The sequence below is a fragment of the Helianthus annuus genome, chromosome 9, assembly GCF_002127325.2.
Source record: "Helianthus annuus cultivar XRQ/B chromosome 9, HanXRQr2.0-SUNRISE, whole genome shotgun sequence".
Classification (NCBI taxonomy): domain Eukaryota; kingdom Viridiplantae; phylum Streptophyta; class Magnoliopsida; order Asterales; family Asteraceae; genus Helianthus; species Helianthus annuus.
In genome coordinates, this window is record NC_035441.2 from 54,532,669 (window position 1) to 54,583,177 (window position 50,509).

General features: G+C 37.9%; 1 protein-coding gene and 1 long non-coding RNA gene across 13 annotated transcripts; one reads left to right on the plus strand and one right to left on the minus strand.

Annotated features, from left to right (window-relative positions):
• Positions 1 to 4,330: 4,330 nt before the first annotated feature.
• Positions 4,331 to 20,159, minus strand: LOC110877784 (ankyrin repeat-containing protein ITN1-like). Of its 3 annotated transcripts, XM_035977221.1 has the most exons (7): positions 14,757 to 14,941; positions 6,364 to 7,145; positions 6,138 to 6,289; positions 5,903 to 6,049; positions 5,717 to 5,830; positions 5,200 to 5,642; positions 4,331 to 5,107 (listed from the first exon to the last, which is right to left on the minus strand). In XM_035977221.1, exons 4-7 carry the CDS (start codon positions 6,009 to 6,011, stop codon positions 4,457 to 4,459), a joined length of 1,317 nt encoding a protein of 438 aa, XP_035833114.1. In that variant the 5' UTR covers positions 6,012 to 6,049; positions 6,138 to 6,289; positions 6,364 to 7,145; positions 14,757 to 14,941; the 3' UTR covers positions 4,331 to 4,456. The 3 variants fall into 3 exon arrangements, with proteins under 3 accessions (XP_035833114.1, XP_035833113.1, XP_035833115.1); XM_035977220.1 differs by having other exon boundaries at positions 5,903 to 6,289; positions 14,757 to 14,886; XM_035977222.1 differs by lacking the exons at positions 6,364 to 7,145; positions 14,757 to 14,941 and adding an exon at positions 20,069 to 20,159 and having other exon boundaries at positions 5,903 to 6,289.
• LOC110877785 lies at positions 14,868 to 19,223 on the plus strand. Of its 10 annotated transcripts, none has more exons than XR_004866253.1 (9): positions 14,868 to 15,003; positions 15,095 to 15,186; positions 15,270 to 15,833; positions 15,918 to 16,256; positions 16,354 to 16,621; positions 17,278 to 17,394; positions 17,988 to 18,063; positions 18,227 to 19,080; positions 19,157 to 19,223. It is a non-coding gene; the product is annotated as an uncharacterized LOC110877785 (long non-coding RNA). The 10 variants fall into 10 exon arrangements; XR_004866252.1 differs by having other exon boundaries at positions 15,446 to 15,833; XR_004866251.1 differs by having other exon boundaries at positions 15,095 to 15,833.
• Positions 20,160 to 50,509: the final 30,350 nt, after the last annotated feature.

Below are 50,509 nucleotides of genomic sequence, written 5' to 3' on the forward strand. Positions count from 1 at the left end.
TCATATTACTAAACTAAAAATCACTACATTTTATCTCTCCTTTTCATTAAATAATATATTTTCAAACCTTTATTATGTCACACCCCTTTCTGCGGCGGAAGCACGAGGTGTGATCATGAAAGGTTCTCATTGCATACGAAAGGTAAACATACTACATGCTCATAAAATAACTTCAAATACCAAACATTTCATAACGAAAACATAAGTTTAGCGTTTACATCGCGAGATAGCAAGAAACATTGTCTTAAAAGTTTACAACTTTATTTAAACATAAACATAGACGACATCCACAAGCATGAGTAAGACCGCGCGCACATCCACTTCTAGTTACCTGAAATACATGTGAGTTTTGGAAAAACGTCAACATAATGTTGGTGTGAATTCATGCAGTTCTTGTATTGAACGTTAGTATACTTTGTATGAAAAACATGGTATGTATTTTGTGTAAATCAAGTATTCATGTATAAATCAAATATTCATGTATGTATTAAGTTGTTAATGGGTTGCAAGGCCATTAACATGTGACACGACATAGGAAGTCACCAAACCATAGGCATTTTTCTAGTTGTCGATTCACGACGGAGACACAAAAACACTACTCGGTACTAGTTGTCACCAAGAGTGGGGCTGCCCTGAAACCCATTAGATCTAACCTTTTGTTCTGCGGTCTAAGTACGTACACGATTAATGGTGCTTATGGTACCCTATTCGTGACACGATTTCTCGTATCATTTCTTGTATCACTTCTCAAAACGCATCGTACTTGGTACTAGTTATCACCAAGAGTGCTTCTTGTTTTTGTATCATACCATTTGTAAACATTGTAACATTTATAACATTTATTTCACCCCCGAAGTTATAAAACCAAAAACAGTTAAGGAAAAGGGGGAGCATGAACTCACAACTTTGCGTTCCTTACGTCGTAAACTTCACCGGATTTGCTTATAATGCGTTGTGACCTAAACGTGTTTTATTATCGTTAGTCACTAGACTTGTATCGTACAAGCACAAGTCACTGTCTTTTGTATATGTATTGTTGTGTTAAAAATATTTTATATTTTTAACTATGTATTCTACTTATATTATTTTCTCAAAAATTAATATAAGTATCTTGTATTTTGCACTTTGCACCCGAGTTATGTATCTTTGTTCAAAACTTTATTTCATGTTCATAACTTGTCCAAGTTATTTATTCTATGAAGAAATATATTTTCCTAAATATATTTTCTTGTATGTGTCTAAGCATGTTGTATGTGTATTTTTGTGTTTTACTTCTCAAGAGTATTTAGTGTATTTTTAAGTCCTAATACACTAGCACGTATAATACATACTACATACACTTAGCACAAAGTTTGGTGATCAAATAATATATATATTTTTTCTCAAAAATATACATCCTTAATGTCAAATTTTTAACCTTGACGAAATCATCATTTCTTAACTCAAAAATTAGGGAAACCTTGGTAAACATTTTTAGGGAATAAGTTTCTCAAAACTTATATATTTTTCTATGTGTCAAAATTTATAAAAATTTTGACAGAGTTTCCCCTAAAAATGGAGGTTTCCCATGTTTTCAAAACACGTGTTTATTTTCTTTTAAAAATCATCATCAATCAATCTCAACAACAATCATCACTAACATACACTAATTTCTCTATTTCATGAACTTGAAATTTATAAAAATGTGTAGTAACTTACTAGGGTATTTAGTAAGTCTTGTTACCCCTTTAAAGTGTGATTGCTTCTTTAAAAACTTCATTTTTAAAGAATATGATTCTTTACAACTTATGTTCATGTTTTCTAAAAATACTTCTTCTTGTATTTTTCTTGTTACACATGTGTATCTTTACTTTATTAACCACCAAAAATAAGGTTTATTTGTTTAAGAACCAAGATTAAGTAAAACTTGTATTTTTAACTTGGTCTCTTGGATCATCATACTTGAAATATTTAGATCTATATGATTCACAACATATTTTGATCATTATTTTTCAAGAAACATTATATTCATTCAAGTTCATGACTTTAGGGGAGGATGATCCATAACCTTTAACATGTTCATCCTCTCATCTTGCTAGATTATGTTTTTAATCATGATCTAGCAAGATTTCATGATCATCAACATCATTCCTACCAACAAACAATAACCAACAAGCATAACAACTCATGTACATCATGTTTTCTTCATGTTTAAAGCTTATGTTCAAGTTTACTTCTTATGATTCATTAGTGTTCTTCAGGATTAACATTATGATTCTTCTTTTAACCACTTAGAATGGAAGTAAAATAGCAAGATCAAGGTCTTACCACTAGCACAAGGCTAGGGATGATCAAGAGGACAAATGGGTTGGTTAAAAGCACAAGGAGAAGGTCCTTCAAGTTCCAATGCTACCAAGCTTCTTAATCAAGTTCCTAGCACCCCTGAATCACCTTAGAATAGTTGTTAGTGGGTTGGAAATGGTGGTGGTGTGGTGGTGTCTTGAGGCCGAGAGCAAGGGGAGGAGTAGGGAGGTAGATGGAGTGTTAGAATGTGAGTGGTGATCATGTAAATGGCCTTATGGTTCTTATAGAGTTGTTTCCATATAATAAGCTTAACCGATGGTTATTATGTCTCACAAAACCTAAGCATATTATAATTGAAAGAAATCCCCCATGTGGGTCCCTTGTCCAACCGTCTAAGATTGGGGGGGGGGGGTATTAGTTTCATTTCAATGTTTAGTTTCTTCAGTTAGTTGGAAAGTAATGGTAATTAGTTAGGTCTTTTATGTATTTAGTAATATTAGGATGTAATAAGGTGTGTGGTGATCACAACTAGCTCAGAAATATTAAAACAATGCTTTTAATAATATTTTGATGTTCCGGGTAATGTCCGGTTGTTCGGTTAGATACCGGTTCGTTAAAGTGCTAAATTGCACCTTTTAGTGTCTTTTAAGTATCCTTTTGTAACCCTTTCAATTCCCAACACTTGGGAAAGTATTCTGGATAATAAAACGTAAATTTTGCATGATATTTATGTGTTTAGAAGCTGATTTGAGCTGAATTTAATAAAATTCTGCACTTAAAATGTGTTTCGGGTGCTTTTTAGTGCTTATTTTAGCTTCCGGAATGCCTATATGTTAACCCTTGTATGTACTCTTGGGTTTTAATGTATACTTGTCGTTGGACCTACGCCTAGGCCCTAATTCTAATGCCTGACTGCTTCCTGCAGTTCTGTTGACACATAGTGTCTTACCGGTGAGTTTACTAGTATTTCTGACGCAACGCTTGTTTCATTAATGCATAAAGTAATTCTTGTAGTATACAACGTGCATGAATTCGCTTGTTTAGTATGCAATCAGACAGTGCTGACATTTAAGCACATATTTGCAGTCATTAAATAATAATTAAGTGTACGGAAATTACCGGCTTGGTGCCAGTTGTCACATATTATTACCTTTTCTCTCCTCCACTCATTTAGTATCGCTATTTTCGGTACCAGCTGGTAGGAGCTCATAACTAATTCACATTGAATTTCTTATACCTATTCCTGTTATTAGACTAAAAATCACTACATTTTATCTCTCCTTTTCATTAAATAATTTTTTTTCAAACCTTTATCATTACCTTTTCTCTCCTCCACTCACAACTCACAACTGATGTGTGCAAAATGTAACATATAAATTACATCAAATGAGGCGTTAAGCTAACCCTTTTTAGTACTAATGTTCGAAAACATGTGTTTTTGTCTTCCTTTTAAATTTACAAGACCAAATGAGCTTAAACGAGCAAAAGGAACAAATATACAGCCAAAACCAACATAAATACAAAGAAAAAGAATAAACGTGACATCCCCGACCCCTCGGCAGCATCCCCAGAAGCAAAAACAAGAAACAGAAGACTGACCACGGGCCGTGCCCACCGGACACATCTTCACCATTATTAGGACGTTTTATCACTAAACTAAAGAGATAATTCCTTTTCTTTAGAATTTTATTTGGTAGCACTGTTATTAGACATACATCTTCACCATTATTAGGAAGTTTAGTTGAACACTCCATATGCTTCCAAACAAAACAAAACAAAGTTTCATAAATATAACTGTAGGGGTTCTAAATGAACCGAACGAACACGATCAAGGCCATGTTAGTGTTTATTCATTAAGGATCATGAAAATATATGAATCTATCTACTACTTAGGGATTTTTTTTTCAAAATATACTACTTAGGGATATTTTTTCAAAATAACTTGAAATAGGGGGTAATCATAATTAAACTACATACTACTAAATAAAAAGTCATTAAATGAATTTTGTACTTTACTTAATATGCAAAACTAAAGAGGTTGAAGGTATAACATATAAGGATTGCAAATATATTTATTAGATAAGAATATTATGGTGTCTACACAATCTTTATTTAATCATCCTTCTACACTGTAATAAAAAGTTATAACATCACTTGAACATGTGTACTATTTTCACTTACCAAAATGCAATGATATGTCATCTTGATTAAACTGTCTGAGAACGCTTTTCCTTTGTTTTCCAAAGATTGGTGAATATGTTGACTTGAGAAGATCCACCATGAGGGGTAATTGTAGAGCAGCAAAAAAAGCAATCGGAATCAAAGCCATTCCACATATCAGAGCAAACCTCCATAGTTTTCCATCACAAAAGACAAGGAACAAGGCCGCGCTAAAGGCTACCATCATGCTTGTTGTAGAGAGCAATAAGGAGAAAAGTCCAATAAGTAATTGTCTGGGCAAACTGACTAGAAAGTCTTTCTCGGCAAAACGTGCTGTTAGTATAGACAAGAACACTAGTAATGCGTTACTAGATGCGAATAGTGAGATTGCATCTGATATAGCGAAGATAATGAATGCCTCTCTGTTTCTAAGCACGGGGTACCCTCGGTCTTGAATTGTTCCTCCTGGTACGGTAATTGCAGCTGCAAATACGATTGTGGCAATAAGTGCAGCTGCAATGCTAAATGACTCTGCCGTGGTTTTCATCCATTGTTCTGCTTCCTTAACCAACTTCTCATGTTCCCTTGTGAAAACAATATCTGGTGTCTCCTTAAAATCATTTTCTTTAGTAGTATATGTAGGAATCACAAGTTTCTTCACTTCCTACAATTAGTATAACTTGATTAGTTATGCTACAAGTGTATAACTTCGCTATTCACTTATGAATTATGATTAATAGTTTAATTATTATGTACCTGAAGCCATTGAAGCTCTCGTTGTAGTTGTAATGCTGCACCTCTTCTTTGATTAAGTACACTTGAAGGCGCCAATTTTCCAGTCAGATGTAAGATATTGTTCATAGAAGAATCTTCATAGGTTCTATAAAGATTTTTACGCTCCCCATTTTCATAGATAAGGTTGTAGATTTTTTCGGAACGGTGTATTATTGCTAATTGAATAATGTCATACCCTTTTTTTTCTTTGCTCTGAATTGCTTCAGGTGATCTTTTCAAAATCTCAGAAACAACTTTATAAGCATTTTGAGATGCAGCTTCAAGAATTGGACGAGTATAACAGGGGTGACGACTACGAGTACCTGGATAGACCGACTTGTCAATTTCATCACATACCTGTCGTAGAAGCTTTTTTGCTTTATCCCATTCATTCTTTTTCTTTTCTATACGCCTGATGGGTAGAACTGCAAGTCAGAAAATTATCAATTTAGTAACTTTTACCAAATTGACAAGGAGTGAATTTACTCCATACTCTTACTAGCTAGTAAATTTGCGCCCTTCCACCAGAGGGAATAAAGCAGAAGGAATGAGAAACAAACGATATATACAAGGAGGATTATAAATGCTAGGGCCCATCCAAAGATGTACGATACTGCACAAACACAAATTACGTTATTAGAAAAATAAAGTTCATATATACAATGAATAATAGGGTTGTATTTACCTGCATGTAACGTCTCGGACATCAACAAACCACATTCTTCTCTCCCGCTGGATATGACACTTGGAAGAAAGGTAAGAAGAAACTTAAAAAATGAAGCTGCGTTTCGCATTAGTAACCAAATATTGTCTGACCAAATATTGTCCAGAGCTAAAAAAGAAAATCCACAATAAATTAATCACCCTTTACTTTAATAAGTAGTTGTAATAGTCTTCTTTTAGAGAAATAGTAAACCGACCATTTATATATCATACATAAGATACTTATGAGGATATAAAAGTTTTTCCCAATAGTCTAGTCCACTTGGAAAGTTTTTAGCTATAGCCATGAGTACATCGTCACTTTCTGAAGCAGAATTAGGAAGCTTTTCAACTAATTGTGATGCTAAACCTGAAAGTATGAACAATAAATGTGAATATTCAAAGCAAGATGTTTGCGCCATAATATTTGAGCTATAAGCTTACTGTATTTTTTTGCAGAAATAACATTAACAAGAAGGTCCACCACAATTTCGTCATTTTCGTCAACAGAGCCGACTAAAGAGGTTTGGGACCTTAGTTTTCCACCAGTCTTTCTAGCTTTCAACAAATATCCAATGGTAGTAAGATGCTTATTTTCATAAGCTTTTTCCAATGGTGTTTTAGCATCACTGTCTTCAATTTCTAATAAATTGCTGTTCTTTTTAACAAGGAGATCTGCTGCGTGTTTGTTCCCAATAATTGCAACAATGTGAAGAGCTGTGCTTCCATCAGAGGCTCTCTGTTTCAGCACTTGCTCATCACTCATATACGATAAAAGCTTTGTCACGAAATCACTACGGGACCTATTCCAACCGCAATATGAAGCATCGTGCTACCATCACTGCTGATTGCTTCTGTCGCAAGGTGCGGGTGGAGTTTTAGTATGGATTCTGCTTTTGACCAATTCCCCTTTACTGTAAATTTACGTAACGACTTTTTTATTTCGGCTTCTGTTGGATGACTTGGATCTATGTCGATACCAACTTCATTTTTCTTTGTTTCTTCTGAAACATCATCTATGTCTTCTTTTTCTGTTTCAGTATCCGAACATTTTGAAGTTAAAACATCATCTGTATCTTCTTTCTCTTTTCTTGCATCTGAAGCTTTTGATGTTGAAACATCATCTCTGTCTTTCGTTTGTGTTTTAGCATCTGTACTTTTCGAACTTGAAACATCATTTACAGTTTTCTTTTTCTTCAGAGTTAAACTTCCCTCTTGTCTACGCACTGACGTTGGATAAACTTGTAATAAGTTATGAAATATAACCCCAAATTGAACACGCTTGATACATCAATAATTAAGGAAGGAATGGAATAAGCAAAGTAAATAAATGGATGTTTGAAGCGAATAGAACAAATAAGGTAATGGAATATTTGATTCCATTACATTAACCAACCAGAACATTCTTATTTTTATTAACCCTTGAATGAGTTAATTACATTTCCACGTTTCATTTTGTGGATTGTAATTGAATTGGAATAGGAATTTGCGCAGAAGTTTAAATTTGATTTGTAATTTAGATGTGTTTGTTTTGCTTAATGAAATAAAATTTGGATGAAATTGAAATGTAGATTCGCTTCCTTATGTTATTGTTCAATTCCAATTCATTTTCTTATTGAAACCAACACAAATAAGAAGTAAACTCAACATTCCAACACCATCAAAATTACATTCTATTATGTGAAACGGACACTAGAATTTTCCTAAGTTACACTTTTCCACTTTAGAAATACAGAAAATTGCATCTTCCATTTTTTATATTTATTTAGTTACATGACTTAATCTAAAGATAACGGTGAAAAGTGTGAGAACGGTAAGAACGGTTATGGGTCGTCAGATCAAAACAATCTATGGACTAGATTGGTGTGGTGGTGTTATCGTAAATAACATCATTTTTATTACTAGAACGCGCTTCATTAAGGGTAAAAAGGGTAAAACATCCTTTCATACATAAAACGCCATTAAAATATAAAACGCCAAGTAAATACAAAACACCAATTTTATTAATGCGTAGTTTTTTCTTTGTTTTAGTTAACGTTCTGGCCAACAAAAACGCCATAAAATATAAAACGCAATAAAATATAAATGCCAAGCTTGAAAGATGCGACATGTTACAGACTTAACAGATAAAGCTGAGCAAAACTGGATACTTTATTAATTGCATTTATTGTTATAATAATACCCCACCTAAACTACGCGCCAAAACATTCTATAAAGAGAAACATCTCAGCACCTTCCATTGATCACACCAAAAAAAAAAAAAAAACGAAACACCATGGTTCGTAAATACCACTCACTGTAAAACGCCAAAAAGTTAAAAAAAAATCAACCATGGCAAACATCGTTTCTTGGATATTCAGTATTGTTCTGCATGAAGTTCCACTGAATGGTTTATTTGGAGAGGGGAGTAAGATTTTACAGCATGAGATGGACAATTTTCAAGAAAAGAGACTGATGACACCCATATGTCATTTTGTCTTCTTTGTTCTTGAAGAAGGTTTGGATGAGGAGAAGAGACCGATCCCAATGTAAATGTTATTTTGGACTCCATGATGATAATGAAGATGACGGACAAATAGCATCCACCCACACAACGTCGATCTATGTCTCCAACATCCACAAAGTCACTTCAACACACGAACAACAAAAAACCACACCAAACCCAAAACGCCATTCGTTTGTGACAGTTCTTGTAATTTCAAAAGAAGAAAGAGACTGATGACAGTGAAGATTTGGAAGATAAATTGTTTCTATTTTTTTAATTTTCTTTTTCTGTTGTTTGTTATGTAATTTTCAGCTAAGAACAAATACATTAATACTCTAAAAAAATATAATAAAACGCCACACAGACATCATGCCATAAACCGCCCAAAACTCCCAAATTATAATAAAATTACTTTGGACAAGTATTATTAAAAACTCAAAAAAAAAGTATAAAAAAATGTGCAAGAGAATAGAACAAAGTGCCATCTTTATACGAACCCCATTAAAAACACAAAACGCCAAAAATCTCGAAAAGGTAACTACAAACAGTAAACTGAAGCGATAAACAGATGAAGCTGAACAAATAGTAACTACAAAAAAGTAAACTGAAGCGACAGAAACTTTATTACTAACATTTATTATATTAAAAGCCACTCCATGGGAAATTGAATTTATTTATCTTTTCAAAACGCCAAAATTACCTGTTGAATTTATTTATCTTTTCAAAACGTCATAATTACCTGTCACTTTATAGAATGCATCCTACATGGCGGGAATAAAAGTCATTATAAAATTAGAATATGTAAACACAACTTAAACACTCCACATATTATTTAAAACACCACATATTGTCCAAAACGCCATAAAACTTAAAAAATGGCTAAGGTTATTGCATGGAGGTTTGAAAAGTCGGAGAGACGTTTCATCCAAAAGTTCTCTGATAGAAGAAGGGTGAAGGTCAAGACAATCAAAGCCATACTTAGTATGGATGAAGGGGTTTAGAGGGATACTCTGGCCCTTGGGGTTCCAATGGCCAATGATTGTGAAAGAACCCGAAAGGTAATAAGAAGATTGGAGAGAAAAAGCAGAAAATGATGATGATGATGATGATATTGATAATACTCTTCTACCAACAGTTAGCAGTTGGGTGGTGCATGAAGAAGCAGAAATGGTTAAAGTGACTTATCGACATGGGGTGGAATATTCATTGTCGATGGACGAAATATTGAAGACAGAGAGGCTACATCGTCTTGAACAACTCTGTGATTTAGCACCTTCAAACGATGCAAGATCCAGGATTGTAATGATATTTAAGTATAGGCTGCAGCAAAGAAGAGACGAGATGATGGCGTTATACGCCAATGCAAAATATGATGATGATGATGATGATGAATCTCAAGAAAGTGATTAACAAAACGATGGGTACATCTCTGATGTAATCTCATACGCAGAAGACTATTAATTTATGTTATAATTATGTGAATGTAATTATGTGAAGTTGATTATTTGGACGTAATGAACGGGAGTTATATGATAACTATTATTTAAATATAAATGTATATGAGTGGTTATGAATAACGTTAAGATAAAGTGATTAATAAAATAAGCCCAACTGCACAGTTTAAACCAACATGTGCGACCAGGCGTGTAGCCGCACACCTTCTTGTCTCGTACACCCTTCCTGGAACGCACACTCCTTGTTCTGCCTTGGGCCACCGCACAGTGAGTTGGGTCAGGCCCAATACCCGTCCATAACAGTGAGTTGTGACATCTCTTTGTGTGAGTATATAAGGACAGTGTCAGCCAACATTTGAGAGTGATAGCAACAATCATTTGGCAACAATCCCCAAAAACATTCTCTCTCTCTCTTACCTACTTTCTCCCTCTAAAAAACCCTAAAGAAAAACACATCAAATCTTCTCCTTTTGCTTGGATCTTGACGGCAGCCTTCACATCGTGAAGATTATCAACATTTGTCATTGTTGGAAACCTTCTTCTTGATCTTTCTACACCCTCTTACATCCCACACAAATCAGGTTAGTAGATCACTATTATGTGATAAATATGCATGATAAAGGTTCAAACTTGATTTATAATTCGTATGATTTAAGGATTGTACATGTTTGATGATTTCTTTTTGTGCAATGCTTTGACAAGAATCATTTTATGTTAGTGGATAAATGTTGCTTATAAAGATTAGGGCTTTGTTATGATACCAAGGTTTAGATTTTTCGAATATTAATGGTGGTTCTTGTTTGAAATCTAATTTAGATGAACGGGGGTGTTGCGTTGACGCTTGATTAGATGCTTGAAATAATAATGTGCTCAATCAAAATGTATATAAGGATATCCTAGTGTTTTCTTGATAGAATCTATAGGGATGAGTCCAGATCTATGTTTGATTGTTTACGATGATAATAATGTCTAAGGTATTACAAATGATAATTTGTATTAGAGTGCCTAATGACGTTGTACAAAGTTGTGCCTTAATATGTTTGAAGGTTAATTAATACATCAACTGAGGATTTGTATACATAATGATAAAAGTCGGAATGATAATTCTAGAACCACGAATATTGATGATGCTTGAACGATAGGAACATGGAATAATATTTTGTCTTATCTATTTTGATCCTAAAACCTGTGAAATAATATGTTTTAAATAAGATACCGCACACTCATAAGAGAGTACAGCTTGAAGGGCGTATCATATAAACTTGCACAACACACCGCACACTCGTGTGTGCCAGGTGTGTCGCACAGTCTTGTACAGCACGTAAAACACATGGTGTAACTAATAACTGCATGACCACACACCTAGAGCTTGTCGTACACTAGAGTGTGGACCGCACACTCTATGTGGGCTGTTTCCTGGTGGGCCGCACACTGTCTTTGGGCCAATAATTCATTGGGCTGCACATTTGAATAATGGACTTTATGCAAAACTGGACCGCACACTGAATCCTCTTGGGCTGCATGTACGTTGGGCCGCACACTAATGTAATATTTGTATCATTGAGCATCTGTTGGACTTGTTTTATGTGTATGATACCTTGTGTGCTATTTGTTAGTTATGTGTACAAATACGTGAACTACTTGCATAATAAAAACCTGACTAGTATTGGTAACCGTAATAGGACATGGTTGAGCAACTGTTAAAACAACTAAATAACATGCCGAGTAAACCAATGTGAGTTCTCATTCACTAAAAGCATGCGTCTTGGGGGGACACGGATAAACTACTATCCTTGAAAAGGATACTTTTAAATGCTATTCCCGGGGGGGGGGGGGATACGGTTGAATACTATTTATAAATCATGACTTAGCAAACTAAACGAAACTCTATCATTAAGTCCCCACTTACAATACCGATTTGTCGCCGGGGGCGAACGAGATATTAGTTGATAATGCTATTAGGTTTGACAAACCTCACACCGTGACCAGGGGGATCGGGCATGAACTATTATGCCTTGCTACTTGGCCAATGATGATAGACATTGACTTGAGGCACAACAACTTGACAGTCACCAATATTCGGTATCATACAGTTTAGTAAGCTTGCAGATGGGGTAGCTCCCCATAACATGATTATAAATACACAATCGATCAATTGACGTTTTTGGAACTAAAACTAGAAAACTTGTGAACTTGCCAACTTTATGTTGATACCCTACTGCATGCTTTGTAGGTATTCAGTGATAGCAGGAGCTTGCAGCGGAGAGTGTAGTGGTCGCCCTAACCCGTGTTGGGTTTCTTTAATAATTATGAACTTTGAAACTGATGTTTTTAAACTGTTACACTTTTGTTTCCGCTGTTATTTTTAAACGTTGTTTTGAACTTAAACTTTGGACTTAGACATTAATAGTCACTAATCGTATTGGGTGTGATGAAAATTGTCTTATTGTTATATTGTTCAATATGATTGGTGGCTTGATCCTGGTCAGTCGCACGCCTTGCGGTATTACTCCACATGTGGAAATTGAGGGTGTGAGAACATAAGCCTACTCGAAATCACTAGAGATCTCGAAAACCCACTTAGAACTCGAAATCTTATAAGATCTCGAAATCATCAAGGGACTCGAAATCTCATTAAAATTCGAGAACAACAAGACAACTCGAAATTTCATAACATGTCGAAATCTCATAAATCGAAATCATAACTTTTCAAGATCAACATAGATTTCGAGATTCACCAGGAACTCGAAAACTCATATCGAAATCTCATGTAAACTTGAAATCATAAACTTTTCGAGACCATTAGAGATTTCGAGATTACAGAAGATTCTCGAAATTAAATTGTTTCTCGAAAACTATTTTTTCTCGACAAAACTCAAGTTTTCTGGAAAACTTACATGTTCTCGATAGCTCACTATTCTCGAAATCTCATTACTTTATTAGTTGTTATTGTGAACTAAATGGTTTTGTAAACACTTACTTAATTAGAATCAGATAACTAATTTTAGAAAACCCAAAATAGCTTAACTTGGATGAGGTTCTGATGTATCACTTCTGCCCAAAGGTTATTTGATACATCTATCTTATTGTTCAAGTATAATGAGAAGCTATGTTAATTATGCCTTACAAACATGAATTTCTTATTTCTGACCAAACCTGATTTAATTCATTCATTTCTAGCATACTTAACAAGTGCATAACTAAGGTAATTGTCCCATTTCTCGCCAAAGCTGATTTGTCACAATTACTTTGCATAAATGCTTAAATGATTACAATTCTGCCCAAAGGTGACCTGTCTTTGTTTAAGTAGATTTTTTCAAACTAGTCTATTATTTTGATGTTAGTAATAGACATATCACAACTTCTTCAAATAATGATCCTCACATTAATGATCCTTCGCTAATCCTATGATCAAATTTTTTGTGTACTAATATGAGTGGTGTTGAGTGGATAATTACTTGTATGAGTAGCTTTTTCACTTTGTTTGGTTCAGAATGCAGTAGAAATAATGGTGGGAGCGGAAAGGAACCAACCTGATAAAGATAACATATAACAAAATGAGTCCAAGCTTGAGTTTCTTTTGATGGAGAAAAAGATGCAGAAAAAGATGCCTCTAGAAGTGTTGGGGTGCAAATTAAAGGTAAGATTTGACGATATTTTTGCTAAATTGGTATGCTTAAGTTGCTATAGATATTAATGATGTGCTACACATGTTAGATGCAGGTAGAGTTGTTCATGAGCTCAGCCGAACTGGCACATTTCATGGCATGGTATTTTTCTTATGAGTAACATTGTTGTGGCCGAAGAGAAGATGATCATAGTGCACATTGCACGAACAATAACGTCAAGAGCAGGAGACAATTGACTTAGGGTAAGGTCATGAAACATTGAGGCGATGAGCAGACTGTCGGTTATCGGTTTTGGGTTTAACTTTTAGATTTGAGATTAATTTATTTATTGGCGTGATTGGGCTAGTATCTATAGATTTAGTTGTAAATTTGTATATAGTGGACAAAATCTAATAGAGTCGTATATATAAACTATAAATTTAATTTATATTTAAGCATATATGTATGTGTGTGTATATATGTATACTGTTATATTTGTGTATGTATATGTGTATATACATGTTTATATATGTATGTTATATATACTAATTAAAAATAATAATTCAAGCTGAACCGAGCCGAACGGACCTTTGCTCATGCTTGGCTCGTTTACAAACCGAACCGAGTAGAGCGGCTCGTTTACAACCGAGCATCAAATCAAACAAACATTTTCCGAGCAATTTCCGAATGAGCGGCGAGCGGTTTGAACGGCCCTAGGTGCTGGAAGTGATGACATGCAAATTAATCAACAGGAAACCAAATTAGAGGTGGTTTGCATTTTAAAATAATCATATAATGTGTGTTTTTTATGATCACGTAATTTACTTTGTCTTCTCTAATAATGATGTATGTTCATTATGATATCGCATTATATTATGTTCCTCGACCCGACTAGACCTGGCTGGGAAATCTAAAACGTTTGGTTGCGAGAACTCTAACTATCCATAGGAAAAAAATCATGGATCTGGATGTGCCACTGCTTTAGTTACTATTTATAATACTATCCAGTTACTAAAACGGCCTACCAGTCTGACCAGTGAACCATTAGGGCAGCCGGTTCGCTTACCGGTCAAGATTTAAAACATTGGTAAAATCCGAAGATAGATATATATATCTATATATATATTAATAAATGAGATGATTTGGGCTATGTGTCCTTGAATGGTGTAGCCATTTTGATGATGTGGCATTCTATGGTGGAGTAGAGTGTGATTTTAGGAGGGAATCCATTTTACATAGACATAACCTTTATTGGACGCGGGATCCGAAATAAAATGGGTCATACCATACCTGTGATTTCAGATCATATAAAAAGAACATAACTCCATTATTGGGGCCACTCTCTCTTTATTCTCTAAACCCTAACCAAATCCCTTCATCGCCGTCTTCATTCTTCTGATCATCATAGAACCCTAAATGCTCATCATATTCAAATTCTTCAAATTCATTCACACAAGTATCTCAAAAATCAGAACCTGAAGGGCATGATTCAGCCAACTGTTAAACATTTTAACTGCCAGAAATCACAACTGATTCTGTAAGTTTGTTAATATTTGTTGAATTAAGAACTTGATTTGTTTATATTGTGCGTGAAGAGTTAGGGTTTTACGAAGATAAAATACACACAGAAATGCCATCGGAATCGTCGATTACAGATCATGAACCTGACGATTCCGATACTGAGTTCGTTGAGATCGATCCGTCCGGTCGTTACGGTTGGGTTAGTGCGTTTAACTTTATTAATTTGGATACAGATTTGAGCATTATCTGTTAGATTTTGATATTAAGTTGTATAATTTGCAGTATAAAGAAGTCTTGGGGAAATGTGCTTTTAAAAAAGTGCATCCTTATATTGCATTATTGTTTTATATTAGATATTTTATGTTGTCAATAGGTTTATAAATTAATTTCGTATACAATTTTTATGTAATTAAAGCTTAGAATGTAAGTTTTATGTTCCTTGATTATTGGGAATTTAGATACAAAGCATTTGATGAATTGGAAGGGATTGAAGTAGCTTGGAATCAAATAAAGGTTTCGGATTTCTTGAGGCATCCGGAGGAGCTAGAGCGTCTATACTCGGAAGTTCATTTGCTTAAAACGCCTATGCATAAGAACATTATAAAATTTTATAGTTCTTGGGTTGATACAACGAAGGAGCACATCAACTTTATTACTGAGACTCAGAAGCTTCTATCATCATTTTTGCCTTCGATTTTAGTGGCCGGACTGATTCTACTCCACCCGAAGCCCGAGCCCGATGGGACCGTGCAAAAAATGTTAATGTTTTGGGTGTTGAGTTTGCAAAGAGTTCAGTTGAGGTACCATTTGTGTGGCATATCCAAGTCAGCACATGGATTCGTCACTGTGAGTCACTATCCCAATGCTTTTTTTTAGTTATATATGATTTATTTAACATTAGATGTGTCTAACTCTGTATTTTTTTTGTAGTTGTAGCTTGCTTTCACCAGATTTCATCAGAGGCTACTCGACAGGTATTAGGCACTTACACTATTCGGAATAAATTTTTCGTTAATCATGATTACGACTTATTATAATAACAAATAATCTTTTAATAAAATAATTTAAGGGGTTGTATGCATTAAATATAAACTTTGAGCGACTTTCAATCCCTTTGCACTGTTCCTTTTTTAACTATTTTTTATTATAAATAATAACACGACCGAAATCGACTCATTTATTAGTACATTGCACAAATTGCTAACCTCTTTAAATTCTTTTTTCTTTCATGAATCCCTGAATGCTTTTATCAAGATTCTACGGGTAACAGTAAGTTGGTAATTTAACGAACGATCTAATTTCTTGAAACCCGTGCTATATATATAATAATCTGACATGGGTGTGTGCAATTGCAATGTATTTTCAGGTACCTATAATTCTTTGTAAGGGAAATAGCAAATCATGGTTGCTTCAATTCAGGAACTTATTGAATTACTTACAACTGAAATGCAAAGCGACACCGCCAGATCCAGCTGCGGATGCTTTCTTTTCCAGTACGATCCGCTAATATTCGGTCGCAAAAGGCCAAGGGTGGAGCCATTGCAGAGAACTCGAGCAGATCAAGGTCTGGTTTGTTTTCACTGGCTATTGAATGTCATTCCAATTTTGTAAGGGAAGCTCACACTGAGAAAGAGGTAATGGCATATCGATTTTATTCATATTTTTTTAACTTTCTATATTACAGTTGGGAATTTTGGTTTGATTCCAGCCATTGGTTTCAAGTGAGTTATTGATTAAGGTTACATGTGGCAAGACGGGTCAAAATATTTTTTAGAATAAAATTACTTGCAACGTTTATGTAGGGATACTTGAAAATTAAGATTACACAAGCAAAGTTCCTGATCGAAACTGCTATCCTGATTATAAAAAAGTTTTCAAATAGGGATGTTCATTGCTTGTAGCCTTTCTGTATTATTATCCATTTGGCTCATATTCATGTAAAACAAACTTCAGTCGTCCCATGGTACAACTTGAAGATGATGCCCCTTCTTTAGTAAAATTCCAAATCATCTACAAAACAATACTCCAATTGTTCAAACTTAAGTTTTGAAAGCTTTGATGCAAATAATATAAATACTGTCATATTGGGTTATCGAGACCATCTGTTGACCATTCTGAAACTAGGTACAATTTGTTCCAACTGAAGTCTTGAAGGTTTTAAGATGTATCACATTAAACTGTATGTAATCACACCTAAGTATCTAAATACTCTAAGTAATATAACAAGATTATGTCGATTTGATTATATGGATGGTGGGTGCTGACTTAATCAGATACTTTATTTTTACAGTCATCACTACCCTTGGTCGGACATGTGGGCCATTCAAGCTTTGATAGCTATTCAGAACCCTCTACCACTTGAACAATTTATAGAAGCTACATGTCGTCTCAAGATCTACATGTTATGGTACTTTTGTCAAATTTTTGTGGATGTCAAGCATTTCCAAGCTAATATGGAATCATACAACATAAGAGAACCATTAAGTCAAGAAAGGAACGATGGGAAGTTTGGGGTATTTTTGTTTTTATAATTCTTTTAAGTATATAAGCGTATTTTTTGCAACTTTATGTTAGTTCTATTTGCATTAATTCTATGGAATAAGTAACACCAAGGTAGTTCTATTGTATATACATTCAAGACCTTTGGAGGCGTTATCCAAACCGAAGTTATTTGGAATTGATTGGATTTAAAAGGACATATTTTTTTTGTGTTCGGTTGCAGCTGGAACAAAAAAAGAACTGGTTATAGTTTGGTAAATTTGTTATTTTTAAGTTTTAATAAAAAGAGGTAAATAGACATATTATTATTTGTTTTTAATAAAATAAGTTCAAATTGGTAAATTTGATATTATATGGTTTTAAGGAAAGGGACTTATGTAATTTAATTTTTGGGTTTGGCATATATGTAACTAGTAGAGTTAATAGGGAAATAAATGTAATTGCCCCTAACACGATATTTTTTACGCTACTTTTTTTATTTTATGTTTAAATTTGTCGCAGTAACGTATTTGGAGAACAATTGAGCGGGTATCACGGTGTTCGGATTTATGCTGGATAGGACTTCATTGCACACTAAGTTATGTTCATTTCCCTTGCATACAAGTTAATGACTTTCCTTTATTGATAACTAAATTTTGTCAACTGTCTGGTTTTATTGAAGCATATTGGTTAATCAGCAAAACTAGAAAGATTTGATTAGCTATATTCTAATGAAAATCGTTTAATTTTCTTAAATTCAGGTAACGATCTGACAATCTGAGAGAGTAGGAATGTTGTTGTATCCGATTATTTCAAATGGTTCGAGATTCTGTTGGTGAATATAAATGATCTGATATGGATAAATTCTTCTCTATGTATTATGATACAAATGCTTCCTAAGTTCCTATCAAAACCATTACCTTCATTTTTTGTTTGTACGTATTTGTTATAGATTCTTCTGGTGGCATTGTTGCAGATAACCAAGGTAAGTTGGTTTTTAGGGATCTTTTTTGGTTGCAATGTGTCGAAAACTCCTTTCTGCATTTGCGGCTCCTTATTACCCATTCGAGTGGTCTACGTGGGTTCCGAAGAAGGTTGATGTTCTCTGTTTGAGCAGAGCAAGACCGACTCTCAACTTTAGAGGGCCTACATTGAAGGAACATTGTATGGGATTCGATAAAGTGCCGTTTGTGTGGAGAATATACAGAGACGTCACACCTGTTCTCCTCATGTTTCATAGCTGCAAACTTATGAAGTAAAGTAAGCTAATGGTGTGAAATTCCGCCAATCTTTCCTTTCACTTTTAAAGACCTACTGCAAGCGGTAATTCTCACCACCTGCTGGTCGTATGGAAGGGCGAAACGGACTTATTTTTTCAGGCAGAAGAGTTATTCTTGAGCAGCTGCTAAGCGAGATCAAAACAATGTCATTCATGTGGGTAAAAAATCGAGCGAAGCGTATTGAGGTAGAATGGGACAACTGGCGAAGATTCGAGGTTTCAAATGTTTTGCTTTGCCCATTTGCAGTAGGAAGTAGTGTTGTACAACCAGTATGCTTCAGTATGGTACGGTATCGGTACTGTATTGTTGTCAAATCAACGCCACCTGATTTGATGGTGTATTATTAGTAACTTTATTTTTTTTATTTTTTGTAATTGTAGATTTAGTGAAACAAGTTATTCTTATGTGCAGGAGGAAGCAGGGAAACTCAAGTTTGTATGCTTATCGAATGATAATATTGATGAACATATGATGTGATATCTACTGTTTTCTCTTAATTTGCATAGTTAATGTTTTTTCACCTTGATGAATGGTTCGGTATGCAAATGATAAAATTGATGAACATATGTACTTACAAGTTAATTGGATTACGAACATATCTTTCATTAGGATAATATTTACATATAGAAATGTTATTTTTTTAATTATAAGGGGTAATGATGACTTATGTGGTGTAGGGAGTTGTGTAGTCAACTAACTAAATGTTGTTAGTATCTTTAAACTTTTATATTGTTTCGGTTTAAGGTTTAGATTGGATTACGAACATATCTTTCATTGGGAGATTAGTTACTTTGTGATGTTATTTAAGGTTTGTCCTTTATTTTGCATATCTTTAGTGATGGCCGTAGCCAGAAGTTCTAGATGGCTTATAGAAACAGTAAATGTTGTTTGTCGCGGGACACCTTAATCCTTGATAAAAGTAAAAAAAAAAATAGAATTTTTTATATTTCTATGCATTTTAACTGTATTTTCACTTTGTCAATAAGTAATTTCTGTAATAAATATGTCACTTTGTTTGTATTTATATTATTTGTACACTTTGTGATAATGTATATTAAATTTTCCGACCCGCGAAGTTCGCGGGTGATAACCTAGTATATATATATGTAATTAACCCACAAGGGAAACTGGTGATGTTTGTTACAAGACTGCTAAAAACCTATACAAACCATCATTCTTCCCTGTTCACTCTAGGGAATAGATCGAATAGGTTCAAAGCAGAACAAAAATATAAACACCAAAATTACTGGATTAAGAAAATGAAGATGTTATGTGGTGATTGATGATATGTCTTGAAGTTTTTGTTGGAATAAAAAGACGTACCTTCTGGTAAACACCAAGTAGGCTCACCAGGATCACAGATGGACTTTAGTTTATCCCAAACATCTCTGGCTGTATCCAGATCGAAGACATCTGCGAGTACATGTTCAGTAACAGAACCAAAAATCCAACCTTTGACAAGACTGTCGTATTGTTTCATGTTCTCCCAGCCAGAAACACTTGACCCAACAAATGTGGCATCCACGATGCCACGCATATTGTTACTCTCCATGAGGCAACACATTTGTGCCTTCCAAAGAAGGTAGTTTCTGCTGCCTGAAAGTTTTACAGAAACAATGTTGGATACATTAATATACGATGCGTGAAAGCACTCAAAGTCTTGTATTTGCGCTGAAGCACTCAGAAGAGCATTTGATGACTCCCCCATTTGAATAAATGAGACCTAGATGAATAAGTTTGTAGATCTTTGATGTTATATGAGAAGCGAGATATATAGAGAAGGAGGCGGGAAGAGATAAGGGATCAGTTTGTTTGATGCATTTAGTCCAGTCCATTTTTTTATAATATTATCATCCTGTTTTGTAGTGTGGAAATTATAACTTTTATGAGTCTTCCATAATGGTGAAATCGTCCCACTTGTTGTTGACAAGTTTCGTAGAAATCAAAAGCTGCTACTTGATTTATGAGTTAAAAAAGAAAAATCACATTCTTCTTAAAATATCACATTCTGTTTAAAAAACATGTGTCAGAAAGATTTTGGCCTAGGATGGAATATCAAGTTGTGGCGTAACATGTAAAGCAGAAACAAAACCACTAAAAATGTTTTAACAAACTACTATTAGATAAAATTAAAAAAAAAAAAACGAGAAAGATTATCTATATTTATAATCTATACTAGGTTATATTATAATTTTAGAGTTAATTACATAGTTAGTCCCTGTGGTTTGCACAAAATAACATACTTATGTACTAATAGTTTAAAATCATCTTCTAGTATATTAAGTTTTCATTTTGTAACGTTTGGAGGTATTAACTTCTAGGGTATTAACATAGTTAGTCCCTGTGGTTTTCACAAAATAACATACTTAGGTACTAATAGAATGTGATTTTAACTTACAAATAACGTTAATACCTCCAAACGTTACAAAATGAAAAGTTAATACCCTATAATGTGATTTTAAACTATTAGTATCTAAGTATGTTACTTTGTACAAACCACATGGACTAACTATGTAATTAACTCTATAATTTTATAAGTAACATCGTATTTAAAATTATACAATAAGTTATCTATAAATGAATTTTAAAGTTTTGGTATAATTAAACATGGTTTTTGAACATATAGCACAATTTTAAAATCATACTATGACTTACTATAAAAAAAAGGGACAAATGATAATGTTGAAATATTTCAACCAACAAATAAACACACTGAATATAAAAAAAAAACAATGTTATGCGAAAATGATTTTGATAAACACGATTTTATGAAATATTAAAGGTCCTGATCTATTGTAAGCAAAAGCTTTCCTTGGCTCGTTCACCATTTGAAAATATTCATCCTACCTCATGAGACTCCCCCAGATTTTATCAAATTATTTCAACTGACAATATTATACCTATAACAAACAACAATTAATAAATGTAGATATAAATATAAAAAAACAAATGTAGTATATAATAAATAGATTATAAACTTTGTAGTTTCGAAAAACTATTCTTCTGTAAATATTTTTAATTCTCATTCAGATCCATCAATAATTATTTTTTAATTATTGTGTAAACCAGTGAAAATTATGATGTGTTCAAGTAGTCACTATACTACAAAATAGGAACAAATTGTTAATAATATTAGAATATAAATTGTTAAAAAGTTACAAAAAATTGTATAAAAAATATTAATGCAAAAGAGTCGTATACCAAGGTATCGACTATACAACTTTCAAAAAGATGATACTTTGAATCATTAGGAACTTCAATGGTCATAGGCATCTTCAAGATCAATGGCATCTGAGTTTGATTTTCTTAATAATATTTGACAATCATCTTTATTAAAAATTTTCGTTTTTAAAACTGTCTTATTTTGCATTTGAAAATTAATAGAGAGTATCACCAAGGCCAATTTAAATTCATATACAAAATAACTCCAGCCATCTGTGAAACAAAAATAATTGCTACACTTATTTTTTTTAGTTTGATAATTTGGTATGATATAAATCTTTATAAATGTTTATACACTTATCTTTTTAAATTTATTTAATTATGTATGAGATTAGATACATGGAATCATTTATACAATAATTTATTATTTAATATTTCATTAAAATGGGTTACAAAATTCGTAAAAAAAATATGTACTACACAATAATTAGTGACATAGCAAATGACCCCCTAAAGAGAGTACTTAAAAAATAGAGTTAATTACGTAGTTAGTCCCTGTGGTTTATACTAAATAACAATCTAAGGTACTAAGAGTTTAAAATCACGTTTTAGGGTACTAACTTTTAATTTTTTAACAAAGTAAGGTATTAACGTTAGTTGGCTGTTAATTACTAACCCTGACACCCTCACGTGCCATAAACGTGAGGGTAAAATTGTCATTCAATCTAAGGCCTCTTGCTTTTAATTAAACTCTGCTTCAACCATCAGTCTATTCATCTTCATACCCCTATACTCTTTAAACCCAATCGAAGAAACCATGATTTCTAGGGTTTGAGCAATGGATCTTCTGAGACAATAAGATGAACCATTTGACAACGATGCCAAATACGATAAGTCGCCTACTCAATGATGCTTTATTGGATGCTATTGACAATTGATTTGCATAATTTTCATGTTCTAAAAGACAATCAATGTTCATTTCAGGTACACAAATAGGATTATTTTCTCTGAAGATACACTACAATGGGCAATTTGGAATCGAAAATCAAAATCTTTGCTACATACCTGGTGAGGTAATCTATGTTGATTTCATGGATACAGACATGTTTTGTATCCATGATGTCAACGACGCTATGAGGTTGTTAGGGTTTTCAGAAGATAAAGTTCATCATTTTTATTATGTGGTTCCTGGTAGTGAGATACATACTGGTCTTATGTCCTTAAGCACTGATGATGATGTATGAGGCATGAGTCAATATCTGCTACAAGGTTCCAAACTTATAAGTCTATATGTAGAGCATGGTTTAGGCATTGCAACTGAAGATGTGACAGTCAATGCTGGTAATGTAGATAACCCTAAGAATGCACAAGTAGATGAAGATGTGACAGTCAATGCTGGTAATGTAGATGACCCTAAGAATGCACATAAAGTAGATGAAGATGTAACAGTGAATGTAGACTTTAATATGAATGATGTTGAAAATAGGACTGAGAAGTTTAGTAATGATGATGTTGAGAATATCCTAGGACAGACTGGTGATGCTTCTGTTAATGACTTGTTTAGTGATCACAACACACTTGCTGATGTTTTAAAACCTTATGTAAGGCCAGCTGAACAGAATGAAAAGGCTAATCATAGTGAAAAGGCTAAATAGAGTGAAAAGGCTAAACAGACTGAAAAAGCAAAACAGAGTGAAAAGGTTGAACATGATAACGAGGATAGTGGTGATGAGGACATTGTCGATGAGGAAAATGAGGTGTTTGAGGTAGAAGTTGATATGAGTCAGTTTAATGACAAGTTCCAGGCTAAGCATAAGATGAACAATGAAAAAGAAAATCATAATGCTACTGAAACAAGTGTGGATGATACTGAACATGATCCCTTAGATGAAGAATATCTTAGCAATGATTCCCTTGGCACATCTGAATCAGAAGGAGAAGTTACCATTGAAAAGCATAGGAAAAAAGCATAGGAGGATTAGGAAACATCAAGAAGCTAGTAAGGAAAAATGTGCATTTTATGTAGGTTAAACATTTGGTGATAATTCACAGGTGAAGACCCTCATCAGAAGACATGCAATAGAAACAAGAAGAGAGATTATTTTCTATAGGAATGATCAGGAAAGGATAAGGGTCCAATGCAAAGGCAGAATTCTTGATTTTGAAAGGGCCCAAGAGAAAGAAGGCCCAATTGAAGATAATTGTCACACCCCAACCGATGGCGGAATCATCGGGGCATGGCACTGAGCGAAACAGATTGTCCAGAAGTTTCCATAACAATTATCATTACCAATCAATTTAAAGTAACATGTCCCATACCATATCTCAAAAGGTAAACAAATTGTTACAGACAAAATCTAGGCAAATAGTTCTATTCCGACAACGCAGATTTTTAAATAGCCCAATTGTTTATCTGCTTCTAGAGACTCTTGATTACATTTATACAGACAACTATTTGTTGGTCTCTAGAAGATTATTCTAGCCTCGCTTTCCTAGCAGATAAGCATCCTAAATACCTGTCACATACGTTAAAATAAAAGTCAATACACATAGTGTAAAGGCGAGCATACAAGTTTGATAATAGCATATAGAGTTCGAAATAGTTTACGCATAACCAGCACGTACACAGAGGAAACGAAGCATGTTAATTATCGACATAGATCTATCGATACCAATGACTGCGGGTTGACTGCCCAAGGCAGTTCGTAATACATGTTCACCACCGTAATCAATGCAAATAATTGTCCTTAACAACCCCCGTGTGAACGGGTGCTGAGTCCAAACTATAGTACTATCGTTGCTAATGCAGGTAGACAGGATTCCATGTGTAAACATAACAAACAAGCATTCATTAAGTCATGTAATACATGCGGTAACGGTTAGCGTTAAAAGTATTGTGTAGTGTATTTGATGTGATTTCGTATAAGTAACGTATGTAACACCCAAAAGTGCTTAAAGCAAAAAGGGATCGAGTATACTCACAGCGGTTGAATGGATCGAAAGGAGCGCTTGAGAGTAAGGTTAGCCTGAATAGTTCGATAGCATAACGGTAAGTGGCGCGTAAAACGAGAATAAGTGTCTGTGGGTCGGACAGATGGTCGATCGGATGGCAGTCCGATCGGTCAGTTGACCGTGCGAGTGACTGTCCGTTTGGACGGCTGTCCGATCGGATAGTCGTTCGAGTGGATTGTTTCTTCCTTTAGGAAGGATGTGTTTGCGTATGATTGTTTGACTTTTGAAGTTGTTGTTGTAGCATTTGAAAATATTGAAGTGTTTCTACCTTTCAGGTCGGTCGATCGGACGGTCGTCCGATCGGACAGCAATCCGATAGGTTGACACTTCAGTGAGAACAAGTTCACAGCGGTTTGTCACTCGATCGGACAGCCGTCCGGTCAGGTGGCATCCCTATTGAACATGTTTGAAGAATCTATTAAGTGTTAAAGTCAAGTATCTCATGATCCGAAGAGTAATCTGATCGGATGGTAGCCTGATCGGACGGCAGTTCGTTCCATACTCGAACTTCAAAGAAAAAGTGGTTAAGTGTGGGACGCATAGTGCAAGTCGTTTGGCTAAGGCAGGTAGACAGGATTCCATGTGTAAACATAACAAACAAGCATTCATTAAGTCATGTAATACATGCGGTAACGGTTAGCGTTAAAAGTATTGTGTAGTGTATTTGATGTGATTTCGTATAAGTAACGTATGTAACACCCAAAAGTGCTTAAAGCAAAAAGGGATCGAGTATACTCACAGCGGTTGAATGGATCGAAAGGAGCGCTTGAGAGTAAGGTTAGCCTGAATAGTTCGATAGCATAACGGTAAGTGGCGCGTAAAACGAGAATAAGTGTCTGTGGGTCGGACAGATGGTCGATCGGATGGCAGTCCGATCGGTCAGTTGACCGTGCGAGTGACTGTCCGTTTGGACGGCTGTCCGATCGGATAGTCGTTCGAGTGGATTGTTTCTTCCTTTAGGAAGGATGTGTTTGCGTATGATTGTTTGACTTTTGAAGTTGTTGTTGTAGCATTTGAAAATATTGAAGTGTTTCTACCTTTCAGGTCGGTCGATCGGACGGTCGTCCGATCGGACAGCAATCCGATAGGTTGACACTTCAGTGAGAACAAGTTCACAGCGGTTTGTCACTCGATCGGACAGCCGTCCGGTCAGGTGGCATCCCTATTGAACATGTTTGAAGAATCTATTAAGTGTTAAAGTCAAGTATCTCATGATCCGAAGAGTAATCTGATCGGATGGTAGCCTGATCGGACGGCAGTTCGTTCCATACTCGAACTTCAAAGAAAAAGTGGTTAAGTGTGGGACGCATAGTGCAAGTCGTTTGGCTGACCGGCCATTCGGGTGGCTATCCGTTCGGACAGCAGTCCGATCGGACGGCACCTCGTCCTGGTCGTCCTGTTCGTCTCACACTTGGTTGTTTTGATTGTTTGTCGTTTTATTGAGGCATTTTGATAACGTGCAAAACAACAGAAACCTCGTCACTACTTGGTGCCCCTAATCGATCAGGAATCACCTAGATCCGGCCAGTGGAATTTTCGTGACGGTGTTCCATGTTTAACCCGAAATCGGTAAGCCTAGTGGTTAGAATCCAGATCTTGAGCCACACAACCACAAGAATAAGTAGTATGTCGATACAAGGTCCGATTCCACCGGTTTTAAGTGCATTGAGTGTAAAAAAGTTGAAAGAAAGTTGGAAAACCATCTTTCAATCCTTTTCTTTGTGAATATGTGTTGGATCGTTCTATGACCCGAAAAGTCAGTCGAAGTAGTTCATCTTTACATACGAAGGCGGAATCAACGTACGTAAAGTAACAACAGCTAATCCTTTCAATTCCTTGTGTTTATATTGCTTTCTGATAAAATTTCAGTAGAGTTTCAGCACCGTAGCACACACATACATCGTTACAACATATGAACCGCTCCAGCCTATTTATAGAGATCTTGGGTCGCTTATGTGACATGCCATATAAGCGATCCAGCACCTTTGTCACATAAGCGATCCACACTAGTGTCCTAAAAGCGGTTCAAGACTAAAACAATGACACAAAAGCGGTCCTAATTCTATTTCACTCAATATTTACACTTTGACCCCCTATAGACCAATCTTGACTTTAGACTTCTTGTAGACGCAGTCAACAGACATTCCGTGCATCAACAGACTCCCCCTTGGATGTTGACGTAGTCTTTTAGCATCTTCAGATCCATAGTCTTCAGTCTTTGTCTTTTCACCAACTCTGTCTATCTTTCATCAGCATTCTTCACAGGTTCTAGAACTGACTCCATACTTCCCATTAGCTGTTGACCCAGACTCCCCCTCTCACTGACTCCCCCTCTCATTATGCTGGAATCTTGAGATATCTGGTTCAAGCTTTTGCAATTTGCCTCCGTTGGGAAATATTGTCCAAACCTGTTACTCAATCAATAATATTACAATCTATCTTTTCAATCAATAAACACTAATTCAATCAGTTATAGAAATCCACTCAAGTTTTCAAGTTCAAGTTAATGACCCTGAATACTTGATTAATCTACCAAATTCAAATTAATGACCCTGGTTGATCTTTGACGAATCAAACTGATTTAGTAAGACTATTTTCCAATTTTCTTTCTGAAAATAACAAGTATCAACTTAATGAACTTGTTTGTGACTTTGAAAAACAAACATTTTTCACCAATGTAAGCTCTCCTCATTCTTCAGCTCAGAATCTCCTGCATCTGCTTCATCTTACTAGAATCCAACAATCAACTTTCCACTCTGGTTTGTCTAAAATAAAGCAGAAATAAAATCTTTTTGGATTTTAAGATGATCTAAACTAAGAAATGAAATAACAGAAAACTTAAATTGCAGAAAATAAACTATTTACAGGTTTGTTTTTGGCGAGCGTGTCAGGGAATCATATCAGCTTTTCAGACAGATTACAAGTTGATGTGCGTGTAGTGTAATATAATTTTAGATATATTTTTAAGCCCTTTTTACACTTTTAGCCAAGTTTTAAATTTATAAAACACGATATTTACTAACACTAAACACACATATGGGCAAGTGCACCCATCGTGGACGTAGTATAGTGTTGGTAAGATACCGAGGTCGTCCAAGGACACAAGAGCTTTTAATACCGGTTTATCCTCAACGTCTAATCAAATCAAAAAGTTAGAAAAATGTTTTAAACTAAAATAAAAACTAACTAAATGCTGAAAAATAAAATAAAATAAAAACAGATAGACAAGATGAATCACTTGGATCCGACACGTGTATTAGTATAACCTTTGATTATTTTCGCACTTTTGCACTTGTTTAAGAGATTATCTTAGTTATTGTAGTAGGCCCCTTTTTCGGAGGTGACGTTACCCTCAACCCAGTAGTTTGAGTCAGCAAGGATACAATCCTAAAGGGTTGGATTATTGAAAGATAATGAATTAAGTTATTAATGCAAATTATGGTAGGCCCCGCTTTTGGCGGTGACGTTACCCTCGGCTAAGTAGTCTGAGTCAGCAAGGATACAGTCCTAAATAGCCGGGTTATAGTATTAATAGTAGTTAGCTTATGAGGGGGTCAAAGAGTTTGGATCCCCGCCATCCAATACCTATGGGCATTGAAGGAGATCCTACTAAATTTGACCCAGGTCCCAAGCAGGACCTCTAAACGCTGAACAAGGGCAAGACCTTTACCAAACCATTCCCTTAACCCCCGACCAGGTAGCCAACATACCTCCATATAGACCGTGGAGATATGAATGGTGAAAATCTTTTATTTTATATAGACAGTAAAATAATGCCAAGACACCACGGACAAACGATAAGGAAAGATCACCTTCAACATAAGTAACTAGTTATTAAAGTCATTAATACAAAACCAAATAAAAAGTGCAAAAGATTAAAAATAAAAAGTATTATACTAAACACTTGTCTTCACCAAGTGATGTAAGAGACTTAGGCAAACATGGCCTTGATTGTCAAGAACTCTTACGATCAATCTTGGATCCCGAGACGACTCACACACTCTATGATGGACAATGGATGATGGTGGTGGATGATGGTGTTATGGTGGTGGTGGGTGGTGGATGAAGTGTGAGAGAGGTGGTGTGCCAAGGGATGAGAGAGAATGAAGCCAAGCTCCTCTATTTATAGGCTGAACAGAACGCTGGAGACGGCCCCGTGTTCGCTGAACACGGCCCCGTGCCCGTCTGACATTCTCTCTCTTCATTAATTGTAATTGCGAATTACAATTAATGCGCCTGCTGTACTTTCAACACGCCCCCGTGTCCGCTGGGCACGGCCCCGTGGTGAGCAATGGAAGCTTCTACTGGTTTGTCTTTTCTGCTGCTTCCTGGGCACGCCCCCGTGTTCACTGGACACGGGGCGTGTTCAGACATCTGTTCTCTTCTCTTTGTCTTGGGAGGTGCCGTTGAGGGTCCGGGCAGTTTGCTTTTGTTCCTTTTCTTGTAATTATGATAGAATTAGGGGTCTTTTTGCTTCTTTTGTGATTTTGAGCTCATTTCATCCTGAAAATACAAAAGGAAGACAAAAACACTCTTTTTCCAACATTAGTACTTAAAAAGGGTTAGTTTTATGCCTTAAATGATGTGTTTTATATGTTGCATTTTACACACATCAAATACCCCCACACTTGAACTTTTGCTTGTCCTCAAGCAAAACTCTTTTAATGTGGCTTACACTCCCAAATGGAATAGGTAGAAGAGAAGTTTTTTAACTTGTCCTAGAGTGTCGGGAATCCAAGGTTTGTATAGGTTCTATTTTTACCTTATTTACAATCTTATTCGTCATGGTTTATTTTGAACTTTTCATAAGATAAACTACTTAATTTGGCATAGCATGCCTTATTAAAATTCCATTTATATACAAGTTCACATACCTCACGGGAGGTCACTCAATCACTCGGCCGAAGGTGTATATTTAAGTGAATCGCTCGAGAGCGGCACGGATTTACATTTTCCATATGCTTGCCAAGCGATCAATCCTCCTCCTTTTTAACTTTTTACCTTTGTAAATATCAAGAGGTCTTTTGGGGTGAAGGCTTGGGTTTAAAGGTGGGTGGTTGGTTAGTGGTTAGTAAAAAGGGCGAAAATCGTAACAAGTGTCGGTTTTCGTAAAATACCTTATTTTTGGTGACATTTATTTTTGAAGTATTTCTCCAAACAAGCTTTTTGTAGCTTATGTTTGTTTTTGACTTCAACAAATTTTTTTTTTTTTATATATATATATTTTTTTTTTTTTTTTTTTTGATCACGTAAAGGTATGTTTATGAAAACCGAGTTTGTCACTAAAATAAAGGTGAAAAAAATGAAAAAGGTTTTTGGTGGGTAAAAAAAAATTGTTTTGGGGGTAATGAAATGAAAGGTTTAGGCTCAAAGGGGTTTTCTAGGGGGATTTTGGGTAGGTAAAAAAAATGAAAAATAATGGTTTTGAAAGAAAAATAGTTAGTCCTAATGCCTCCATCATTTACTTACTTGGGTTTAAGTTGGTAAGGACCGGGAATGTATCATCGTGGCAAGTTCTAGATTTGTAAAGACCGAGCGGCTATTCACACAAGAAACGAAAAATGAGCATTTAATCTAAATATGTGTATTTTTATGCTCAATAAAGGCTCAAAACTCACTTTTTGTGGGAATGGGTTTTTTAATGTGACCAAGCATATATAATCGAATTTTAGCTAGACTTGTTATACCGTTTCATAATTTTCTTATGTTAGTTCTTTTTATCACGACGCTATCGGTTGTAAGTTTGTAAAAATATAACCCTTTTATAACTTGTTATTCCCAACTTAAACTAAGACAAGTAAATAAAAAAAATGAAAAAGTTTTTGAAAAAAAATTTGGGGTGTTTAGCGGTTCCAATAGAGTTTTGTGTAAGGCTTGTTTTAGGATTTTGCAAAATTCCAAGGTTTTAGCATCCCCCCCACACTTAAATTACACATTGTCCTCAATGTGTCCAAAAAAATAGAGTTTTTGGTTGATTAGAATATGTAAAAGTGTGTTTAAAAACAAAGATTTGTGTTATTGGCATTCTGGACACGGCCCCGTGTTGACCGGGCACGGCCCCGTGGTCAAGTGCCAGTAACAAAAATTATAGAATTGAAACAGAAGCCTGGACACGGGGGCGTGTTCGCTGAACACGGCCCGTGTCCAGTTACCTGAACTGGGTGATTTCCTGCAGGGGGCTCAGCACGGGGCCGTGTTGGTTGGGCACGGCCCGTGTGGAGCCTTCTGTTATGGAGATTTTTGTCGGTTTGTTCTGTTCTTCTGCATGGTTCATTTTTTCTCGTTCCCTTTTTCATCCATTACCACCATGAGTCCATAAATCATAAAAACCATCGTAACATTGCTAATAGAGAGATTACATAATATAGTTAATTAACTAAGGGGTACATAAGGTTATCATAAAGGTTCTACTTATTTAGGAAAATTTCGGAAATAGCTTCCCGATGTAGAAACATTCTTCAGCCCATGGCTCCTAGGTTCTCACTCAAAGCCATTCTTCTATCTCCCTTGGGAGGTAGAAGGTAGCTTCATTCTCGTCGGTATCTTGAGGAGGAGCGCTTACCGGGACTCCTTGCACTACCCTTGGTTGCGATACTTGGTGCAAGGCGTGCCATTCTGCTGGGATGATAACCTCGGGTACCACATTCCACGCCCTGTGTGTAATCACCGGAACCAAAGGCGGGGAAGCAAGAAGGTTTATCCTTTGGTGCAGAAGGTTTACTTCTTGCAGGCAGCCCTCCAAACTTATCGTCAGATGATTAACGCGATCCACCAAAGCTTCTTCTACACTTGTCAATTCGTCCACGGCTTCCCTTAAAGCGTAAACGTAGTTTACTAGGGAATCCTCTGCGGTGGACGATCTCCTTCCATTTCGGTTATTCCTTGAAGATGCTCCGCTGTTCCGGCTGGCCATTTTCTGCGAAATAAGCCGAGGAACTAAATTTTTACAAAACAGTACCTCGAACACGGCCCCGTGCTCAGTGAGCACGGCCCCGTGTTCACTGTCTGCAGGAATTTTTGTCTAATGGTTCTAGGTTTTTAAATTATTTCTATATACTTTCGTCTTGTTATGAGCTTAGATAATTTAAAAACACAGTTATGGAACTAACTTTAGACAAGAATCCATAGCGAAAATTCCTACAAACCTTGCATAGAAGGTTGGAATCATGGGTTTCCAAGCTTCCATGGAGGTAGGGTTTGAAAAATTTTTGGAAGAAGAGGAAATGAACAAAAGTGGAAAAGATAAGATGGTCCTTAGGAACCTTCTTTTGGTACTTACCTAGGATGGTATATGTGAAGATTCCAGGGATCTCTGCTTGGTGGAGTGGTCAAAAATGAGCAGGATTCAGGCTGCATTTAAAGAAAACGACAGCACACTGAACACGGCCCCGTGTCCGCCGGACACGGCCCCGTGTGCAGAGGAAATCCTGACACATTTTGTCCGTATTCTGACAGAATCAGCAGAAAATCTTCTGAGCGAACACGGGGTCGTGGTGACCGGACACGGCCCCGTGTCGGAGGGCTGTCTCTTGGAGTTTTGTCTTTTCTAAGGCGCTTACTTATATCGGGTGGCTCCTGACTTGTTGGAACAACCCCAAAGTGCCTAAGATACCTTAATTGTCCTATACTAAGGCGAGAACGCAAGAGGTTGTCGGTGAGGGTAATTCCTATTTTCATTCTAGGTGGACAAGTCCAACCCTTTCCCGGGCTCTCGTTAAAGAAGGTGTATGCCGAATCGCTCAGGTCTATGTATGCACCGAACGAGGTCGATGGGGAGTCCTTCACGGCACAATCGGCACAGGGACGACTATCGTCCACGTCTTGTCTAGGAAGAAAGGTATTTTCGGGAGCAACGAGGTTGTCAGAATGCGGTTCCAACATTTCCTCATGGTCATCGTCTTGGGATGGATCTAAGAAATCCTTCCTAAGTTCTTTTGACCAATTTAGAAGTAGTTCTTCTAGTTGAAATAGCTCGTCAAGGAGCATATCTCCTAGAATATCCGGTTGGGCGCATTCGAGGGAGAAATAGTGTTTATTTTTACTTTCGCCCCTCTTAAGGCTACAAGGAATTGGTGGGTCTATATAGTGTGGCCTATAAGTGAGGAAGAAACATTTTAATTCCTCGTGTTCGCCTCCACATATTTGACACCACAAACCATAAGAGTGCCGAAAGTAAAAAGAATCACTATTACTCATGTTTGTATCAGAAGTTACCAACCGCCGGGATCAAACGGTTCTGTTTTCAGCAACTGAATCTTGGGCACGGGGGCGTGTTGAGTGGACACGGCCCCGTGTTCAGCCTACTGTCTGATATAAAACAGGATTGCCAGTTCCAATGATTGGGCACGGGGGCGTGTTCAGCGGGCACGGCCCCGTGCTGAGCTCTGCAGAAGCTGAAAAATCTAAAAAAAATCCTAAAAATTAAAGAAAAATAAAAAGATGATTAGGCCGTTGATTCCTAACTTTCTTAAAATCCTTGTGTCCCCGGCAACGGCGCCAAAAACTTGATGTGCGTGTAGTGTAATATAATTTTAGATATATTTTTAAGCCCTTTTTACACTTTTAGCCAAGTTTTAAATTTATAAAACACGATATTTACTAACACTAAACACACATATGGGCAAGTGCACCCATCGTGGACGTAGTATAGTGTTGGTAAGATACCGAGGTCGTCCAAGGACACAAGAGCTTTTAATACCGGTTTATCCTCAACGTCTAATCAAATCAAAAAGTTAGAAAAATGTTTTAAACTAAAATAAAAACTAACTAAATGCTGAAAAATAAAATAAAATAAAAACAGATAGACAAGATGAATCACTTGGATCCGACACGTGTATTAGTATAACCTTTGATTATTTTCGCACTTTTGCACTTGTTTAAGAGATTATCTTAGTTATTGTAGTAGGCCCCTTTTTCGGAGGTGACGTTACCCTCAACCCACTAGTTTGAGTCAGCAAGGATACAATCCTAAAGGGTTGGATTATTGAAAGATAATGAATTAAGTTATTAATGCAAATTATGGTAGGCCCCGCTTTTGGCGGTGACGTTACCCTCGGCTAAGTAGTCTGAGTCAGCAAGGATACAGTCCTAAATAGCCGGGTTATAGTATTAATAGTAGTTAGCTTATGAGGGGGTCAAAGAGTTTGGATCCCCGCCATCCAATACCTATGGGCATTGAAGGAGATCCTACTAAATTTGACCCAGGTCCCAAGCAGGACCTCTAAACGCTGAACAAGGGCAAGACCTTTACCAAACCATTCCCTTAACCCCCGACCAGGTAGCCAACATACCTCCATATAGACCGTGGAGATATGAATGGTGAAAATCTTTTATTTTATATAGACAGTAAAATAATGCCAAGACACCACGGACAAACGATAAGGAAAGATCACCTTCAACATAAGTAACTAGTTATTAAAGTCATTAATACAAAACCAAATAAAAAGTGCAAAAGATTAAAAATAAAAAGTATTATACTAAACACTTGTCTTCACCAAGTGATGTAAGAGACTTAGGCAAACATGGCCTTGATTGTCAAGAACTCTTACGATCAATCTTGGATCCCGAGACGACTCACACACTCTATGATGGACAATGGATGATGGTGGTGGATGATGGTGTTATGGTGGTGGTGGGTGGTGGATGAAGTGTGAGAGAGGTGGTGTGCCAAGGGATGAGAGAGAATGAAGCCAAGCTCCTCTATTTATAGGCTGAACAGAACGCTGGACACGGCCCCGTGTTCGCTGAACACGGCCCCGTGCCCGTCTGACATTCTCTCTCTTCATTAATTGTAATTGCGAATTACAATTAATGCGCCTGCTGTACTTTCAACACGCCCCCGTGTCCGCTGGGCACGGCCCCGTGGTGAGCAATGGAAGCTTCTACTGGTTTGTCTTTTCTGCTGCTTCCTGGGCACGCCCCCGTGTTCACTGGACACGGGGCGTGTTCAGACATCTGTTCTCTTCTCTTTGTCTTGGGAGGTGCCGTTGAGGGTCCGGGCAGTTTGCTTTTGTTCCTTTTCTTGTAATTATGATAGAATTAGGGGTCTTTTTGCTTCTTTTGTGATTTTGAGCTCATTTCATCCTGAAAATACAAAAGGAAGACAAAAACACTCTTTTTCCAACATTAGTACTTAAAAAGGGTTAGTTTTATGCCTTAAATGATGTGTTTTATATGTTGCATTTTACACACATCACAAGTACCGTTAAGCTACATTACATACATAGATTTAAACAATTCAACTCGATTGTCGATATACTGATCCATCTTAAATTTTCATACAAACTTCAATCTAATCAGGATACTGTTTAAGTGTTTTAAGAACTTAGATCAATCCATGTGTCCCACCTCTTGAATATACTCCCGTATCCAGAATCCCAATATTCAGTCTTACAGGCAAAAATACTACAATGATGTCTGTACATAAATTAGGGTATGCGAGAACTGAGGGATCTCAGGTCAGAACTTCCGTTCAGCAGAGAGATATCAGCTTCGACTTTGCAGTGTGTTCCCTTTAGAGAATCTTTTCAGCTACAACAACTGATTATCAATTTTATTGTCTAATCAGCTGAGGGCTTTATGCTATATTTCAAGCATTTTGGTGAAAGTATTAGCCAGGGACTAGGTCAGAACCACCGTTCAGCAGAAGTCCCGGAATAATACCCCAGACATCATAGAGTATAACCACCTAGCATATCAGAATACGAGACCTTTCAAACGAGATTTCAGGGGTTACCTATATATCCAAGTAGTGTTCCCCACGAATTTCACAAGTTTGAAATTTTAGGTTTATATCCCGAATAAATCTACTAAATGTACGAAAACCTATCGACACATCATTAGTGAGACTGTTTAACTCATTTTGTCTTTCCAAATCTTTAGCATACTGTAATTGTCTAGCTGATGTACTATCATTTTCCCTATATACACAAGCTCTTTTTCAATTTTATCATGTTTTTGTATTTTAGCATTTTTTACTGTTTTTGTATTTTTCTGAAAATAAAATATGTACAACTATCTCTATCTCCCCCTAAATACCAAAACACGTAAAAAATCGACAAACCATCGCAGATTGTTTCTCATCTTCATCCGCAACAGTACTCTCATCAACGCTCACAACTCCATCCGACACCGAAAGCAATTTCATACCATTAAGTTTTAACAAATATTGAAACCTATTTTTATCAAAAGCTTTGGTATGCAAATCAGCTTTTTGTTCGTCAGTGTGGATTTTCTCAATTCGTATCAACTTTTTCTCGAAGCAATCGCGAATAAAATGATGACGAATCTCAATATGTTTAGTTTTAGCGTGATGTACTGGATTTTTAGTTATATTAATTGCGGCCTCATTATCAACAAACAGAGGTGTGTTAAGAAACTGCAAACCGTAGTCGCGCATCTGTTGCTGTATCCACAGGATCTGAGAGCAGCAACTGCTAGCAGAAACATACTCCGCTTCACATGTAGATAGCGCCACAGATGTTTGTTTCTTACACTGCCAAGTAACCAATCTCGAACCAAAGAACTGGCATCCTGCAGTTGTTGATTTCGCGTTAATTTTGCAGCATCCGAAATCTGAATCGGAAAACCCTTCGAGTGTAAAATCGCCTTTGCGAGGATACCACAACCCCAATGTGGGTGTGCCTTTCAAATAACGTAAAATCCTCTTCACAATAATCATGTGCGATTCTCTCGGATTAGACTGAAATCTTGCTGCGAGGCACGTTGGGTACATGATGTCAGGACGTGAAGCAGTTAGGTACATCAAAGAACCTATCATGGATCGATAAAGTGTCTCATCAACCCTGTCTCCGGTGAGATCTGGGTGAATTCCATGATTAGTCGCAAGTGGGGTAGCAGCTTGAGTAGAACTTGACATTCCAAATTTCTCCAGAATATCATGCACGTACTTCGTTTGATGAATGAAAATCCCTTCAGGAAGTTGTTCAACTTGTAATCCCAGAAAGAATTTCATCTCCCCCATTGAAGACATTTCAAATTTCTGCTTCATCACCTATTCGAAATCTTTGCATAATTTCTCATTTGTTGACCCAAAAATAATATCGTCTACATAAATCTGTACTATCAGAAGATGACCATCAACGACTTTAGTGAAGAGAGTGGCATCCACTTTTCCACGTATGAACTGGTTAGCGAGTAGGTGTTGAGACAAAGTCTCGTACCAGGCTCTCGGCGCCTGATGTAGACCATACAACGCTTTGTCCAGCAGATAAACTTTGTTCTTGTGGATTGGGTCAGTAAAGCCCGGCGGCTGACCAACATAAACCTCCTCTTTGACCTTCCCATAAAGAAACGCTGATTTAACATCTAACTGAAATACTTTGAAATTCTTCCAAGACGCAAATGCTAGGAAAATTCTGATAGCCTCTAGTCGTGCGACAGGAGCATAGACTTCGGTAAAATCAATCCCCTCCTGTTGACTAAAGCCCTGAACAACGAGTCGAGCTTTGTTCCTTACAACCACTCCTCTGTCGTCCCTCTTACATTTGAAAACCCATTTTGTATTGATTTTTCTTTGACCATCCGGTAAATCAACTAACTTCCACACACCTAACTTCTCAAACTGACTTAATTCTTCTTGCATCGCTATGACCCAAGAGTCTTCAGTAAGCGCCTCTTTGTAAGTTCGCGGTTCGACCTGCGAGATAAAACAACTTAATGAAAATTCAGTTTGTAAAGGTGCTACTGTAGAATAAAAACATGTTAAGCCCTGGTCAATTTGACGTCTCGTCCGAACGCCCGATTGCAATTCTCCTATTATCAACTCCTCTGGATGATAAGAAAGAGTTCGCGGCATCACTTCGCTTGGAACTTCTACATTTCCCTCCAGATTAGTAACATTCTGCTCTGCATCTTGTTCACCAACTTGGTTTGTTTGACTTGACAACTGGATCTGCTCCCCCTCAAGATCTGAATCACCATGGTCAAAAACTAGCATGTTTTCAGCTTCTTGATCATCATTCACCTCCGACTGATTACCAGGAGCAACTTCATCATCATGTTCACCAGCGTTACTAGGACCTGCTTCAGCATCATTTGAAGTCTCCCGAGGTCTGCTAAAATACTCTGCTGGAAACCTGAGCGACGATTCATATTCTCGTAAAATATCCAGCTCATCAAAGAAATCTTCCTCTTCCTCTGATTCTTCTCTCATGTCAAACGATTCCCAAAGTTTGTCATAATGAAAATGCCATGAATCACCAGGATTCTGAGGCGGCATAGTATAACCCTGACATTCAACATTTGCTGCTTCAATAATACGCTTTTCACTTGGAACAAAGACACGCCGTGTAGGTCCTGAATATCCAACAAATATTCCTTCAAAGTTCTGTGAACCAAACTTGCCATTCGGCTCTATTACCGTACAGGGTGACCCAAACGGTTCTAGATACTTCAAATTCGGCTTGCGTTTATTGATTAGCTCAAAACACGTCTTGTTGAACTTCTTCACAGTAAGAACTCTATTGAGAGTATAGCATGCAGCAGAAACAGCTTCAGCCCAGAAATTAATAGGTAACTTGGAATCTGCAAGCATCGTTCTGGCTGTCTCGATTAGCGTCTGGTTCTTGCGTTCTGCAACTCCATTTTGCTGAGGAGTGTACGGAGCACTAAACTCATGCAGTATACCTCTTTCATCACAGTATTCCTCCATCTTACTGTTTTTGAACTCAGTACCATTATCACTTCGAATTCTACAAATCGGTCTCTGGTACAGATTCTCAATTTTCTTAAACAATACTATCAAACTATCAAAAGTTTCGTCTTTCGTTTTCAAAAACATGACCCACGAAAATCTGGAGTAGTCATCAGTCACGACCAGACAATAGGAATCTCCTGTTATACTTTTGACGTTCACTGGACCAAATAAATCCATATGAAGTCTTTCCAAAGGTCTTGAAACTGAATTGACTTGTTTTGAAGGGTGTGACTTTTTCTTCTGTTTGCCTCTGACACAACTTATGCACTCCCCTTCCAGATGAAAACCTTTAATATTCACTCCAGTGACCAAGTCGTTATGCACTAAGTGATTCATTTTCCTTAGGTGAATATGCCCCATCTTTCTGTGCCATAACCTTGACTCTTTTTCCGTTGCTCTGGACACAAAACAATGAGCCTGACCCGTGGTTGTAGTAGCAACACTCATGTCCAACACGTACAGATCGTTGACTCTTGGTGCCCTCATGATGATCCACTCTTCAGGTATCACAAATCCCGGTTTCAAGATCAAACATTCTTTGTCGGTGAAATGAGTAGTATACATCCTGTCACAGATCTGGGAGATACTCAGTAGGTTGTTCTCCAGTCAGCGATGTAGTTAACTCTCTCAAACGTGATAATGCCATTTGATAATGTTCCTTCACCTATGATCCTTCCTCCCTGATTACCCGCAAAACCCACATAACCACCATTAATGTCATTCACATCATACAGCAATGCGGTCTTCCCTGTCATATGCCTTGACGCTCCACTATCCATTATCCACCTGGATACAAGTTTTGGAAGATCCTGCACATAACAGATCATCATTTAAACATCTTCAAGAAAGATGCCGATTCATGCTTCGCAATCCAGGAAGCTCCGGCAATTCAAATTGTTTAGTCAAACATGGTGTCCACCCAGGCCTTATCAGCCTTAGGTGTAACTGTGACTTTGGCAATTTGAATTTTGAAATTCTTAGACTTAAGAGGTGGAAATTGTGCATCATAATCAACCGTAATTGATTCTTCAGCCTTTTTCACCTCAGAAGTTGAAACTTTCTTCTCAACTTTAGGTTCAATTTTAGGTTTCCACACCTGTTGAACTACTGCAACCCTCTTATAAAATGTATCATTTTGATTTACCAACTTCTTTACGGGTTCAGTTTTTACTTTCAAGTTGTCAATTTGAACATTTTTCTTCCCGACAACTTTCTTCTCAACATACATCGGTGTTTTACCCTTCACATCAACTTTCTTTTGTTGAACCTTCACAGCTTCAGTCTTAGGCTTCACATATGTACACTTTCGTGCAATATGACCAACCTGTTCACATCTAAAACACGTACGAGTATCAGCTACCCTACTCGTGCCTTCAGACTGAGCCTGTGAAGCTCTCTTCTCAAAAAATTCTTTGTTTGATTTTGTAAAAATTTCTTTTTCTTCATCAACAAGTGAACTTGAACTATTCACAAACTTTTTCTTTTCGACAAACCTCTTGTTTGCAACATTTCTTTTATGAAATGGTTTACCCCTTGATAACCACCCGACCAATTGTTTCTGTTGTTATTGTAAAAACGTGGTGGATAAACAATTTTCTTGTTCTTGTTGTAAACCCTCTCTTTCTTTCGACTCAGATTGTTCACTGCTGACAACTCGACTTCGACTAGTTTGAAAACATTTGTCAATTTGTTCAGATTAACATTCTCTAATGGAAACTCAGAATCCGAAAACAACTTATCCGATCCCGACATCTTGTACATGACATGATCAGATTCATCATATAAGTTGTTTTTGGACTTTTGCTTCGGAATGTATTTATCTAGAAAACACCCATCCTCCTCAGAAGTGTCACAATCCGGCTTAAGCACTTTGTCTATCACACTTTTCACCACATCATTTTGGACACCCTCTTCATTGGAAGACGTGAACGTGACATCAATGTTCTCAGGAAGTGTAACATCACTTTCTTCCTCAATTTCCACCAAACTAGACTGCTTTTTCGTGTAGTTGTCTAAAATTGGCGGTGGAACTTTGTGAAACCCTACACCCGTTCCATCAGAAAACACATCCTCACCAGCTTTGTTTTTTCCTATAGGTTTGGGAACGATGTGCTGCAAAACAAAGCTAGCTGAGCTATAGCTGTTTAATTTCAACTGAATTCTTTCATTTTCAATCTCAATTTCTTTAACCTTAAGTTTTAATTTTGCAATCTCATCCAGTTGTTCATTAATTGATTTTTCTTTTAATTGCAACACAGCTCTTAGATGTTCGTTTTCTTTGAATGTTTTGCCGTTTCGATCATCACTGTCTTTCACAACACTTTTAAGTTTCTCAAATTTTTCGAAGATCTGACGGTTTCCAGAATTAACTTTTCATAGTCAGTTGTAATTTTGTCACATTTAGTTGTTAATTCATTAAACCGTTCAGTTGAAACTTTTAACTCTGTGTCACGATCGAGAATCTGATCTTCAAAAGTTTTGACTTTTGATTTCAGATTTTTTAATTTCTCATCATTCAAATACGTGACAGTACTACAAAAACTGCATTGTTTGGTGCAATTTTTGCAGTCAACATTTCCATCGACTTTATTACCTGACCTGGATGTTGACTCACTTTGACTGACCTTCCCTTTTGACTCAGAGACAGAATTAGAATCTACCTCAAGTGCTTTCGCAGCTAGCACTTTGTCAGCCATTTTCTCTAAATTCTCAGTTGTCAACTTCCGAGTCACATCGATCAACCCCGTATCAACCATCTTCGATCTCTCAGTCTCTGCGTTTTCTTTCTTCTCTCTCTATTCTTTTTCCTTTCTCTCTTTTTCTTTCTTCTCCTCAATCATCTTCGAAGTTGGTGTTCCCCACCACTTATGCTGCCAGTATTCATCCTCTTCTTTGTACTCCTGAATGATGGCTTCAATATCTAGCGTTTTGTCATCAATCGCCACATTGCCATACCGATCAAGATAGCACTCTCTGTCTGGATCCTAACGATTTGCTCTTCTTGCTTCCAAGTATACACCAGAAAGTCTGATAATCTTTGTTTCAGCAGTCATCTTCCTGTATTGGTACTTTTGTTCCTCTGTACGATCATCCTTCCATGGAATCGGTTCATCATGACTTGCCATGAAAGCATAACCAACGGCATCATCTTCCGGCAAAACCTCTTTGCTCCAATCGTAACCCTCATCATCATAAATCACAGCTAACGCCCTCGATTTGTCTCTGTTCTCTTCCTGCTGCTTCAATCTGGGCGGCTCGGATTTATTCTGATGATAGATTGCCTTCTTGTAATAATCATCACGAAATGGATTTTCAGATTCATCAACGTATGCATTCCGACATTCTCGCTTGAAATGACCCTTTTGTTTGCATTTAAAACACGTCACTTTTGACTTATCGAACCCAAGCTTTGTCGACGGACCACCAATTGATTTCCTCCCGGTAATTTCCATAAAACGCTGAGCACGTCGAACTGCACTAGCCATCGCCCAACGTATATCAATCAACTCCATTTCTTCCGGATCTATCCGATCATAGTCTTCTTTGGTCAGATTTGTATTTCCGATCTTCCCGGCTACCAAACCTTCACAGGACTCCAAAACAGACGCTAGAAAAACCATCTGTTGCTTGGCCGATTCTTCATCAAAGTTCTGTGCATTCTTCAAATCGATTGCAATGTTGCAAGAAAACTTTGCATTAGAACGATCAGCAGAAGATGATGAACCAGTGTGATAACCACTGTGACTCTCACCACTTGGACTACTTTGACTATCTTTATGTGCTTGAGAAACTTGTTCAGCAGAAAATGCAGTTTTTGGAGAAGTAGCTTTTGGCATCAAGCTTTTTGGATAATAAAGATCCAAGTTCTGCTGATAGGATGAATGATTGACTTTGTAAGATTTCTTCAATTCAAGCTCATGACTTTCAAGTCTCTCAATCACAACATCTGGTTTCAATTCTCCAGGAGCAATAGTGTTCTTCAACATCAGTGCGTAGTATCTCCAATCCAATTCATCAGGTAGTGAATCAAACAATTTATCAACTATCTCATCATCAGGATAATTGATCTCATGTCGAGCAAGTTCCAGCTTAAGATGACCAAACCGTTTAATCATTTTACACACTGATTCATTTTTCAGACATCCAAACATATCAAATTCTTTCCGAAGAAGTTTCTTCTTATTCTTTAGAATCTCTTTGCTTCCGAGACACTTATTTTTAAGTTTATCCCACAAATCCTTAGCATTTGTATAATCTATTAGAGAGATAATATCCTCCCGAACCGATTGAAACAGCAAAGCAACACACTTTTGTTCAGCCACAAAATTATCAATTTCTTCAGCTGATCTCAATGCTTCGCCATTCTTCTTTCCATTAGCATAACCAGTTTTCATACTCTTCCAACTAGGAAAGGCGAATGCCATCAACCAATCTTCAAACTTTGTTGCCCACCTGCTGTAATCTTCTATAGCCATCAACTTAGGAGGTTTGTTAAATGTTCCAAATGCACTTTCGGACTCCCAAGCTTCTTTCTTTTTCTCTTTTGGTTGATTTTCGTTCGTATTGTTCGATGTCGAATCGTTGTTTCCTGAACTTCCTGTGAATGCGTACATGTCGCTAAATGGATTCAAGAACATATCATCCATTGTGAACGTACCTGCAAAATCAGACAACACTTAGAAAAATTTTGGTTTTGAAAAATATCAGTTCACAAAAGCGATCCAAAGTATGTCCAAATAAGCGGATCAGACACTTATGTCTTTTCGAGCGATCCAACAAAGTGTATATATGAGCGATCCACACTTTGTCAGAAAAGCGAGTCACAACTGTTATTCGAGCGATCCAGAAAATGATCGTTCGAGCGGTTCAAATACTGTCAAATAAGCGATCCAACTCTTGTTCGTTGGAGCGATCCAGAAGTGTTCGTATGAGCGGTCCGAATGTGATCGTTCGAGCGGTTCAACAATGTTGTCCGTTCGAGCGATCCAGACAGTTAAACTGTCCGAAAAAGCGATCCCAAGTGTGAATTTGAAGCGATCCAAGCAGGTTATGTCCAGATAAGCGATCCAATGTCCGAAAACGCGATCGACAGTTTTTAACCAGTTTTTTTCCATTTTTAGTCCATATTTTCACCTGATTCTTTCTAGGGTTTGTTAAAAGTGTGTTTTACACGTTATACTCGAATTTCAGACAATTTCAACCGTTGGAACCACTGAAAACCGAAAAAATATGAGAGAAAGTGAGTAGAAAAGAGAAATTTCTGCAGATCTATGCTGTCGTAGTATGAACTCCTCGTCCTGAGCTCTGATACCACTTGTTGGACCGTTCTATGACCCGAAAAGTCAGTCGAAGTAGTTCATCTTTACATACGAAGGCGGAATCAACGTAAGTAAAGTAACAACAGCTAATCCTTTCAATTCCTTGTGTTTATATTGCTTTCTGATAAAATTTCAGCAGAGTTTCAGCACCGTAGCACACACATATATCGTTACAACATATGAACCGCTCCAGCCTATTTATAGAGATCTTGGGTCGCTTATGTGACATGCCATATAAGCGATCCAGCACCTTTGTCACATAAGCGATCCACACTAGTGTCCTAAAAGCGGTTCAAGACTAAAACAATGACACAAAAGCGGTCCTAATTCTATTTCACTCAATATTTACACTTTGACCCCCTATAGACCAATCTTGACTTTAGACTTCTTGTAGACGCAGTCAACAGACATTCCGTGCATCAACAATATGTTTAGATCTATGAAAGATCTTTGATAGTTTATGTGGAAATCGGTTAGATCTAAGTTGTTCTGGGTGGATTGAGGCCAAAACATGAAGTTCTTCAAGAACACATGATGACGCCATCCTAGAACACCTTGAATCTTGGTGATTTCACGGTTAAAAGTTAAGATTTAAAAGATCGAAAGGTGTAGGAGTGCGTGTAGATCAAGAAAGTACAAGGTTTAGGGCGAGATCTTACCGGAATTGAGAGAAATCTGAGAAAAGGTGAGGAGAGCATGCTATTCGGTCAGAGAGTTTCCAGAAATGGAAAGTGTGAAAGTGACATGAGTATTTATAGAGTTCCAAAAGAGGAAAGGGCTGGTCGATCGGTCAGTCAGCTCGATCGGACAGCCTGTCCGATCGGACGGCAGTCCGAACAGACGGCTGGTCGATCGGCTGGTGGCCTGATCGATCGGTCGCCTGTATCGAGTGTTCGGTGCGACGAGTTTTGCTGTTTCGATTTCGATTACGAGCGATGCGAATGCGATAGAGTTTCCTATTAAAATTACTTTTAATCCCAACTACTCATATCGCACACTGTCTCTTCTCCACTAATTATCATACTATATCGACATACAATCATCCTTAGTTCATATTTGGTTTGCGATTGCGATTCGATTGCGATGTGTTCGATTGCGTTTCGATTGATTACCACACATAACATAAATAAACATGCACAAGTAACACATAAGGCACACACACGTATAATAACCACCAAATTGCGTAGTTCGAGTTGCGAGCGCGATGTCGATTAGTTTAGATTGATTAGCGTTTAATTGATTTTATCGCATTGTTACTTCCTATTATTCACAGTCGTAAAGCGATTCGTAGCGATGAACATACCTCGATTACTGTGATTATAAGTAATTACTCCACATAATACAACTAACGTAAAACTTAAAGTAGACTATCTACAGTCAAAGAAGTCAAAACAGGGATTGAGCAAGAAGAGACAGATTGCAATTAGCAATCTTTTCTTCCTTTGACTTCAATCTTGACTTTGACTTTGACTTTGACTTTCAAAACACTGGGGTGTTACAGCCTCCCCTAGTTGAGGGAATTTCGTCCCGAAATTAGGTCGAAGTCGTAACAAACAACTGTGGATACTTTGTCTTCATGTCGCTTTCGAGTTCCCAAGTAAACTCTGCGCCTCGCTTGCCTTCCCATCGGACTTTCACAATAGGAATGCACGAGCGTCTGAGCTGCTTGGTTTGGCGGTCCATGATTTTGACAGGTTTCTCCACGAAGTGTAGTGTTTCGTTTATTTGGAGGTCATCGAGAGGCACAATTAAGTAATGCTCAGCCAAGCACTTTCGGAGGTTTGACACATGGAAAGTTGGGTGGACATTACTGAGTTCCTCCATAGTTCGAGTCTGTAGGCGACTTTTCCGATCCTTTCCAGAATCTTAAAAGGTCCAACATATCGAGGCGCTAGTTTCCCTTTCTTGCGGATTCTGACCACACCCTTCCAAGGTGATACCTTTAGGAGTACGTAGTCGCCAACGTTAAATTCAAGGAGCTTGCGTCGTCTATCGGCGTAACTTTTCTGTCTACTTCGAGCTTTCAACAAGTTGTCTCGAATTTGGAGGACTTTGTCAGTCGTTTCTTATAATAGCTCAGGACCGGTTAGTTGCGAGTGGCCGATCTCGTTCCATACAATAGGCGATCGACATCTTCTTCCATATAAAGCCTCGAATGGTGCCATTTGGATACTAGTATGATAACTGTTGTTATACGAGAACTCGACTAACGGAAGGTATTTGTCCCAATTACCACCGAAGTCTATGACACTCGAACAGAGCATGTCTTCAAGAGTACGAATCGTTCTCTCAGTCTGACCGTCTGTTTGAGGATGGAATGCGGTACTTAGATTAAGCGTAGTACCGAGAGCAGCTTGAAATGTTTCCCACAATCGCGAGGTAAACCAAGCGTTACGGTCAGAGATGATGTCGCGAGGCGTCCCATGATTACAAATGATCTCGTCAGTGTAGATTCGGGCTAATCGTTCCACCTTGTAGTCTTCTCGTATTGGCAAAAAGTGGGCTGATTTGGTTAAACGATCAACAACAACCCAAATGCTGTCATGACCTGATGACGTGTGCGGAAGTTTTGTTATGAAGTCCATAGCTATACTCTCCCACCTTCACATAGGGATTGGGGGTTGCTCGAGTAAGCCAGAGGGCCTTTGATGTTCTGCCTTAACCCTTGCACAGGTCAGGCACTTCCAAACGTAGAGAGCGATATCCCTTTTCATACCCGGCCACCAGTATTTGTAACGAAGATCCTGGTACATTTTGTCGGCTCCGGGATGAATAGAATACCGGGATTTGTGGGCTTCGTCCATCAAGATCTGTCGCAAATTGGTCCGCTTAGGGATCCAAATTCGGTCCAGGAAGTGGAATATCCCATTCGATTTATTCACCAGTTGAGCTCCATCGTGATAGATTCGTTCCTTCTTCAAAGTGCGTTCATTAAAACAGGCATGCTGGGCTTCGCGAATGAGGGTTTCAAGATCGTATTGGGCTTGGGTATCGCGAATGCTGAGCAAATAACTCCGTCTGCTGAGTGCGTTGGCAACAACATTTGCTTTGCCTGGGTGATAACGAATCTCACAGTCGTAATCGTTGAGAAGTTCTACCCATCAGCGTTGACGCATATTGAGTTCTTTCTGATCAAAGATGTGTTGTAGGCTCCTATGATCGGTGAAGATCGTACACTTTGTACCATATAGGTAGTGTCTCAAAATCTTTAACACAAAAACAACCGCGCCTAGCTCGAGATCATGGGTTGTATAGTTCTTCTCGTGGATTTTGAGCTGACGAGAAGCGTAAGCTATAACCTTGTCCCGTTGCATAAGAACAGAACCAAGACCAAGGTTGGAAGCATCACAGTAGACAATGAAACCATCGTTTCCATCGGGCAACGTGAGAACGGGAGCATTGCAGAGCATATGCTTGAGGGTTTGGAAAGCAGACTCTTGTTCGGTTCCCCAAACAAAAGGCTTGCCTTTATGCGTGAGAGCGGTAAGCGGTACAACGATTTTAGAGAATCCTTCGATAAATCATCGATAATAGCCCGCTAATCCGAGAAAAGAACGGACTTCAGATGGGTTCTTAAGCGTAATCCAACTCTTAACTGCTTCAATCTTCGCAGGATCGACATGAATACCTTGACTATTGACAATGTGACCCAGAAACTGAACCTTATCCAGCCAAAATTCACACCTGGAGAACTTAGCATAGAGTTGATTCCCCTGGAGTAGTTCGAGAACCAAACATAGATGTTGCGCGTGTTCGGCTCTTGACTTGGAATAGATCAAGACATCGTCGATGAATACGATGACGAAACGGTCGAGATATGGTTTACAGACGTGATTCATCAGATCCATGAAAATCGCGGGTGCGTTGGTTAGACCAAAAGGCATAACAATGAACTCATAGTGGCCGTAACAAGTGCGAAAAGCGGTTTTGGGTATATCCTCCTCTTGAATGCGTAGCTGGTGATAGCCTGAGCGTAGATCGATCTTTGAGAAGCACGTAGCACCTTGTAGCTGATCAAACAAATCATCGATGCGAGGTAGGGGATTGCGGTTCTTGATGGTTAGCTTATTCAATTCCCGATAGTCGATGCACATCCTGAACGACCTATCCTTCTTTTTAACGAAGAGGACTGGTGCGCCCCAAGGAGAGGTGCTCGGGCGAATGAAGCCTTTTTCAAGTAATTCCTGAAGCTGGTTCGAAAGTTCATGCATTTCGGACGGTGCGAGTCGGTAAGGAGCTTTGGCAACGGGGTTGGCTCCAGGAATGAGGTCGATATAGAAGTCGATATCACGACTTGGCGGAAGTCCAGGAAGATCATCAGGGAACACCTGAGGAAATTCACGGACCACAGGAATGTCTTTCACTACTGTCTTCTTTTTCTTTTCCTTCTCCGCTACTACAATGTTAGCCAAGAACGCTCTGTATTCCTTGCGAAGATACTTGTTAGCTTGGACACAGGACATGCGTTTGAGACCTTTCGAAGCAGTTTCGCCATAAACACATAATAAATCACCATTCGCGAGAGAGAATCGAATAATCTTATCAAAACACACAACTTCAGCATGGTTTTCGCGAAGAAACTCCATGCCTACTATGACGTTAAAACTTCCGAGTTGCATTGGAATAAGGTCGACCGGGAAGATGTGATTGTTGACCTCAAGAGTACAATCACGGAGGATAGAATTAACGACGATAGTTCTTCCAGTGGCGACTTCAACATCGAATGTCGAGGATAGATAAGAGCGCTTACGACTAAGGAGCTTCTCGAATTCGAATGACACAAAGCAATTATCGGCTCCAGTGTCAAACAAACATGATGCATAAATACCATTCACAAGGAATGTACCATTGGCCACGTTGTTGTCGGTCTGGGCTTGGCGCACGTTGATGTTGAAAGTTCTTGCGCGTGCGGCTTGCTGCTGCTACTGTGGCTGTTGCTGCTGATTAGGCTGCTGCTGCTGGGGCTCTTGCTTCATAACCCTGTTCGGGCATATATTCGCAAAGTGGCTGGGATCACCACATGCGAAGCAAACTCGGGCGTTGATCGCGGGTGCCTGAGCCGCGTGATGGCCTTGCGGAGCTGGGAGTAGAGCTTGATGAGCAGTGGCAGGAGCTGCGGTGTTGTGGGGACCAGTACGGCAGTTGACAGTAAAGTGGTCGTACATGTTGCAGTGTGCGCAGAAACGACAGGCAAGACCCACCGCATGATGATAAGAGCATGTTGGGCAAACGGGGTGGGGGCCTGTGTATGCACGCTTGGCAGGCGGTGCATAGGTAACTGGAGCTGGGCGGTGGTGGGACTGCTGCTGAGCCGGTACGGCTTGTAGAGGAGCAGCAGTGGTAGTGGCAGCAAAGTTCTTGTTGCTGGAGCTACTGTTGTTGTTCTTCTTCTTTCGGCGTGAGGATTTCGACGGTTGAGCGGCGGCGGTTTCGGCAGTTGGAGCGGCGGCGGTTTCGGTAGTTGGAGCGGCGGTGGTAGCTTGATGCAGGTGCTGTGAAGTTTTATCCCAAACACCAGCCTTGACCTGCTTGTCATTGATTTCAGCAGCCAGTAAGTATGTCTCTTCGATCGTCTTAGTCTTAGCCGCTTGCACAAAATCTGCAACACAGTCAGGCAGGGCTCGGATATACTTCTTGATTGCCATGTTAGAAGTCTTCACTTGATCAGGGCAGATGATACTGAGCTGCTTGAATCGAGCAGTTAAAGCAGCGTTCTCGCCATCCTTTTGCTTGATGTGCCAGAATTCATCTTCTAACTTCTGGCGCTCATGAGGAGGGCAGAATTCTTCCAGCATGACCTCCTTGAGTTCGTCCCACGACAGACCGTAGGCTGCATCGTTCCCTCGTTTGTTTCTCTCGGCCGTCCACCAGTCTAGTGCGCAGTCTGGAAGACGCCAGTAGCATTTAGAGTGTGGGGGTCGTCATGGCAACCGCTCTATCATAGAGTGACCTCAATGGAATCAAACCATTGGAACAACGTTGTTGGGCCTTCCTCGCCAGTGAATTCCTTTGGCCCACAAGCCTTGCACATGCAGGAAATAGGAAATAAGGGGAATGCCTTTTACACATGTTGTTGCCACCAACTGGCATATGGCTGCAAATGGTTTGAAGGTATTGTCATTACTAGAACTGAGGTGGCAGCAAATGGTTTAAAGTTAATGTCTTTTTTTTGTTTGCACAGGTTGACATACCAGAGAGATGGGTGGATGAGTGCTATTGGTTGTCTACATGGAAGAAGGTATACTCTTACAAAATAGGCCCAATCAATGGAAGAAACATGTCGCCTAGGGCACGTAGTACAAAACTCCTTGAACCAATGTACCACAAACCTGTTGGCAGACTAAGGAAGATGAGAAGAATCGATGCAATGGAGCAGGAAGATAGCATGGTTAAAGATGACAAGTTGAGTAGGAAATGGAAGACAGTGACATGTGGAAGCTGTGGAGGAAAAGGTCACAATAAAAGAAGGTGCACCGGACAAGGCTCAACTGCTGCTCAATCTAGTTATATAGGATGTTTGGTTATGCTTTTTGATGTTATTAGGCTGCTGAAACT

Excerpts from the sequence above, each read along its gene's own strand:
- LOC110877784 (XM_035977222.1), bottom strand. The coding sequence starts at position 6,011 with ATGCGAAACGCAGCTTCATTTTTTAAGTTTCTTCTTACCTTTCTTCCA. Across the intron at positions 5,831-5,902 it reads GTCCGAGACGTTACATGCAG|TATCGTACATCTTTGGATGG; the intron begins GTAAATACAACC and ends GTGTTTGTGCAG. Across the intron at positions 5,108-5,199 it reads GAGAGCTTCAATGGCTTCAG|GAAGTGAAGAAACTTGTGAT; the intron begins GTACATAATAAT and ends TACTAATTGTAG.